This window comes from Sitophilus oryzae, unplaced genomic scaffold (genome assembly GCF_002938485.1).
Source record: "Sitophilus oryzae breed Bouriz unplaced genomic scaffold, Soryzae_2.0 scaffold_1242_pilon_pilon, whole genome shotgun sequence".
Classification (NCBI taxonomy): domain Eukaryota; kingdom Metazoa; phylum Arthropoda; class Insecta; order Coleoptera; family Curculionidae; genus Sitophilus; species Sitophilus oryzae.
The window spans coordinates 60,030-122,582 of record NW_022145885.1 but is presented as its reverse complement, the minus strand read 5'-3'; the positions used below and the strand labels follow the sequence as shown (position 1 = coordinate 122,582).

Here is a 62,553-nt window from a genome sequence, read left to right as displayed (position 1 = left end):
GTACAAGAAAATTAGCCAATAAGACCGGCGTGAATAGTACAAGTGTCCAAAGGATATTAAAAAAAACACAAGTTCCACCCGTACAAAATTCAGTTGGTACAAGAACTCAACGAAGACGATTTTGATCGTCGCTTGCAATTTTGTAAAACTATGAGTTAACGAGTCGCGAATGATAATAATTTCCTATTTAATGTGTGTTTTTCGGATGAGTGTACTTTCTCTTTAAACGGTGTAGTTAATCGGCACAACTGTCGGTACTGAACTGAGGACAACCCCACGGTTTTTCACGTGGTGCACACACAAAACTCTCAGAAATTGAACGTGTGGGCTGGTATTTTTGGAAATTCTATTGAGAGGGTCAGTTTAACGATATTGAGAAAAACTTCAACGCACAAGTCACAGAACAGCTATCTAGCAACTACCGCACCTGATCGTTCAACCTTGTAGCAAGTGAAAAAATGCGTAAACATCTAGAAATAATAAGAAAAAACTTCAAATTAGTCGAAGGAATTTATCCTTATCATTTATTCTGATAAACGTTTAAATAAATTTTACAAATTTCAATCCTTCATATTTTCTCAATGACTCGACCGATTTTCAAAAACGAAGCGGGAGATTATAGAGAATAGAAATCCCTTTTCATTGCGGTACCACTTGACCCCCCTTCCCATTTGAAAAAAATTGGGGGATGACACCCCCGCTTAGAGGGTTGAAGATTTTGCAATCATTTTTGGGGCAAAAGTTGTCCCCCTCACAAACAAAATTGACGTGTTTTTGGATTTTTTGAAAAAATGAATACCCTCGCCGTTATGCCTTGCGGAACGATGGGCCACCCTGTATATGTTATTATTGATGAAAAATAAACACGTTGAGTTAGATAGTTATTTCACTGAAATAAATAAATTTTGGACATTTTTATTTTTTTTTAATTAACGATAAATTTTTCTACAAAAAATTATGATAAAACAGTTTCTATTGAACTTTTGACACAAAAACATTATAAATTTATAATTTCAGTCTAATATAACTATTTAGTCAACATGTCAATGATGACAGGTATTGATAATTTCGATTCCAAATATCTTGAAAACTATAACTCGGAGCGATTTTTACCAAGAGACCTTTTTTACGTAAAAAGCGTCGTAAATGTATATTTTTTTACTCAGTAGTTTTATACAGGTACGGACGATAAGTTATTGCTCTTCAAACCAGTTAAAAAATATGTAGGTGGCGCCTTCTACTAGTAGGAGTCATATTGACATCAAAATCAAATTTTTCATGTCAAAAAACTGCCAGATACCAATTTTCATCCAAATATTGACGTTACTTCAGAAATTATTTGGAAAAAATTGAAATAAAAATGAAACTTCTACACCCTGTATCTCCAAAACCAAGCATTTTAGGACATACATTTATACGAACTTTTTTACTTATTTTTATCTGCAGAATATGCTGGCGAAGTTTCCGGAAAACAGTTCGGATCAACCTGTATATGGGGAGGCAATGTGCACAATTTAAAATTATTTTGAAATATACAGTGTGTTTCAGAACTAAGATCCATACCAAAGTTATATTTTTTCTTATGAAACACCCGGTATTTTATTTCTTTTTTGGATTCTTAGGAATCAAAATAAAGGTATTTATTATAAGGTTGATTATGTTTAAAATCTTTGGTTTTTGAGTACCAATCTTCCAAATCTTTGGACTTGTACTAAACCCTGTACATTACTTTTCAGAATTAATTCTTGTGCTGACTCTTAAGCCAGAGAAATAAACTTTACTAAAAAATTTGATTGCTTCCTTAAATGTATACAGGGGTATCGAAATTTGCTGGTCTATTTTAAATATATATTTTACATAAAAACTTCGTTATTTCAAATGCAACACTCTCTATTTTTTAAAATAAGTCGAAACAGATGCTCTTTCAAACTATATTAGGGTTTCCTATACCTATCTGGCTCAGATTTTGAATAAAAAGCGATTTTTTTAATAAAATGGCAATCAAGATGGCTAGTGTAGCCATGGCAATTTTGTAGCGTCAGTTAGTAGCTATTTTCCAAATCGACATTCGAATGAGTGTTGCATTTGAAATAACGAAGTTTTTATGTAAAATAAATATTTAAAATAGACCAGCAATTTTTGATACCCTTGTATACATTTAAGGAAGCAATCAAATTTTTTAGTCAAGTTTATTTCTTTGGCTTAAAAGTCAGCACAATAATTAAATCTGAAAAGTAATGTACAGGGTGTTAACAAACTTTTTTATTATAGCATGCATATTTAAATATCTTTAAATATCTCAAAAACCAAAGCTTTTAGACATATTAAACCTTTATAATAAATGCCTTATTTTACGTCCTAGAATCCAAAAATGAAATATAAATCCAGGTTTTCCATAAGAAAAAATATAACTTTGGTATGGATCTTTGTTTTAACACACCAAGTACATTTCAAAATAATTTTAAATTTTGCACATTGTCTTTCCACATATACCCATAAAATATTTTGTTTCTATATCTTTCCGTTTTTGTATAATTATCCGAGGCGAATGAGGTGCGCCACCCTGTATAACTAGACTTAAATTAAATAAATTCGATATAAGAAATAACATTTATATAACTATTTTTACTATTGAAACAACTAAGAAATTGTATACAAGAATATAACTAACATATCAATCAAGACATTCAATTTAATTCATCGGGGCATCAGTTTCTTCATGTAGGTAATTGAAAGATAAATTTTATCAGTCATATCGTTTTCGCTTTTTAGCAGCATAGGATGATCTAATTTGTCATTACTAATTGCGGATCACTGATTCACTCATTCCAGAATATATAGAAATAAGTCTGACTAATAATTTTTGCTTAGTATACATTCTTTTCAAATACTTAATCGGTATGAATAGAATAAAATAGATAATCTTCAACGATTTATATTGAAATAAATAGGCCTTATGTTTCTTTCACATGAGCAAAAACAACTTTGAAGCTCTTTTTCATTTCCGTATTTTCCATTCCCTACTCTGCCCATTGAAACACCATGGATCCGCCTCTGCTTATCCATTCATTATCGTTACCTATTATTATAACAAAAAAATACGAAAATTTAGTTATCTGGTTTTGCCGAAAGAACTGAACTCTGAAGATCCCGCAGTTATTTGCGAATGGACAATAATTGTTTCAATAATCCAGTAAGTTAGTGGCTAGGTATCCCCTTAATTACAAAAAAATATATACATTGTTCACGTTCGAATCAGAACTGACAAAACTCGGATGCTCACCACCAATACCGCTCCACACGATATATTTCGGCAGGTCGATCCACCTGTTGGGTAGTTTGCCCACCCAACTCGTATCCGATTTACAATTACCAAATGACAGGCCTACAGACCACCTAATTTTTGTCCAACCCGACTAAATCGACCCAATCATTAGACCGAATTGGATCTTGTATAGCTAGCTTTACTAAATATGTAATAGAAGTGTGTGTATAGTTATCTACCTTATATACGAGTATTAAAAGACAGATTAAAAATAATAATATATAATGTAAAATATAAAAGTAACTAATAAAAATTAAAAAATAAAGAAAAAAATAAATTCAACAGCGACAGACCTTCTTCGTAAAAAGGTCTCTTGATAAAAATCCCTGCTAGTAATGGTTCTCCAGGTATTTGGAATCGAAATTATCAATACCTGACATCATTGACATAAATTAAATATGTTGACTAAATAGTTATTAGACTGAAACCATAAATTTGAAATATTTCTGTGCCAAAAGTTCAACGTAAACCGTTTTATCATCATTTATTCGAAGAAAAATTAATGATTAATTTAAAAAAAATAATTTCCCAAATTTATTATTTCAGTCAAATAACTACGAGTATCTAGGTGTACTTATGTTTATTTTATTGTCAATAATGACATGAATTCACTATTTCCATTTTAAATATCTTGAGAACGGATGGTCGTAGCTATTTTTACCAAGAGACATTTTTTACTTAAAAAATTACGGAAATGAACACTTTTTCACTTTGTGGTTTTATACAGGTACGGCCAAAAAGTTATAACTCTTCAAAACAGTTAAAACACATGTAGGCGGCGCCCCCTACAAATAGGAGTCATATTGACAACAAAATCAAATTTCCAACCAATAAAAAACCAGTGGCGTGTCGTATAGGGGGCCAGGGGGGGGGGGCGAACGCCCCCTCCGCCCCTATGCGCTTAGCGCCTCTGGCGCCCTTTGAAAAAAAAATAGAAAAACTAAATTTAACGCAAAAACAAACAGTGCCCTACCGTGCCCTTAGCTCTTCAAGATAAAAAAATTACGTACTATATATTTCTCACATTTTATTTTTGTTTCTTAATGTTTACTTATATTTAATAATTTAAATCTCTAATGAAGTAGGTGTATACGTACAAAAGTTTTCATATGGGCTTGAAACTACTCTACCGCTAGACCATTGTCTATAAATAAAAATACAATGGCTAGACATAACGTTGCGCCGACGCCATAAGAAGACGAAAGCCGTCGCGATGAAAATAAATTCGGGGAATCACCGACCGAAATATAATCGATTATAATAAAGTGCTGAATAAAATTAATATATTGTCCAATCACTTGCAAAAGGTTAATATCAACTTATGTACAGCTGCTCATATGATTACTGTGGTAACTAAAGATCTCAAATCATTCAGAAGTGAAAAATATTTTGAAAATTTTAAAAAACAGGCTACTATTTTGGCAAATAAATGCAATACGTCAACATCATTTTCCACAAAAAGACAAAGAAGAAAGACATTCATGATGAAATGAATTTTTTTTTGAATGATTACCTACATCAAAATTTGAAGATAATTTCAAGATATCAGTGTTTTATGGTACTTTAGACATTTTAACTGGTAGGTACTCTAGAGAATCGGTTTGAAGACTTCCTTAATATATGCCATAAATTTAATTGTTTATTGGATATGGACGTCAATGATAATAATTTAAAATGTCTTATGGATCTACAGATATTGTACCAAGCGGATGTTAAAGGTACGCGCACACTGACCAGAGCCGCACACGCCGCATCGGCCGAAGAAAAATATTGTTTGTATTACTTTCAATAAAGGTGCGCACACTAGCCAGAGCCGCACGAATCGCATCGACGAAAATGCGGCCAGCATTGTTGGGCCAGAATTATTTTTGGTAAATGCGTCTAGTGCCGCTGACGTCACACGCAATTCCTTCCACTCTACGTAGGTAGCCGAAGAGGAGATTAGAAATTCAATATGCTAAGAAAGTTCGCAAATTTTTCATGGCTCATATTGGAAAATTTTTAGTTCATCCTCAATTAAATATGGAAATAATGTGGATTTTTGCAAATATTGTGAACCTATAACTTTCGATTCTTTCTCGTGATTTCTTCTTCTTCTATTAGCAAGGTTGTTCGTTGTCATTCATTGTCGAGAAATATTAAAAACACGTTTATCACCGGACTCCGGAAGCGACTGATGAGAAATTCGATTGGCAAATACGGATGTAGTAGAGGTAAAAAGAAACAAAATAGCGAATGCGGCGCGTTCGGCACGGGTCAGTGTGCGCGACAAGAAAAAAAGTGCGAATCGCGCTGCGCGTGCGGCGAGTGCGGCGCTGGTTAGTGTGCGCGTACCTTAAACCTTCTTTAGTTGAGGAATATAAACATTTTTGCAGTTTATTAGAAGAAATTAATGCTGATGACAACAAACTTGCACCTGACGAATATTTATCATTTTTAATTTCCAATGACCTAGAGTTTTCATATCCATCTTTATGTGCATTACTGAGGATTTTTTACACTATTGCCACCAACAGTGCTGGTGCAGAATGATCTTTCAGTCGATTAGGAAGAATTAATAATTACCAGAAATGCACCAGCACACAAGATAGAACCAATAATTATTTATCACTTCTCAGTATTGAAGCAGACACAGCCCAGGATCTAAATATAGACGAAATAATTGATTCTTTTAAAACAAGACGCTTGCATCTTTGAAATAACTATTTTGTATACTAACTTTTTTAATAAACAAATTTATAATTAAAAAAAATAAAAGGTTTCATGTAGTCTTTTATTTAAAAAAAAGTTTGTAATTTATTTGATCCATTATTGATTATTGCGCCCCTTAAGGTCTTCGCCCCCTCTGCCCTTTTATCCACGACACGATACTGCAAAAAACTCCTACACACCAATTTTCATACAAATATTGACGTTTCTTCAGAAATTATTTGGAAAAATCGAAATAAAAATAAAACTTAGACCATGTATCCCCGAAACTAAGCATTTTAGGACATACATTTATACGAACATGTTTACTTACTTTTATCTGCAGAATATGCTGCCGAAGTTTCTGGAATACAGTTCGGACCACCCTGTACATTAAAAAGTAAAAAAAAAATCATCATAAATATTCTGTTCATCATACAAATGTTTTCTTTAAAGTTTAATTTGCATTGAATTACTTAAAATACTATTTATTTAAAGATCTTCTATGTAGAAAGTAAAAAGCTATTAAAAGACCTAAGATCTCCGAGCTGCGAGAGTTTTGCAGCAAGACCAAAACCAAGACTGTCCATGCAAGACCCAGACTAAGACCAAGGTAGTCTTGCTCTTGGTCTCTGTCTTGCATTTGCTCATTACTATATTTATCATTTACAAATAAAAATTTTTAAAAAAATAACTTCTGTTTTTAAACATTTAATACAAATTTAACTAACTAATAAGCACTCCTTAAGTAATACTCCTGTATAGTTAACTACATAAAATAAAACGCATATTTTTTAAGTCTTTTTAAAAAATGGATCTATATATATATATATATATATATATATATATATATATATATATATATATATATATATATATATATATATATATATATATATATATATATATATATATATATATATATATATATATATATATATATATATATATATATATATGTAACATTTATTATAACTCACTTTGATATTCTGAGAATAAATTGATGTCGTGAATTAAATGAATTGTGAAACTGGTCTAACTTCGATCACTTTCGAAAACCGCTATTTTTCCCTAACATGCGTGAAAAAACCGCACAGTTTACATTCGATATTGGTGGGAAACACATGTAATTTTCCAATCCCAATGTTTCATACATAAACATTTGAGAAAAAATCAATTTAGTGTCTAGAAACTACTGATGAAAGTGCTTAGGGTTCGTTCGTTTTGTTAAAAAGTGTATTGTGCAACTTTACATTTAGTATTTTAAAAGAATATAATAGTTAAAATTCAAAATGATATGCCTGGTTTAATGGTAAGTTTGATGAATTGTTAATGCATATTATTTAAAATAATGTGTTAATTATAAATGAGTATAATTAAGTTGGCTTAAACGTGCATATTGTATTCAACATTGTTTTTTACCAGTCCTAATTTTCGGTATTTTGCAAAAACAAAAAGAAACTAAAACAAGTAATTAGATAACTGAAAACAAATTACGGTAAATTATTATTATTAATATGATATAATGACTGACGTTAATATGAGTTCTTGACAAATTCAATATTATACCATATAATCGAAAAAAAAACGGCGTCCAGTTGGCTGGGAAATGACGATCGATGACATTTCCCATATAAATCTACATATAAAATGACAGCAATCTTCATTTCATAGCCATCGCTGACGCCGTTTTTTTTTCGATCATATTGTATTCTTGTTCTAAAGAATTTAAGTTATTATACACTAAAATACTATTATTTCTTATTTTCAATGTTTATAATTTTTTGGATTTCTGATCAAGGCAAAAATTGGCATCTTTGTAATTCTTATGTATAAAAATGAATTGAATAAGGAAAAAACAAACCGAATAAATGTCACAGGAACCAATTAGGATTTTCCTGAGAATAAATAATAAATACAATAATATTTAAACATTTAAAAATATTTAATCAAAATCAAAAAATTATATAAAAAATCTAAAAATTTAATTAATATTATATTTTGCTTATTATAAATATTTGTAAAATATACCAAAAAAACTTATGATTACTGGTTAATAACTAAGTTCTGAATTTATTAATAATTATATATTTTATGGTATGAATTCCATTATAACATTACACACAAATTTCCAATAAATTTATCAATAAATATTTTCAATTTAATACAACATTGTATTCTATTTTTAGTTTAAGATATGCGTTTTCCGTAACATTAAAAATTTTATTTAATGTTTAATACGTTTAATACAAAATAAAATTATTTGAAATTTATAAAGAAAGTGATACAATCATTATCAAAAAACGTATTTTTTCGGATAAAAAAGTAGAAGTTTTATTTATTTTAATTGTTCTAATTTTCATTTAGCCTTGGTTAAAGAGGCGACAGTTGCAGCTAACAATTATTATTTATAATTACACTTAATAAGCATTTACAGTTTGCTATATCCGATAAAGGTACATTCAATGGCAGTGAAAGAAAAGATCAATATATTTTTTAATAATAAAGACAAATAAATTGTAAATTTTCTTAATAAATAAAGATGCAATAAATTAGCAAAAAATATTTTCTGAATAATTTGTTTATTGCTTTATTTAGATGTCATTGCTTTATTGAATTTTAATACTTAAGTGCCAAACTTGAAAACAAAAACATATACATATCTTTAGGTTCTTCAAGTACGTGACAAGATTATATATCATTATTGCCAAAAAGATTTTCCAAAAAGCGTTACCCTTATCAGTATCTGTAAATTCGAAGTCAATATTTGCTACAGTAATTTACCTAAAACGATAGTACCTGAAATAAATGTCCTAATTATGGGAGCATCAAGGTTCTATCAAAGATTAATTCAGTTTACTATGATGTCATGAGGAAGAAAATATATATTTGAGATATAATTATAAATTTCTTACTAAAGATAATACATAAACAATAATACCTGTCATGAATTATAAAATTGATGTTTTTTTTAATAAGGATTTTTTTTTAATATAATTTAAATTGTCTTTAATTTTGTAATGTTTTCACAACGTTTCGGTCAAACGTATGACCAGTTAGTCATGAATTATAAAATTGATGTTTTTTTCACTAAGGATTTTTTTTAATATAATTTAAATTGTCTTTAATTTTGGAATGTTTTCACAACGTTTCGGTCAAACGTATGACCAGTGAGTCATGAATTATAAATTAACTAATGTACTTTAAATCAAATTGAAACGTGGTTCAAAAAGTTATACAGGGTTAGACACAATTAATATTGAACATTGGTCGCCTTTAAAAGCATGTTACTCTTTTATTTTAAATGGAATACCCAGAATATTATTCCGACGTTCAATTGAGAATTCATGTCTCTTCAAAATGCTATTAAGGTTGCCTACCCTTCAAACAAAGATTTTCCTAGATATTTACATTTACACGATTTGATCTGAATAGATCTTTATTATATAAAAAAATCTGCAGTGTGCATTCACCAATTAATAGAATACTTAAATACTCCTGATTTATCTAGTCTGTTTTTTTTATGGGGATATGTTAAAGACAGTTTACAAAATTGGACCAACTATTATCGACAACATGAAAGAAATTATTGTAGCTGCCTTTCGAGGTAGAACTCAACATATGCCTTTTAAAATGAAAAGATCCTTTTGAAAAGACAATTATTTTATGCAGTTAACAGGAAAGCAAACATTTTGAGCATTTGATTTCATTTAGCTAATTTTTGTCACATAATTATAGGTTTATATTTAGTTTTAATTTTGTAATATTAAAATATGTTTTAAACGTCTATCTTTTTATTACCGTAGAGAATTTTACTCTACAATCTTTAATTTTTGTTAAATTAACAAAATAAATATCACACAGCCACCTAGATTTTTTTAAATTATAAAGATTAAAGATTACAATAAAGATTAAAATATCTAGAAAAATCTTTGTCTGAGGGGTAGACAGCCTTAGTAATATTTTTAAGATTTATAAATTCCCTATTGAACACCGGAAAAATATACTGTGTGTTCCATTTAAAATAAAGGAGTAACTTGCTTTTAAAAGTGACTAATGTTCCATATTAATTTTGTCCCACCCTGTATTACTTTTCGAGTCAAATTTCAATTTGGTTTAACATACAATGGTTACTGTAATTAAATATCAGGCTGTACAAGGTCAACTAAAATTTAGGTAGCTATTCTCGAAATTTAAAATTTACTCATCATTTTCACAAAAGATGAGAGAGATTTTAGGTATATGCTTCTTTAATAAAACTCATCTTTATTTTTTTCCTGGAATCCGAAAATCAGTTAATATATATGATGTTCCATTAGAAAAAACACAACTTTGATGTGTAACTTTTTTTGGAGACACTCTGTATAATTTTATATATTTTTATAAAATGCTTTCAGTTAACCTATATACGCTGCCAAAATTTCATTTCGATATAAACTACCGTTCTCCTTGGAGCTACCGCGGCGTATGAGAGGCGCCACCCTGTATAGCAACCATATGTCAATGAAGAAATGACAAAAAACAAAAACCTCATGACTCAAATGTGCACGATCCATGTGCGGCAAATGCAGATCCTGTATTAGCATGAGCTGTATTTGAAAAAGTTATGTACAGGGTGGGTCAAATTGGAAGCTTTTAAAGGGAAATGCCTTTTTCTATAGAAGATAGACGAAAACTAATATCGGTGTCTGGAGCTCAATTTTTATCAAAAACATGATGGTGAAAACCGCACATCGATATCTGTTGCAGTTTCGGGGTTACGTTTGTTTTTCAAAAATGTGCATTTTTAACAAATCGCTGTAACTTTTTTGCTATGGAAAATTTTGTATTTTTGTGAAAACATTCTCAACGCACCTTTTTACATAGAATTTAACGGTTTAAGTATATTTTTTTTTAAATTAATAATTTAAGAATTATCCTCAGAAAATTTGATTTTTTATATGGGACACCCTATATATTTTTAATTAAGTGAAAAGAACCTAAAATTACCTTTCCAAAAATATAGCATAGTTGATATTTTGCGCGATTCCTCTTCGAGATATAGAGTTTTTAAAAATTCCCCCACTTTGAATAAGTAGGCTTTGAACGCCGCCGTCTGTAATGCAGAAAAATTCTAGTTGTAAGCAGCTATTAAAACGAAAATAATATTTGCAATGAGAGATGGGGACTTTTATAATAATTTAAACTATATTTAACAGCATCAACACAGTTAAACTATATCTCATAACAATAAAAATTAATCGCAAACCAAGTCATGAGATTTTGCTACAGGTGTTCGACATGTCGACCGTCTTTTGTTAAGCTGCGTCCTCACTGAGTCGACACTGTCTATCGACATGGTCACATACATACACACATACATACACACCAAATTGACAGAAATTTTTGTCGATTAGTCGAAATCAACATGTCTGACGTAGATGACGCAATAGTTGCTTGTGCCGCATATATTATTATCGCCAATTTCAAACTTTCAAAAGCTAACCATTTACTTGCATACACAACACATCCTCCGTACCAGTGCCAGAATTCTTGCTCTCCTTTATTTTTTCACTTCTCTTGCAAATTGACTCTGAAGATTTTTTATTTTTTGTTCTACCGCTTGCTTATCGATGTTAAATTGATTAGCAATTTCCATAAGGGCATCATGCCTCAAGTTTCTGTTCTTATAGTTTTTGATTTTAGAATCCAATATATTCTTTTTCAGTTTGTATGCCTCAATAAAGGCTATGACTTTATCTTGCTGCCATTCCATTTCTTCAACGAAAAAGCACGACTACGATGTCAACTAGCCAAGACGTCATTGTGTATAACAGTTTTTCGAATGTCGAACGTCGAAAACAGGTCCACACACTAATGTCGATCGACTGTTCCTTGATGTCTACCGACGGACGACGGAAAACAAATCGACATGTCGATCGATTAATTCTGTCGATCGACACCGTCGATTGCCACGTACACACCAAGTCGACAGCGTCGATAGACAGGGTCGATCGACAGTGTCGACTCAGTGAGGGCGCAGCTTTATGGACAGACGAGACCGTTTTTGAACATTTCTCATTGAATTCATTAACTCAGTGGGGGTGAAAGATACTAGACGGGCAATTTAAAACTAAGAACCTTTATTCTTCCGGAAAGATAAAAATCCACTAAGCATAACAGGCGCTAAGTTCGGCGGCCTCGGCGGCCAACGACTGGGGTCTTGGTTAGCTATTCAATTATTCTCGAAATTGGCTGCAAAAATTTGCCGATAACTTCAGCGTTCTGAGACGGTGCGTCGTCTTGCTGGAAAAATATGTTTTCGAGTTCCATTAAGGGCAATAAGGGGTCCAAAGCCTACTAGTTAAAAGTAGCGAACTTTAAAAAATTCTGTATTTCGAAGGGGATTATAACAAAATATTAAGTGTGCTATATTTTTGGAAAGGTAATTTTAAGTTCTTTTTACTTAATTAAAAATATACAGGGTGTCCCAAATAAAAAATCAATTTTTCTGTTAATAACTTCTTAAAATCTTAAAATCTTAAATCTTAAATTATTATTTTTAAAAAAATTATACTTGACCGTTAAATTCTACGTAAAAAGATGCTCTAGAAATGTTTTCACGAAAATACAAAATTTTCCATAGCAAAAAAGATACAGCGATTTGTTAAAAATGCACATTTTTGAAAAACACCCCGGAACTCATAAACGGTAACATATATCGATGTGCGGTTTTCACCATCATGTTTTTGATTAAAATTCAGCTCCAGACACCGATATTAGTTTTTGTTTATCTCCTATTGAAAAGGGTGTTTTCCTTTAAAAGCGTCGAATTTGACCCACCCTGTACATTCAAGGTTTGCAGTTGCGTTGAAAATAATTATTTATGTTTATTACTTTAGCTTCACATTTCAGTTGTTTGTACTTTTAATAATACGGGAAAATCATAAAATATATATGTCTTTAATTTCTATGGGTTTCTTAGCCAAGTTATATTTCTGCTGTCAAAAATTCTTAAAAAATGCGTTTTACTCTATTTTTGTGTTTAACACTCGGTAATTGTAAATTCATATATAGTAAGTATCTAAGACAATTTTTTAAACTCAGTGCCTTTTGATGGAGTTGTTTTGTTTTTATACTATCCAATTGAAATGAATCTTTTTGAGCATGCACCTGTTAAGCTTGAACTTCCTGTGACTGTGACTACCTGTGTTGGTAACTATTGGTAACTCAAAGGATCTACATCATTCAATATATCGATATTTGAAAAAAAAGTGAAAGTTTGATATCTGCAGAAGAAAGGCACGAAGGATTTTAACAAATAATATACGTACAGTAGAAAAGTACATACCTTTGGCAATCTTCAACATAATTTGGCTTTCTAATAAAATGCATAAGCACTTGTAAATATTTTGTTTTCGTATGATATCTGCCTTGCTGAGCAGAAAACGACCAAATTTGGTTGATAAAAATGTATCGAAATACAAAGAATATTCATGCATTTTTGTATCAATTGGAATGTCTACTATTTATTCTTATCAGTACACATTTTTTGGCTTATTTCTAACCAAACGCTAAAAGCCCTTTTGTCCCGCTAAATTTATCTTCCAACGCACTGTGCGCTCGTCCGTCAAATGCAAAAGTAACTGTCACTGTCAAAAATCTTTAGCGCCAACTTCAACTCGGTCAGTAGATGACGTAAAAAAAACTGACAGTGCAGGAAGATAGGAATCGAACTATCCTTATCTCTATAGTATCCTTGAGGTGGGCTAACAGCCAGAATAGGAATACTTTACTTTCTTTGCCTAATTTCTTACTAATAGTTGTTACTGAGATGATCGCTTTTAAGGCTGCTTGCCTATCGGATAAGATAGATATTTCTTCTATTCTTTTCTAAGATAAGTTGTACCTACGCATCTTTCGATAGTGTAGATTTCTGCCTGAATGATGGTGAGGTAGGTGCCCATTGGTTCGAAGTATTTAGTTTTCGGCCCAAATATCTCTGTTCCTGTTTTGATTTTGGAAACATCAGTATACCATATTATGGTATGTTCTTTTAACTGATGAACAAACGTTTCTCTCTGTTCCAATTCTTTTTGTTGCGCTATACTACAGAGAAGTGAGTAAGGTCACTCTCAATGGCCATTCTGATCATTATCGCAATGGCATATCAATAACAATGACTTCCATTGCTGCTGTTATGGGTATCATTCCAGATTCTGAAGGTATCGTCAACATATTTTTTAGTACCTATTTGATATAGATTTATTAGAAAAATGAAAAAAATATGTATAAATTTAAAAACCGAAAGTGCTTCAAAACTAAAGTGTTTCTCCAAAAAACCTTTCCGCCGAAACTAGAGCCGAAGAAAACACGTAACAAATTCACGTATTAGTCATTATGTACATAATATACACACATATTTATATATGAGCATATATCGTTGAAAACCCTCGTTAAAATAGATGCGTAATCGTAATAATTGAAATATTCACTCACTCCTACTAGAAAAATATTATCTAATTATTTTATCTGTCAGGTAGATTAGATAAACTGTCGAAATGCCTAATCTTCACGCTTTATTTGAGTTATAGGTAATAACTTATTGTACAAACGCCAACTAAATACTACTTGATATTTTCTTTTTTGAAAAAAAAATGGTGAATTAAAAGTGTTAAATCGGTGAAAAAAGTAATGAAATTTAGTTTTTCTTTATTTATTATATTATTTCTGGAATAATTTAACAAGTAAGTACAAAAAAGTCGTATAATGACATAATCTAGTAGTATTACAGAAATACGCGTTAAAAAAAATAATTAAAGAAAATTTACATTACTGATCAAATGTTTTTAAAGAGCTACAGTTGTACAAATATAGGAAGAGACTTGGGGATAACACCGGTCGTGTGTTATTTTATATTTCTCGCGTCTCTAGCTATACTTGTTAAGTTGTACATATTTTTGCATTTTAAAATTTTGAAAAAAAAAATTAAATGCGATTTTCACTTTTCTACAGAGTGAAAAACCGGGAAGAACCGAGAGTTAATAACTTCGAGTCCCGGTTCTTTGATGTCTCAAAAGAACCGGGAATTCCTGGTACTTTCGGTACTGGCATTTCCCAGCCCTGTGTGCACTACTGTGTCCTACTGACATTTTCCGTGTCCTATGTGTGTTTATTTAAAAACTAAAGTATATAAAAGCAACGAATCTAAATAATATCTTATTCAAAATAGAATGGAAAAAGCTTTATAAAAATTCCTTTAAAGTAATTGGAGTTTGTATACCACAGTGGCTTAAGACCACCCCACTGCACCCCTTAAAATACTTGCACCTATTTAAGTGATACCCTGTATTAAAAAACTGATTTTTCCTACTAATTGAAAATAACCTAATAAGTACTAATATGTTAATTGAAATTTTTAAATGTACTTAAATTTTAATAAACTGCCAAATAAAACACTAAATCACCCCATCAACATCATCAGCAGATGATTAAAACTGAAACTAGTTTTAATCATCTGCCGATGATCTAACATGGTTAGCGAAACGCGCGTCCAGTGTAAAAAGAATATATAAACAAGGGTAAAAGTAAAAGTGTTTTGGTGTATTGTGGTAATTTAGTGTTTAATTTTGCTGTTGTAGCACCAAAGGTTCCAACCCCAATCTGTAATGTTTAATAAGCTATGATAAAAATAAACCAAACTTAATTCGTTTTAAAAACGTACATAAATTAATATAAGAAATACAGTAAATTAATAACTATTGACAATTGTCTGTGATAGCAGTAACACCCACTCTACATTATACCTTTATTTGCAATCCAATTAGATCACTATTTTATCATTTTAGACATAACAAATGAATATCGGATGTGATATTTGAACTTACTAAAAATATATTTAAAATATCCGCTACCAATGCACTCAAATTTTGTAAAATCTTATATCGTATTATGATTTTTATAGGATATTTAAAACTTAAGTTAACTTTCATTTAAGGCGCCTGCATGCATATTTTTAACGAAATGCAAAATGCATCTTATTTACTTGTTACTAGTCGAAATCTATTAAGAACCTAATATTTCTTTAGATTTTATTTTATTTATTCTCAGTAAGTCATACAATAAATTCCTTGAAACCTATAATATTAATTTACCAAAACAAGTTGATAAAAGTTGTTCCAATATATTAATTCTTTTATCGATATTAGATATTGCCTAATATAGTCTTACTGTCAATGTGCAAAATCGATTTCTTATCATTTTTACATCTAGATGTATCAAAAAGTACAAATTCTAATATGTATGACACGGATTTTTTTTAGTTTAATATTGAATCACCGTTAACTGGCTAAATTGGGTATTTAAAAAATTTATTATACAATAAAGAAATTCTTATCTGCATCTACAGGATTATTACGTTGTTTTTCTAGAAATAATCTAATGACAGAGATAAAATTTCTCTGAAAATATACTTATTAGGCATACTCAAATAATATATGACTAAAGTGACGCATATGGCGCCATTCTCGCACTGTAACGTCCCGTCACCGTTACGTCGCGTCGAGCCGCCGCGCCGCGCCGCACAGTGAATTGACCCAATGCAATTTGCTGGACATTCAGCAATTATGCAAAATTTCTAACTTAAGACATTTTTCTGAATAAATGTGTTCTAAAATCTTCATAACTGTAATAAATAATAACTAAAAAAAGTTCCTAAAAAGAAATATAAAAAGATTTACTGCCACTAGGCGCCTCTTTGGAAAATAGACAGTGAGGCGCATTAATGCGAGAAAGTCAATATCGTCGTTGTTGACAAAGATATGAAAAAAAGTTCTATACAGATGTTGTATGGTTTAAAATGGTGCATATCCTATAAAATATTTTGTTGTATACAGGGTGTCCCGAGAAAAATTATGATAAAGCTTTAATTTTTTTTAAATTTTACCACCAATTTTTCTTTACATTATTGGATATAGCATAAAATTTTGCATACAGTACCTCATCCTCATGTGATTCACGTAAAATATACAGGGTATATACAGGTCCATTTAAATTAAACAAGTTATTACAGTTTAAAGCTAATAATTATTTAAAATAAATTTATAGACACTCTGTATGAGGTAGTATTATTTTTATTATTGCAACACAAAATCTAGTAAATACAAAAACTTCAGTACAATATTTGGTTTTAAAAACATAAATATATCTAGAGAAATATAGGCATTAAAATTGTTATTGCTTTTTCACAAAACCGTAAATATTTCAAAAACGGAAAGATTAAAGTGCGGTAACTCTTAATTAAATTACGTTTATTTTAATCGTACAAACTAAAAATATAATAATATACAGAGTGTTCCATTTAAAAAAATAAAACTTTGATATTTTTTATTTATTTGGGACACTCTGTACGTTTTGCAAATAATTTTAAAGTGTAGCTTTAGTGGTCCATCAACAATCCCATCACTCATAATTTCCACAAATGTAATCAGTTGGCTACAATACTCCGTGTCGAATAGCGTGAACAACCCTGTATATTTTTAACTGATAGCTAAAATGTGAGGCAATTTTTCTACTAAAAAATAAATATAGCGAAGGAAATCTTGTTAGTTAGTGGTCAAAGTTAATAGTATAAGAAATATCTCACAAGTAAGTTGACAAAAATCATCCATGCAATTAGAAAATACTTGCCACAAATCTAATTGCGTGGATGATACTAAATGATGTCCTGATTCATCACTGACTCATCAACGCCCAGACCAAATCCTTGACCCTAGAAAGCTAAAATTTTGCACAGGGGCACATTTTTGTTCCTTTTATGTATTACGTGAGATAAGAAAGGATTTTTTAAAATTCATCCCCTAAGGGGGAAAAAGGGGGGTGGAATATTACAATATTAACGCTTAAACACGTATATTTTATATTCTTTTTTTACATATTTTAAGATTTTTTAAAAATGTATACAGGGTGTTTCGAAAAATCTGGTCATTGTCAAAATCACGATCCTGCTTAAAGTACTTGTAATATAAACAAGGTTAAAGAGCTTGACGTAAAAAGCTGATTTTTGGAAAACGGATTGACTTTAGGGTGTAGAGGTTCGATAAGAAGGGATTTTTTGAAACTCGAATTCTAAGGGGGTGAAACCACTCCTCAAATAATAGAATATTTTTTTTTATTTAAAAACCGGTGAATTTTTCGGAAAAACTCTTAAACATGTATATTTTAATTTGTTGTTTTATATATTTTAAGATTTTTTAAGAATTTATACAAGGTGTTTTATAAAATATGGCCATTAAGTAATCACAATTCTGCTTAAACTGCTTGACGTTTAAAGCTGATTTTTGGCAAACGGATTGACTGTGGGATGTAGAGGTTCGATGAGGAGGGGTTTCTCGAATCTCAAATTCCAAGAGGGTGAAAACGTCCTTCAAATATTACAATATTTGTTATTTAAAAAACGGTTAGTCTTTCGGGAAAACGCTTGGACACGCATAATTTATTTTGTTTTTTTAAATTTTTTTAAATTTTCTAAAAAATCATACAGGGTGTTCCAAAAAGTTGAGTAATTGATTAATTGACCAAACCACGATTCTGCTTAAACTGCTTGACGTAAAAAGCTTATTTTTGGCAAACGGATTTTTCGAAAGTCAAATTCCAACGAGATGAAACTACCCCTCAAATATTATCAAGTTATATAATAATATCGCCATATTGTTTTTTCTCATGCTGACATAAATGTGAGAAACTTTTATCCAGTTTGTATGTTAATGGAAATTCTTGCTTTGCTTTATCATCACCATTACAAATTATTAATAATAATACCCAAATACCCAATTAATAATACCCGCGACTTCGTTCGCGTTGAGTACACGCTAGTAAAATAATATATTGTTTAAATCTAACATACTAACTTGCAATAAAATGAACTGAAAATATCAGATTTGTTAAACAACTTAAATCTATTTATGGTTTCCCTTATAAATGTAATATGCGGTGTATATGATAAAATCTAAATTTATACATCCTTGAGTAAGATTTACAAAATTGTTTAAATTCTGCAAAATAATATAACTAGTAATAATTACATCAATATCACGAGCATAATAATACATAATCAATTATTTTAAATTAATGCAAGGTTAAATTAATTAATTAAAAAATAAGATGCCAGCTAAATACCTTTCTGAGAGAATTTGCACTTGGACTTTTCAGATATACACGATGCTCCCGTATTTGCTACCAGGACATAGCTAACATTAACACTTACTAAAAACTTATTTAAGGAAAAATCTCATATCCGCGTATGGCTAAAAAAAGGTTGGTTTAACAGAGGACGTTAAAATTTTCAAAAAAATGTTGTTTTTGACAGTGTCACATCCTGAAAAAAAATATAATTCGCCCGTAATATTGCACCATATAAGGGCTTCTGCATTGATTTTTTATACAAGAGGTTTTAAAAACGTCAATGTTTGGTTACTGTATTCCGAATAAAAACAGACTTATTTAAATTTTTGTTTTTTCTAATATACAGTATGTCCCCGGATTGTCTTTACAAGAGGAAAAACTTTTTTATCGTTGACATTTTGAGAAAAATGCATTCATCATAAATGTTTTACTTGTTCTAAAATAGTTAATCCCGTTTATACTATTCCAAATTTCCATACCGTTTTATAGTGGAGTGCCCAGAGACTTTTACCTCGGAATTCAATTACTGTGAATGTATGAATGTGAAATCTTCTGTATTGTGTTTTATAGATAAAATACTAAAATGTTTACCCACTTTTTTTTGTTGCTTTTAATTTTTTATTTTAGTAAATTCTTAATTATTTTCTTCTTAATTTTTTATTTTTTTAATTCCTTTTCTACGTAAATTTATAATAGAAATAAATAAATCTAATGCATAAGCTATACCTATTCTGCTTATATTCTAATCATTGAAATTTTGAGTGAAATCGAATTATACAGGGTTGCGCGTCATATACGACGCGGTTTTGGCAAGGAGAACAAAACTTTGTATTGAAATGAAATTTTGTTAGCTTATGTAAGTCAATTTAAAGCATTTTCTTCTACAGGGTGTCCCCAAAAAAAGTTACACATCAAAGTTATGTTTTTTGTAATGGAACACCCTATATATATTAGCTGATTTTTGGATTCTAGTAAAAAAATAAAGGTTTGTTTCATTAGAAAAGTATGTAACTAAAATGTATAGTTTTTGAAATACATTCACCGGCACGAAATTGGGCACCTTAATTAAAACTTTGATGTATTTTAAAGGTTAATATATTTTGTTTTAATGGGCCGATTTTGATGATTTTTTAAGCAGTGTGTAGCCAAATTATTTGACTTTTTAGTATATTTTTCTAAATTAAATGAAATTTCTTAATGAAACTCCCCATCTGTTAATTATACGAGGGAAAACAAAATGCTGATATTTTGGTGAAAGTTTAAAACACCCTGTGGAATATGTTAAAACAGCAAGAAATTTAAAAATAATTTTATCATCTAGATACATCCTTTCTCGATGGTTTGTTTTTGGTTATCTCATTAGCTTGATTTTTGTTGGAAATATTCGCTTTTGAAGAAGACACTAACATTTTTTCGTAATTTTTACATTAAGACCATACCTTTGCTTTTGGGCCTAGTCAACACATCTAGTAAGTTCTGGTCCCGAAGTAGGCCTTCTTGACATAAGATTTTCTTCATTTAATCTTCTTCTTATAGTCCGTTAGTTAATATGTACGTTCCTTAAGTGCAATTCATTATCAATTTGAAATGCTGATAAACGGCGGTTTCTTAGCGATAAACTTACAATAAGTCGATTGTCTCGACTAGAAGTTCTCAAACGAAGGTTCTTAGACGTTTAAATTGGCGTCCTTATGGACGTGGTCATAATTGGTATTAAGGTATTTTTGGAACCGGAATTTTATAGGAAATTCACTGAACTAACAAATATAGATATATATTTGACTCACCCTGTATATCTATAAAAATATTTTTGAAATGTGAACTACCATTAACCACATATTTTGTAAAAGGTTTGGAGTGAAAATTTCAAATAGGAATCCTGATACAGAGCTTTTCCGGAATACGGAGCCATCTTGTAATGTATGCATTTGTATATGTGTTTTTATAAACTTTTTAATATATCTTATTAACAATACAATGCAAAAAGTTTTATAAAAATTTGAAAAAGATTTGAAAAAAAATCAACCATATTTTCATGTTTTTTCATTTCCTCTAAAACGGTATGGAAATTTGGAAAAGTATTAACGGTATTAACCATTTTAGAGCAAATAAATTTTTTTATGAAGAATGCATTTCTCCCAAAATGGCAATAATAAAAAAGTGTTTCCTCTTGCAATCCAGGGACATACTGTAGTTCCCTACATGTAACTCCAGCCTCTGACCACTAAGTGTGATGTTGTTTTGACCAAAAATGGCTGGCATTCATCACTTTATTATATTGCAATAACAACTTTTCAAGAAAGTTTAACAACAACAAAATTCATATAGAAATGGAAATAAAAATAAGACCCTCTCTAAAATGTAACGCACTGTATGGTTTACAAAAGTTATACAGAATACTTTTAGATAATTTACGGTGTACCCTATAGATCGATTGGCTGATCGCATGCATCTATAATTTTTTAAAAAGCAATTTATTACCGCAAGTTCGTCAAACATCAGGAAATTCGTACAAAAACTGTGCCTTGTCACATTAATAACAATATTTAAATAAAGCACAAACACTGTCATTGAATTATATTTTTTTACATCTGTCTTTGTTTATATCCAATTATGCTCTTCGTTTTTTTTTTCGGATCGAAATTCAGTCCAACAACATATAACAAGCAGAAAGTAAACAGAATTATATTTTTTTCCGCAGGAAAATGAAAGAAAATGGCTCCTTTGATGTGCGACACGACAAAGAAGAATATAACATATATGGTTTTTTAAACAATCACCCAGGGGGAATTAATTATTTAAAGCCCTACAAGGAAAAAGATGTTTCCAAACGGATGCAAGACACCAAACACTCCAAAGCGGCATATTATTTATTCCAAGAATATAACAAGAATGGTAAAAGAACGAGTAAGGGACAAGATGACGAAGACTTAGAAGTTAGTAGAGTTTCATATCTTTAATTACTTTAATAAATTATCATTCATCACGAGGAACACTATGCTATTACATTCTTTCGTTCTCTTAAATACATGTAATACGTACTACTGATGCCGATGTATATAACTTTGATTTTTGAAATATTTTATAGTGAAAATATCCTGTTTTATACGTGTTTTCATACGTACAAGTGATGCTGATGTATATATATTTCATACCAATTAAACTTTTAGTTACATAATCGAGGGCGCGATTTATAAATTCATTGTTGCCATGTTTACAGACTAACCGGAATTTACGTTTCGCGCTGGGGATACAGGTGGTAACTCTCAAGGCTATAAAAATGTCAAATTTGGTTGATTTATTTATTTATTTCCTGACATTGTCATTCGTTTTGACACTTTAGTTTTGTATTTGATTTAAATAAATAGTGTTGTGATACTTGTTTACTAATGTTTACTAGCAGACCTTGCAGTCGAACATTGTTCTTTTTAGAACATATTTTAGTGTGAAGTGGTACAAGATAGATTAATAGCCGTAAAAAACTCATCGCAACCATAGACAAACTAACAAAAGCAAGACGCGTCAACGCTGTACTGCAAAACGGTAACAAGTTTGATAAGAGTTTATTACCGCGCTTGCGTCAACTGGCCTTTTAGACGAGGACGGTTTACTTATGGATTGTGTATTTTGTAGTAGCCTTTTAGACAAGGATGTTTAATTAAAAAGCGTTTATTAAAATCAAATAAATTTATTTCCATCGGTAAAATAAACAATAATTTCTGGACATAACAGATATAAAAACAAAAGTTAAATAAACGAAAACGTATTTCTCTTATTAAAATAACAAAAAAGATGATAAAAAAAACAGTTATGGTAAACGAAATAAAAGCATTATTCTTCAAAAGGTACAAAAAAATAATTATGTATATTATAATATTAATAATAGGAACAACAAGAAACATCTTAAAAATATAAAACTTTTTCAAATATAAAACAAAAACATAAACTTCACATTTTCACAAGAATTTGCAAAAATATTAACATTTCGAGTCTATTATAAAATATAAAGCACGAAAATTCAAATCATAAAAAGATTAAAAAGATAAAGATTCTTATAACTTACAGTCAATTTGTAGGACCTTCGTTTTGTCTACGTTAGCGATGTAATCACAATAATATGTATAATCACAGTAATTATTATGTTCTTCATAAATGGAAAATGTATTAAATTATTTGTTTTCGTTTTGTACGCTAATAAAATAATAGTAATAACCAAACAAAACGCAAAATCAGGAATTCAACAGTTCGTTCAAGGATGGTTCAAGGCAAAAACGTTTTTCGTTTTATTTAGGTTAGGTTTGACGAGTGCGACTGCGCGATGATTTCTGACTCAACTGGCCAGCGCAAAAACAATAATTCGACTTCCTCAATCCTTTGAAAAGTCTTGCTTTTGTTAGTTTGTCTATGATCGCAACTTACTAGAATATCTTGAACGAGAAAGCGGCAGGGTTGCCACCCATCCAGATTTGGTCGGGACAGTACCGATTTTGATCCAAAAGTCCCGCGTCCCCAAAATATTTTGATAAAAGTTGTTTCCTAAAATATTTTGATAAAAGAAAATATATAAAAGTGGGCAACGCTGTACCGGTCAAGCTTAATCATGTGGCTAAAAGTTTATTTGGTATGAACTGTACAGGGTGGGTCAAATTCGACGCTTTTAAATGAAAACACCCTTTTATATAGGAGATAGACAAAAACTAATATCGGTGTTTGGAGCTCATTTTTTGTCAAAAACATGAAGGTGAAAACCGCATATCTATATCTGTTACCGTTTCGGAGTTACGGGGTGTTTTTCAAAAATATGCATTTTTAACAAATCGCTGTAACTTTTTTGCTATGGAAAATTTTAGATTTTTATGAAAACATTTCCAAAGCACTTTTTTAAGTAGAATTTAATGGTTTAAGTATAATTTTTTTTTAAATTAATAATTTAAGAATTATCAACAGAAAATTTGATTTTTTATATGGGACACCCTGTATATTTTTAATTTATTGAAAATAATTTAAAATTACCTTTCCAAAAATATAACACACTTGATATTTTACTCGATTCCTCTTCGAGATATCGAGTATATAAAAATTCGCCCGCTTTAAATAAGTAGGCTTTGAACGGCACCGGCTGTAATGCAAAAAAATTCTAGCTGTGAGCATCAATTAAAACGAAAATAATATTTGCTATAAGAGATGCAGAATTTTATAGCAATTTAAAATATATTTAACCAACATCAACATATTTAAACTATATCTACAGTACGTCTGTCCGTTCTGTGGCTACGGGGTATCCGTGAGAGAGGAAACGATATTCTCTCGATGTTTTTCGTAAAAAATTAGACGACGCGTCCCATCAATAAAAATTCGACAAATTTGCAAGTAGCCAATAAAATAAGTGGACGGAGCGATTTGCGGTGACGTACTCTTCAAGTCGACGTCTAAAATATATTGCTGTTTATTTAAATGTTTTTTGTCCGCATTCCTTTCATAGACACAGATCCAGCAGACGAACTGTAATAACAATAAAAATAAATAGCAAACCAAGACACGAGATTTTGCTACAAGTGTTCGACATATCGACCGTCTTCTGTTTATGGACAGACGGGGCAGTTTTTGAACATTTCTCGCGGAATTCATTAACTCAGTAGAGGTGAACAATACCCTCTTTTAACTCCTAAGTATTTTTAATTCTTGTCTAGATTATACGGAAGAATAAGGAACCTTTATTCTTCCGCAAATATATTCATAGGATTAGATCCATGGGCACTAAGTAACGGCTGGGATTTTGGTTAGCTATTCAATTATTCTTGAAATTAGCTGCAAAAATTTGCTGATAACTTCAGCGTTCAGAGGCGGTGTGTCGTCTTGCTGGAAAAATAAGTTTTCGAGTTCCATTAAGGGCATATCATCAATAAGGGGTCCAAAGCCTACTAGTTAAAAGTGGCGAACTTTTAAAAATTCTGTATTTCGAAGGGGATTATAACAAAATATCAAGTGTTTGACAAGTGTGCTGTATTTTTGGAAAGGTAATTTTAAATTCTTTTCAGTTAATTAAAAATATAGAGGGTGTCCCAAATAAAAAATCAATTATTCTCTTGATTTTTTTGTTTTCAAACAAGTCCAAATTAACCGAGATATTTTACTTCGAAAATTTAAAAAAAATATAACTTTGGCCTACATTTTGAGTATCGCTGGATCTTTTCTGGGTTTTCTTTCTTGTATATTTAATCTACTACCTATGTTGCCATATTATTAAGATTTTATGTTCTTAACTAAAAATTAAAAAAACATCTCCAAAAATGTTTTCAAAAAATTCAAAATTTTTCAAAAAAAATTTCGCGAGAAAACATCTTAGATCTGTTTCCGGGGTAGAAATATACCACACCAAAGAAATATTTGCACTTAATGAAGACCCACCTGTATTGTTTCTGAGATTGCCGTTCTTTGTTTAATCATATAATATTAAATTGTTTAATAAATTGAAAATCCGTATTATTAACGTACTGTACCCAAAATCCGTAAATCTACGAGTAAAAATTTATGAGTAGTTCTGGCAACAACATGTCCGGCAACCACTCACTCTGTCGACTGAAAATACAACTACAGTACAGTATTCTTTATCGGCTGCGCTGTAAACAACTATCAGCGCGCAGCGGGGCAGAGCTAAACTAAATCTTAAATCTCGGACAGACTGACGGTAATGCCAACTACATCTCGGACAGGTTTTGTGCCACGAAATCGCTCATAAGGTTGCGCATCTTCTTATTTCTTAAATCAACGATAGTACCGTATGATCGAAAAAAAAACGGCGTCAGCGATGGCTATGAAATAAAGATCGCTACATTTTATATGTAAAGTTGAATTTGGGACATTTCCCGTAAATTGATGATTCACGCAGAATGATGATCGATGATATTTCATCGATCATCATTTCCCAGCCAACTGGATGCAATTTTTTTCGATCATACGTTATTAGACTATTGTTTTTAGCTAATTTTTATTCATAAAATTATCTATATTACAATAATTAGACAACTCTAATTTAGTTTTTTTGTATATTAAGAGATATATTTTTAGAAACTCGTAAATTGGAATGAACCCATGCTGAGTCAAGTAGGAAATCTAGGGATTAATTATAAAGAATGGGTTATATCGCCTGTCGACAGAGAACTACGGCTGTTCGGCAATCCAATGTTAGAGAACTTAACAATCACACCTTGGTATGTTGTGCCCTTAATATGGATACCAGTGATAAGTTATTTAATTATATATGGATCCGAGAGATATATAAAATCTACGCATAGTGAGTATTTAGTCTTCTAGAAAAATAATAGATTATTAATAAAAACAAATTATTCATTATATTTATCAGAATATTTCCTTCTTTGAATAAATATATCATTAAAAAAATTGGTTATTTAAAATAATATATACAGGGTGTCCCTGAAATAAGTGCAAGTATTTTAACTGGTAGTGTAGTCCAATCCGAGAAACACGCCTATGATGTTTTTTTCGCAAAAAAAAAATTGAAAATTCGAAATTTTTTGAAAAAATTTAAGGATTTTTTTTTAGTTTTTAGTTAAAAAACATAATTTCTTGATAATATGGCAGCATAGGTATTATATTAAATTTACAAGAAAGAAAATCCAGAAAAGATTCAGTGGTTGTCAAAATTTTAGCAAAAAATCATTTTTTTTGGAAATTTTCAAAGTAAAATAACTTCGTTATTTTGGACTTATTTAAAAGACGATAAAGAGAAAATATGTTTCTCTTATCGAGATCTACCACCCCTTAAAATACATGCACTTATTTCTGGGACATCTTGTATAGTATACTTTTGACTTTATACTTGATTAAAAACATAAATTATTATTAACAAATTGCTAGACAATCGAAAAAAAAATCATAGTTTTTTTTTCAAACATACAGTAGATAGAATGAGATACATAGTAAATGTAAATTTCTAAATAATATTATATTATTTCAGATCCATCACCCACTGCCAACATAGTCTTACATATAGGTTTAGGAATTATATTATGGAGTTTTCTAGAATACTCCCTCCACAGATGGGTTTTCCATATGGAGCCTTCGGGAAAATCCAAAGTTATGATCTATTTACACTTTGCAATTCATGGATTGCATCACAAAGTAATGAAACATATTTTTTAGATACTATTAATAATTAAAAATTGATTTCGAAAATTATTTTACCCATTTCTATTTACTATTTGTAGCATATTGTTTATTATTAAGTTAGTGTAATTAGTACCGTATGATCGAAAAAAAAACGGCGTCCAGTTGGCTTGGAAATGACGATCGATGACATTTCCCATATAATTTTACATATAAAATGACAGCGATCTTCATTTCATAGCCATTGCTGACGCCGTTTTTATTCAATCATACGGTATATTTTAACGTAATAATTCGGTACTATCGAATATCGAAAAGATATATAAGAATCATTGTAAATAAAACCAAAAAATTAATTCCAAAAGCTATTATAACGCCGCATTTGTATCTACTGTAGGAAATATTTCTATTAAAATGACATTCATACGCGATGTGTAAAAAGTCAAAACGCGAGTGAAACTCTCGTGATCCTTACTACATAATATCAAATAAATAATTTAATTTTTTAGGTGCCTTTTGACACGAGAAGATTGGTATTTCCCCCAGTTCCTGCTGCCATTATTGCCGTAGTTTTATATAAAATTGCTGCAGTTTTAATTCCAGAGTCTGTATCAATTTTGACTTTATCTGGAGCACTTTTAGGTATAATATATTTTAGAAACAAATTAATTATAGTTCATACCAAATAAACTTTTAGTCACGTGATTAAGCTTGACCGGTACAGCGTTGCCCACTTTTACATATTTTAATCAAAATAATATTAATAAAAATATTTTAGGAAACAAAAATAAATAAATTATAAATGTATAAACAGTTATATTTACATCAACAAAATTCTCCTCCTTAACAGTACTTAAGGGACATAAAGGCCGATTACTACTGTTTTCCCATTCAAAATATTCTAATAAGGTTGCGATGAGTTTTTTGCAACGGCTAATAAGCTATCTTGTTCACTTCGCACTAAAAGGGGTTCTAAAAAGAACAATGTTCGACTGCAAGGTCTGCTAGTAAAAATTTTTAAGCTTAAAGTATCACAACACAATTCATTTAAACCAAAAACACGTAATACAAAACTAAAGTGTCGAAACGAATGGCAATGTCAAGAAATAAATAAATAAATCTGGCAACTTGACATTTTTTAGAGCAGAGCTGCCACCGACATCGGAAATCCCCAGTGGGAAATTAAATTCAAGTTAATCAGCCCGACGCCAAATGTGTCCATGATTGCCAACAATGAATTTAAAATCGCGCCCTCGATTAAGTAAATAAAAGTTTAATTGGTATCGCTTATAGCTTATTACACAATAAAATTACCAATAACTAAAGAATACAAGGTCATATATATATCACCCGAGACCAAATTGTTACCATGGCTCCAAACAGTGCCGTGGCCATATATTTTTCTTAACTTAGCTGCTTGAAGGGATATTTATATTTTTGATAAATGTTTTGACTACGCCTATGATGTAGGCGGTGGTATCATACTAATTAATTAAGAAAAAACGTATTAAAATGTTAACAAAAGATATAAAACTAGTATCGACGTATAGCACATATCAAGTACATATAGTATCAGAAAAATAATTACCAAATTCAATAAGAAAACGCTAAAAAGGTGTAGTGGACTGTTTATTTACTTATGAAACGCAACTCCTGGCTTTTTTTATCGTTGCGGCTTTTACACTTGAAAGGCTGAACACTTCACCACTGTAATAAAGTTTATACAATGTTCACTACACACAACAAATTATTTAAAATCGCTAAAATTGTAGCTGTTGACGAGGTGGTTACTCATCCGTAGGCTCCAAAATGATGGCGTCTAACGAACAAATTCTGCTGCAGCCAAAAGCCCGTATATGGGTGTTACATGCCCATGTACAGTTGTACAAATATAGGAAGAGACTTGGGGATAGCACCGGTCGCGTGTTATTTTATATTTCTCACGTCTCTAGCTATACTTGTTAAGTTGTATTCTTGAGTCATTGAAAATTGCCGCATATTAGGCCGAAAAATAATCAATGAAAATGTTCTAAATGACAATCGATAATATTCCTTATACAATTTTGCACATAAAATTACAGCAATCTTCATTGCTGTTGTTTTTCGATCATATTGTATTATTATTTATTATTAGTTTACAGTAACAAAGATGTGAGGTGTGAGGTAGACGATTTATTGGCTCTAAACAAGAAACCATGCCTTTCAAACAATTTTTAGCTAAATATAAAGCCGAGCACAGACCTGACGAATGTTACCATTTCTTCGCATTCGGTCGCATTCGCGAGGAAATATTTATGTGGTGTAGACGTGCATTCGCAGCGAATTAAGTCACGACAAATGGTTTCAGCGCGAACGAATGTTTTCCATCTTCTGACGGTAAAAGTGAATAGATAAAAGAAAATGCGAGCTACAAATGATTGAAAACATTGCAGTGTGGACGTATCGGTAAAAATTCAGGACGGGGAAAGAGTTTGGAGTTTGGATAGTAAAAATGTTTAGCCAAAGAAACAGATTCGTTCAAATGTATCATGCTACTCGCTGCGAGCGGGTAGCAATGGTGCGAGGTGCGAATGGCTATAATACGAATGAATGGTTATATTCGTCAGGTCTGTACTCGGTTTAAGATTAAAACAGAACCTCGTCATATGGATTACTGCAAATAGCTCGTGAGATACCAAACTTATTTTATTTAATTAAAATTAATTATCAAATTTAAGGTGCTTATATTAGTTTCATAAAAAAAGCAGCAAAGTAATGTGAAAACTGCATCATTCTCTCTCAACTCGTTAATAACGAGAAATACCATAAAACGAGAAAATACCATAAAACGAGAAATACCATAAAACACTCAAAGATGGGTCATCCTTTATTACAGATATGATGCGTAGTAGTAAACGCAACGTGTACCGGTAGTCAGTTGGACCGCGCGCTGTTCAAGAGAGCATAGCAAAAGATATATTAAAGAACCAGCAGTACAATTCTGTAAGCTCCATAGCAAGACATTTCTTGCCTGGCTTATGATATTTTTACGCGATTGATGAGTCACTAGAAAGAGAATATGTTTACAGAATCGAAATGCAGCTTTCTTAAAGTTCTCTCTCGAAAACGTTGCTAGCTCTTAAGATGCGTCAGCATTGCTCTTGATCCTGCTCGCGCTATTGCTTCTAATTGAGGTTGCGTTATTTGCATTTCTGTTTGTCGTGATTCAACAAAAAACAATTATTTGTAACTAAACAAAAAAATAAGAATAATCATGGTAGTATAATCATACAGCCTTCCTTAAGGAGATGCGAGATTGTTCGTGGGGAAGCTCCTAGTCAAGTGCTAGGGGGAATTTCCTCTGGTACTTTATTTGGATCAAATAGGTCAAGGAATTGCACCAAGACGTATAACGATGCTGGATGAGATTATCCTATCTGTCAAACAATGCGCACTCTACTGTCATGTCTCACGGATAGAGCGTGTGATGGGAGAGGGTCATAAAAAAAAAATCCTACGATGGCGGGACCAGGTCAAAGAGATGCATGGCTAGATAGAACACTAGCTTCTTCTGGTCTCAACCTTGGGCACCAAAAGGCACACCCCATTGTATTCACCCCTTACTTCTACATTCTAGGCTCTGTAGAAGTGGGTCGACTAACCCTAACTACTCGTGGGATCAATATGAAATCAAGCATAATAAAAACCACCGGTGATGCTGTGGGGAAACCCCCTAGAAACACTAGGAATATTATTAATGCAAATTCCCCTTCGAGGTTCCTCAACAGGAGAGACTGCTGACACTTCTGAAACCAGCCTCCACAAGTGGCACACAAGCTACCACCTCCTCTAGTAAGGGTCTGGAAACTACTAGACAACACAAGCTACCATTTAGTCTACCCGGCCTGTGTCAACCAGGTGGATTATTAGACGCTCTGCTGAGAGTAGGTCTTAGCGGAGCAGAAGTACGGAAATACCTCCGACTGCTCCACGAAGAACTTGTTCCAGAGGAAGAAAAAGCGAAAACACTCCCTAAAAAAGGGGAGAGTAGAGGAACCAACAAACAACCTAGACCATCCCCACCAAAGGATAAGAGAGGGAGGAAAAACCTTTCACCTCTTCTCCGACAAGGCGAGAAAAAAGCCAGAATGGGGCCGTCCAACACTACGAGAGGCAAGCAGGGACGTATCACCAGCTATGCCACTATTGCTGGATAAGTGAAAATGGCGGTGCTGCCAAAGGATTACCCAGAGAGGTTGCACTGACCACCGACAAAGTGGCGAGCAGATTTCAACGCAACAGTCCACAACATGTGGGTCAGCTACGTTTTGCGGCGATACACTTTCGGGTGTGCATGCTCCTCATAGATTGTGTATCTCAAGAATCGGTGGATTGGTTGGTCGAAATGCTAAGCTTAAGAATTGGCAAGGACCGGGACTGGTTGCAGTGAAGGGAGAAAACATCCCAAAAAAGGCGGCCATCACAGTCTATCTGCCGAGGGGCAAGTGGAAAGGCACACCACCTACCTGCTGAGCCTTATAGGCCAGGCTCAGAACTCCAATGCATCAGGGACATCGAGTAGGCGAGTCATCAACTCGAGGGGGGAAGGTCATGGTCAGATCCTCACAATAAGATAATATTTCAATAATATAATATATTGATAATTGATCTCAACTCCAAGGAGGCAATAGAGAAAGAGGGATATATATTATCTGTTATAGATTCGGGACAACACTAGTATCAGGTCTAAAGCTAACCAAGTCCTAACCAAGCTAAAGAGGTGGAGAAAATGGAGACAGATCGTCCAGCTTCCATCTTACGTGTACCACAGAACAGATACAAATTTGTATCTGTTCTGTGCGTGTACCACAGAACAGATACAAATTTGTATCTGTTCTGTGCGTGTACCTCAGCCGGAAACAAGTTCCTCGACTGTGAAGGGTACGGAGGGCCAAACCCCAACCGTGGAATCAGGGTGTATACCCTCGGAGGAAGAACATCTGTTGTCAGAGAAGGATGAGAAATACCTAGTCCTCCCTTCAACGGGAAAATCCTCATGTATGATGGGTTATAAAGGGGGACATAATAGATCTTTAAAGTCGCAATGATTAGCCCCCGCCCTCCCACTCACTCTACATCATCATACATCATACTGCATTAAATAACGGATCCTATGAATGAAACGAAACTAAAAACTAGACAAACAACGCAAACAACTCGAGCGCTTCAAACCGCCTTAAAATAGGTATGCTCGCACGGCTACGAAGCGTCCCTTTTATCTTTTATCCCCATTGACTTCTTACCATGTCTTTCGTGTTCGTGTTTTACGTGGTCGTTCAGCCTGCTCGCGAGTATAGTGGACGCACCTTTAGTGTCTTTAGACTAATACATTTTGATAACAAGATGTATCCAATCCAATCAAGAACTTTATTTTTTTCTAATATAGTCGTCCCTGACTTGATCCACTAATAATTCAAATCACTAACTATTATGACGTAGATTCTATATATAACGCGCACTTATTCATTACTTAAATTATATCTCCTGCCTCCGGTCTAATATCTGTGCTAATATGTTCATTAATTTGTTACAATTTACAAAAATAATTCATAGATTTCTTTTAATAGGTACTATATTATGTTTTTCAGGATATTTAATATACGACATGATTCACTTTTACTTACATTATGGTGCTCCAAAAGAGAACAGCTATTTTTATCATCTGAAGAGGTACCACAATCAACATCACTTTGCACATCACGATAGCGGTAGGTATTTATATGCGGAAGGTTAATTAAATATCGATTTGAAATGTTAAAACTAAAGATTTAATTCGTTTACGAATATATAGTTTCTCGAATAATTCTCCAAATAGAACTTTTCATAACACCGACCGTTAAAAATTAATATCATAAAAAGGTAAATGACAAGAAGAATAAAAAGCTGAACTAAAAAAATGTTTGGATTACAATATAGCCACCATAGCCACCTATATATTTCAGATTTCAGATACTTTTTAGATAACAAAATATCTACTTATAAAATACACCATGCTACTTTGTTGGATATGTTTGAGTGTGTTGAATACCCCTTAATATATAGAAAAAATAATAATACGTATTCATATTATAACTCCCTGGTCTAACGTTTCATTATGTCAAATTATGTTAAGATTTTAACAAAATATTAACAGAAATTAAGGCTTTTATACAACCAGATATACACCGGACGTATAAATCGATGGTTCCTTGGATATTTTTAAATTTATAGCGCACTGGTTTCTTTTCAACTATCAATAAAAATCTTTTTATTCAAAGCTGCTTACTATATTTAATGAAAGCTTAAAAATCTTATGAGCATTTTATTACTCTTTTTCGCATATTTTAGATCCATTTATTGCTGAAGTTTGGGACTATTGGAGGTATTAATAGTACATTATTTAAATTGCAGGTTTTGGAATCAGTAGTGTGGCTTGGGACAACATTTTTGGAACCGCTATTAAGTTAAGAAAACTTAATATGAGCATAAAGTGGTAGAATACATTATTATAACTGTTAACAATTCTTTGCCAGTATTCATTTTACTTTGTCATACTTCATAATGTGAAAATATGGTGTTTCTATTGTCTGAAGAAGCTTATAACCACCTCACTGACCAGTGTTTTTAACTATTTTATTTTATAAAATTTAGAATATTTAATAAAAAAAAGCAACCTAAATATTTATATAGTTTTATTTGTCTGAAAAAAATCAGAAATACAACATTTATAACAAACCTTGGTTTAAACTCTTTGTCTAGCAAGGCATCAAATGCACCATTACAGAAATGTGAAGATTTCAAAAAGATAAACATCTTAAATCAGAACAAGAAATACTTTGAATATACATTAAAAATGGAATGAACAATTTATAATACATTAAGTATCTACATATACACTTTAGTGCCTAAATGCAAAATTTAAGTAAATGCAGGTTATATCTTTTTATTGGCGATAGTTCTTGTGGATTTCTGGTTTGATGTCATATACCAAAGCCAAAATGTCTTCAATTACCTAAACAAAAAATTTCAGTACTCATTTATAATCAACATTATTACATAAAATATAGTCATATGACATTATATTATTTATAATATTAAACAAAAGTAATTACCTTTTCCTTCTGTCCCTGTACTAATCTGTTCATTTCAGCAATTCTAATTTTGGTGTCGGCATCGATTTTTGCTGCAACGTCCTCTTTCGACCCCATATGCTTGGCCTCAAATTCACGGAATTGACGCTCACGTTCTTTGCGGTATTTTTCGATTTCATCTTGAGCCTCTTCTTTTGCTTGCTTCAGCCTCCTTGCTTTACCTAATCAAAAAGAAGGTAGTTTTATTATACATCTTAAAACTCGATTTAAAACCTACATAAAATTAAAATACGTAAATTGAAGCTAAAAATACTAAATTCGTAAACAAAAATCTAATAAAAGATTAATTTCTTTTTGTAAACTACGAGAAACATTAAACAGCACCCTAGATTATTTATTCAAAGGAAACCTTGTGATTCGTTTTTTCATAAAAATGTACTTACGTTTACGGGCATCGGATACTTTTTCTGCAGCTCTTTTTTCAGCAGCCAACAATTGCTGAATTCCCTGTGTCTGACTTGCCATATTTCCTCAGAAAGGAATAATATCAAGATATAGTTTAGAAAAATTAAATGAACGAGTGAACTTCGCAAAACCAGACCAACCCACTGACAATCATATGATCAACTTTTCGATTTTTGTCGAATGCTTCCGAAAACATGTCCAATCAAAATCTTGTAAAGATAGTTTTATTGAGGGTTTTATATTGGCATTACTTACGGCCAGCGATTTCAAAACCCCAAATAAATTTGAAAATCCCTGACTGTGGTTGATATATGATAATTGATTATCATACGTATCTATTCATTTATATATGATACTGACGTATATAAAGGGGAGAAATCAAAGACATCTAAATATAGGTAGACAGAACACTCCATTCATTAAACTCAATTTTTTAGAATCATACATGGTTTGACACTTTTATGAGAGTTAAAAAGAGATGGGTACATAAATATGACAACACGGTTGAGTTTCGTCTGTCTTTCTGTCATTTCGCTCCATCAGTGGCGTGACGGTGGTGTGGTGTTTTTTACAACGGTCGCGACCCAAAACTTTTGAAAATTTCGAGCGGTTCGGCTTTTTCCGGAATTATATCGCCAAATATTGTTTATTCAAATTTATTATTATTTTCGTTTAATTTTATAAATAAATACACTGTGTTGCATACAAGAAACTTTATTTTATATAAGGACGCATGCATGAAATACCTATGAAACATTGGAAACCGACGTTATGCCACGATCCACGATGGTTTTGCAGTTCACAGCATAGCTTTTAAGTTTTCAATGCCACTTTTTCATAATTATCACCGGTTGAGGAAATAAAACTTGAATTAAACTCACAAAATAGCAATAATTACTTTGAAAATGGACGCTGTAAACACTTTACGGAATTGATTTAAAACCCCAAATAAATTTTGAAAAGATTACTGTGGTCGATATATGATTCTGACTATCATAAGAGATCATACGTATCTATTCATTTATATATGTTCTTAGCGACCGCTATATAAGCGCCAGATCGCGTATGGGGATATTCCCATATATTTCGCGACCTAAATTTAGTTTAACGTATCTATCGTACCCAAAAAACATTAATAAGAATAATAACATTTTTAACAACAATACTACAATCTATAGGCGCAAGGGAAATCTGTCATCATCGATTTTTGTGCAACACGGTTCGTGATCGCGGTAAAATGTAAGTTGTTTTGTCTCCCTTTATTTAGATGTCTTTGGGAGAAATGATGGGGATATTCCTAGGGCGATATTATTTACATTTGGGACTTTAAAATCTGGGAGAACATTATAGTTGATAAAGTAGTTGATAATAACATAGATATATAGAAATATATAAAAACTTGTTTCTTCATATGTAATGTGAAAACTATAAACTAGGACAAATAATTAGGTATAATAGGTACCATACCCAAAAAGGGGACACTCAATAACTAAATTTATTATTCATTATCAAATATATTGTTTATGTATATTTATATAAAATATCACATATTTCTTAGGTTGTAGCAAATAAATATAGGAGAGCTGTAGCAAATTGTACTATTTCTGAGCCCCCTAATTTTGATTCTCCATACACACGATCAACAAATGTAATTGGTACTTCACCTATTGTATAGTTTTTTTGCCTCGCCCTTACAATCATTTCCATTTGAAAAACGTAGCCTTTAGAAACACAACTTTTAATTAAATCTTCCAAAATGTCCTTCTTATAAAGACGAAAAGATCCAGTTAAATCTGAAACACCTAAAAAATATATAAAATTATTATTTTTTTAAAAATTGTATAAATAAGTACCTGGACGTAAAAGTATCTGTGTCAATAGATTAGCACCACGAGAAATTAATTTTCTTTTAAAATCCCATCCATGTACCCCTCCAGTTCCTTTATATCTTGTGCCAGTTACTATATCATAGTTATGTGACTTTTGTGTCTCTATAAACTCCTTAATAAATTTTGGCTACAACAAAACAATTTCAGAATTAAAACTTTCAGTCACGAATAAACTCACATGGTGACTTAAATCTGCATCCATGATGATAATAAAATTTCCTGTTGCGTGTTTTATGCCATGTATATAAGCCGAACCCAGCCCTAGTTTCTTTTCTCTTGGTTTTAAAACAATCTTATCTTCACCATATATTTTCTGTAACTGTTGAGCTGCTTCTAAGGTACCATCGGGACTTCCATCGTCTATAATAATTATTTCATATGAAAAACCACTAGAAAAAAAGAACATAAATAAAATATTCAATACCTAGTTAACTAAAGAATACCTAGCATTCATATTTTTGATTATTAGCCATATTATTATAGGAAGATTGTCTATTTCGTTGTATGTAGGTAATAAAATTGAATATTTATCTACTGAAGCCATTTTATACTGTCTGGAATGGAATGCACTTCTGGATTAACGTTCGAAATTAACAAACTACGGTATGTACAAGGAAATGTTAGTAGAATACAGTTAAATATTTTACTAATTACTTTAAAAACAATCTAGTTTTAATTTCATTTTTCAATTCAACAACCAAGAACTTCTTTTATCTATGATTTGATGACAAAGATGACAGAAAAGAACAAAAAAATAGACACGTATAAACAATACTGGATCTGTGGTATGTATTCAAGTAATCAGAGCTACCAAGTCACAAAACATATAAAAACTAAATTTTCGTATTTGTCTAATGGCTGCCCTGTAAATACGCATTATATTGGCAATATTTGACACCTGCTAATGTCATTTAATTTTCTTTCTTTGGTTTTTGTAGGTTATTTTCCAAACTCAATTTGCCAGCCATCATGTTTAATCCAAAATAAACATTTAATATATTTTCAGAAAATATTAAAAAATAACATAATTGTAAAATTATATGTTAATTACTAAAGTTCAAGTCTTACTAGACAATGGGTGTTCCAGCTTTTTTTAGATGGCTTAGCCGAAAATATCCTTCTGTAATTGTACCTTGTGTGGAACAGAAGGTAATATATTATTTAATTTAGAAAACATGTTATATTAATCTTTGTTATAGAGCGTAGATGTAAATGGTACACGCATTCCTACTAATTCGGCAGAACCTAATCCAAATGGAGTTGAATTTGATAATTTATATTTGGACATGAATGGTATAATACATCCTTGTACTCATCCAGAAGATAGACCGGCACCCAAAAACGAAGATGAAATGATGGTTGCTATATTTGAGTGTATAGACAGATTGTTTAATATTGTGAGGCCACGAAAGGTTCTTTACATGGCTATTGATGGTGTTGCACCAAGAGCTAAGATGAATCAACAAAGATCTAGGCGTTTTCGAGCGTCTAAAGAGACTGCGGAAAAAATTAACGAAATAAAAAGAATTAGAGCAGAATTGTTATTGAAAGGTTGTGTTTTACCACCTGAGAAGCCTAAAGAAGAGCATTTCGATTCAAATTGTATAACACCTGGTACTCCTTTTATGGCAAGGTTATCCGAGTGCCTGCATTATTATATCCATGACAGGTTGAACAATGACCCAGGATGGAAGGGTATTAAAGTAATTTTATCAGATGCAAATGTTCCTGGTGAGGGTGAGCATAAAATTATGGACTATATTAGAAAACAGAGAGCACAACCTGATCATGATCCCAACACTCAACATGTTCTCTGTGGGGCAGATGCTGATTTAATTATGTTAGGCCTTGCTACACATGAACCTAATTTTACGATAATTAGGGAAGAATTTAGACCTAATAAACCTAGGCCTTGTGAGATTTGTGGCCAAGTTGGTAATTATATGTTTTTTTTTATAAATATTTCATATCTTTACTGTGTATTGTTTTTAGGTCATGAAATGAAAGACTGTATAGGTGGAGTTTTAAGTGAGCATGGACAAGAACCTGAAATGCCTGTTAGTGCTGAAACAGATTTTATATTTGTAAGATTAAGTGTTTTAAAGGAATATTTAGAAAGAGAACTTGTTATGATAAATTTACCATTTAAATATGAATTTGATAGAGTACTCGATGATTGGGTATTTATGTGTTTCTTTGTGGGAAATGATTTCTTACCTCATTTGCCTAGTTTAGAAATAAGAGAAAATGCCATTGACAGATTAATTAAATTATACAAAGATTGTGTATACAAAACAGGTGTAAGTAGCTCTAAAAACAATGAAATTTGAGAATGTATTACTGTGCTTTATAGGGTTATTTAACAAACAGTGGTGACGTTAATTTGGAAAGAGTACAAATGATAATGTTAGCATTAGGCAAGGTTGAAGATGAAATTTTCAAGAATCGGCAGCAAAGGGAACTGCAATTTAAAGCAAGGGAGAAGGCTAAGAGGAGAAGATCTGATGGATTTAATGAATATAAACCTAATTTTGCATTACTCAATAACACGCAGTTTGCTCCTAAAGTAAATCATTTTATTTTCAAGTCTTATAATTTAGTTTAATTATTAATAATTCAAGGCAATTGGGCAACAATCAGCTGTTTCTAATGCTAGACAAGAAGCATTTCAAATAAGAAAAGCTGGAATGCATACTGATTCGAAATTACAAACAGTTAATTCTAAAACAGCATTAGAATCCATGTTTAGGAAGGAAGGATCAGTACCTCAAGGTAAATAATTATTTTTTTTTACATTTCTATTTGTGAGTTACAAAAAAAAAATATTTTATTGTGAAACTATTTATTAGGTCAAAAAAGAACACATGATGAAGTAGAAGAAGAAAGTGATGAAGAAACACATGATGAAGTCAGATTGTGGGAAGATGGATTCAAAGATCGCTATTATGAATCAAAATTTGACGTAAGCCCCAAAAACCTGGAATTTAGGTAAATATTATATCAGTTTAATGTTTGTTGTTGTTAAATAATACAAATTATATTTTACAGATATTCTGTGGCTCTGCATTATGTTAGAGGTCTTTGTTGGGTTTTAAGATATTATTATCAAGGCTGTGCTTCATGGAAATGGTATTATCCTTATCATTATGCCCCATTTGCTTCAGACTTTTGTAACATTGCTGGGCTTAGTACAGAATTTGAAGCTGATACAAAACCAGTAAGTAATTATTATACAGGTTGTTAACTCGACAGTTACTTAAAGGGGAACAGAATGGCAACACTGCCTATTGAGAAGGCATGCATTATTGATTTTTCTACCGACCCGTCCCGTTGCGTCGTCTATCGACGAGCGGGCCGAGGTTGCCATATTTCAACCATAAAGCTCTTGCCGCGAGTAATGAACAAATTAACAACCTGTATATTGTTGATATTTTATCGTTAGGTAGTTAAGTACAAGGGAATGGGACCTGTGTAGAGTCTGTTCAGTAAAAGAATATATGACTGACATTTGTCTGATTTACGTTGTGTTATATTATGTTTTTTAATTTTTTAGTTTAATCCTCTAGAGCAACTTATGGGTGTTTTTCCAGCAGCTAGTAGCAAACATGTTCCAGAACCTTGGGCAAAACTGATGTCTGACACTGTATGTTTTATTATTTTCTTATGTTTTAACTACATGTCATAATAAATTGTTTTCAGGAATCTGACATAATTGATTTTTATCCAGAAGACTTTAAAATTGACTTAAATGGTAAAAAGTTTGCTTGGCAGGGAGTTGCTCTTTTGCCTTTTGTTGATGAAACAAGACTGTTTAAAGCTTTAGAGCCGTACTATGGTCAATTAACTGATGCTGAAAGGAAGAGAAATATCAGAGGCGATGACAGGTTATATGTGTCATTTCAGAATGAATCTTACGACTTATTATCTGGCATGTATAATACTAAAGTTGACATGAATATGGAATCTGCTGTTTTAATTGCTGGTATGAAAGGAACAGTTTTGTTGTCTGAAGAATGTCTTCAAAAAGGGTAAGTTATGATATACACAGAAAATTAAATTTTGTAGTAGTATTTTTCATATCAATCGTTTTCAAACATTGGAAACCAACGTTATACCACGATCCACGATGGTTTTTGCAGTTCACAGTTCACAGCACAGCTTTTTAAGTTTTTAATGCCACTTTTTCACAATTATCACCGGTTGGAGTAAATTAAACTCACAAGATAGCAATTATTACTTTGAAAATGAACGCTGAACACTTTTCGGAATTTCTTTAATGAGAGCGGTTTAGATTTTGAAAGATTATTATGATTTTTGAAGATTCTGACTTTGACAAGAGAAAATTATTTCTGTTTTTTGTTTGCCGTTGTTCTTAGCGACCGCTATAGCAGCGCCAGATCGCGTATAACGGTCGCGACTAGTGATGGGAATAATCGAATTATTTTCACCATCGAATAATTAGTAATAATTCATATTTCACAATCGAATTAATAATTCGAATTATTTAGTAGTATTATAAATTTAACCTAAAAATAAATTCGTCCCAGCTAGTGCTCGTCTAGGGGCTATTTTAAACAAATCTGAACCATTGCCTATCACTGAATAAAAAATAAAAAAAAATTCTTTATTCAATGTATTCTATTAACTGTGCCGAAGCCGTTTAATAAATTAAACCATAATTTAAAGTTTTAAATTTAAAAGTGCCGAGTTTATGATTGTTTCAATTCCTATTGAAAAAAGCTCATATCTAAAATAAAAGCTTCTTCTAAAACGATATAAGTATGTCCTTGTTTACGTGCGGTTCGTATTTCTTTTTATTTTATCAGTTGCAATTAATAATTATTTAGATAAAAGAAGAAAATTAATTTTAGTGTTTGGCAGGTGTTCGGTTAAATTTAATAGTATACAAATAATAGTAGTATTCTTTCGTTCTGAACGAAATGAAAATTTTCACTTAAACTGATTTATTCCTACATGGTATAGGAAATAACAATGATTTCTGGATTTTTCTATATCGGATCGTTCCTTTCTTTGCCGATTCCCTTTATAAATCAGTTTAAGTGAAAATTTTCAGTTCGTTCAGAACGAAAGAATACTACTAATAGTACTATACTAATTACTAATATTCGTATTTGTCCATAAGAGGTTATGTTTTATGTTCATTTGTAATTCGGTTACCACAGATATAATATAAAGTAGGATTTATAAACTCACAGTTGGATTTGGCTTTGGCGTTGGCGCCGCCGCCCAATTCTTAAAACTGTATATTACCATAAGAGCATTTATAAACACGGTTGGCGTTGGCTTTGGCGCCCGGTTGCCGTCGGACTTGAATTATGTTTAACTTTTTTACCATTCGCGGCGGTTCGCCGTCCGTAGCTTCCACGTAGCAAATGACGTTACAGCCAATATAATAGTAAAGAGCGATCACGTGTTGCTTTGTTTACATCTAGTTTTGAAGTATGCTAATTCCAAATTTATGGTCACTCTCAATAACCCTAATAGGGTAATTTCATCAAGACCATTACTTTCCAAATCCATAATTAAAAATCTCGAACAAAAACCAAAACTTTAAACACTTTCGTCTCTAAAAACGCACTATAGACTCTGCTACTCTTAAGTAAAAAGTAAACAAAAATGTAAGGTTAGATCTGCCCAAAACGGCCAAAGCCAACTGTCAACCGTCGAGTTTATAAATGCGATTTTGCGGCGCTACGAACAGTCGACGGCAAATCCAACGCCAACGCCAAATCCAAAGCCAACTCTAGAGTTTATAAATCGACCTTAAAATACTAATAATTTTTATCTCGATATATCGAAAAAGATAATTCGAATTAGTTAGTTTTAATTTACTATCGAATTAGTCGTATTATTTAATTCGAATTTTCCCAACACTAGTCGCGACCCAAAATAATTTCGCGACCCAAAATTTTTACGGGCTTTCCAATCTAAACTTGTTGCATTTATCTATGATAGATACTAAGTGTCAGCCAGAGGTGTCAGCTCTTTTGAACTATGTGTCAATGTGGTCTTGAAGTCACATATTTTGACAGTTTTATTTGTACAATTGGTAGAATTTTTTAATGCATAGAAAAAATATTTTTTTTATTTAGCTGTTTTATTAATATGACATTTTATTTTTTATTAAATCTAGTAAATACTAATTTAGTAAATAAAAACAATTTAAGATAAATTTATAAAAGAGATTACAGCGAAACAAAAGTGAAAGATAACCAGGATTGGGCGTTTAAACGTTTCTTCCATTTTTTTGCTCTTCCCAAACAATATTATTAATTATTAATTGCAGCATTCATCTTGATTTCTAGACAAAATAAAAAATATATATATTATCAATAATATATAGACCAGATATAAGGGAATACATTTTGTGCTTGGCACCATCTTTAGATGCTGCCACTCTAGGTAATTTTTATGGTATTCTCCTATTTAATACCACTAATATTTTTTCTAGGACGTCCTTAACATCCCCAGTGAAAGGTCTGCCTACACTATACGAAAATCAAGTAGTCTGTGTTAGGTTCAGAGATCCAAAATACAGCAAAGGATTCATTTTCCAGGCAAGAAAGTTAAAAGGTGCCAAGGATCCTCCTAGAGTGCTCAAACCTGAAGATTTAGATCCGCAAGCCAATAGGAATTGGAGGTCTCAAATTGGAATGGCACCAGCTACGCAGAGGTCAGTTAATTGTCATTATTGTTTTAGATGACTATTTTAAATAAAATATATTTTTAGGGCTTATTTGAATCCAGTGGGTCATAGAATGTTGAGTCACTATGCACCTAGAGAAAATAAGGGTCAGTATGCAAATATACCACCACCATCAAATTTAGATAACAGGAATAGGAATTATGGCGGAGGTAAGAAAAACGAAGTATATTTTTATTTGTAGAAATATTTATATAGTACATTGAGCAATGATTTCTCTACTGGGTGTTTCTCATAAGTGGCTCGCCCCTATAACTTTTATTTATATTAATATAATCCTTATTTTTTTACGTAGTACGCTAGTATATGACATAAATCGGGATTGATTAACATTTTCAATTGTTTTCAGTCACTTCCAGTTTCACCGGAAATAACTACAACTTTTGGTTTTTAAATGACACACTCGGTATTTTTTTTACTTTATTTGATAGAAAATGACATACCATATTATATCAACTTTTGACATTTTCGCATATGGTTTATTTGAAATTGTAGCATGAATTTCATAACGACAATTTGATTCGAAATACCAATAATTGTGAAAAATGTTTTTTCCAAATATGCTAATGAACCACACTCGTTACATTTGAAAAAAATTGAGATATGATTAAATATGATTTGGGCATCTTTTAACCGGCCATGACTTGGTAGGAAAAACATTAGACGATCAAATCTATTTTTCTAAGGTTCCTTGATTGAAAATTAATATTTTTAACACAGCCATGACGCTCTATGATTGAAAATTATGATGAAAGCGAAAATGTCAAAAGTTGACATGTGACATAGACAATATGACATGACGAGAATAGGTTGTTCGCCCTATTCTTTTTTTTATTTTTTGGACAAAATTTTTTATTTTAAGTTTTTTATGATGTGGCATTAAAAAATCGATGTACTTAAACAACCGTTAAACGGTAGCCTACTAAAATGCCGTTAATAGATATTGTGACGTCGTTCATGTCGGCGGAAAGTAATGCCTAGCCTTAAACTTTCTGCAAGAGCACCTGTGGGTCAGTGGCTGAGGCTATCGCTTCATAAGCGAATGGTCCGGGTTCAAATCTCACGCCGACCAAGACTTTTTTATATTTTTTTTGCTTATAGCGTGATCTTATTGCATTGGTTTCACTCTTTTTATTTGGATTGGTTTATTTATTTGGCGGGTTGGTTAGCGTGGTTATTTGGAGGGGTTGGTTGATTTTTACTAATTTATATTTGTTTTTTATATTTTTTTATCAGTGTCGAGGTTAGTTGCGTTGGTTAAGTTGGTTATTTGGTGGGGTGGATAGCGTTGGTTAGTCCTTATAAAATTTCTATATTTCATAAAGCCGTCAAGTGCGTCACATCAACGACGTCATACCTATTAACGGCATTTTAGTAAGCTACCGTTTAACGGCAGTTTAAGTACAGCCTTAAGCAGCCCTCACACGATCAATAATATTGTCAATATTTTTGATTATTGACAATATTATTGAGCGTTTGAGCGTACATATTGATGTACTTTCAATATATTGATGGATTTTCGGGATCCTGAAAATACTCGACAATATTAAAGGCGGAGCTAGTTGTATTGACAATATATTGATCGTTAGGTCGCATGATTGACAAAATTTGACTAGTTTATTCGTAACCATGGCGGAAGACGGAACATCGCCGTCGTTGTTTTCTCCAGTTTTAGATCGCAATCATCAGACTCCCGTTTCTTAACGTACTCTAGAAGATTTAGTTTTTCTTTTTGGATATCCATTTTTTATATAACGTCTTTTTTTAAATTTTTTCCTCTATTTTTTCTCACTGACTGACACTCACTGCCAAAATGACACGCTTTTTTATCTTTAATTTTTTGGCATAGGGTATAATTCACACTTAATATCTGCACAAAACTTAATATTGATATATGTATTAACCGTGTCAGGCCAACATTCAAATATTGATAAAATATTGACAATAAAAAACATTGACAATATTATTGATCGTGTGAGGGCCGCTTTAAAAATTACATTCAACCCTAAATTTTCACCCTTCTACCATTAACCTCTATTTTTTAGTAGCGGTAGTAGTAATTCAATAATTTTCAACCCCGTGAATAAAAATGACTGTTGTCCCATAAAAAAATATTTTTATGTCAAAACAACGTTTACCGAGTCAGCTAGTATGTATATAAAAATAAAAATTAAACATTACAAAATAATGGTTAATGTGCTGAAATAAAAAAATTGGCGTCGGAAGGCACATATAGCCGCCCATACTAAAATATGTTAATAAAAAGTTGGTAGGCAGTTCTTTTAGTTTCACAGTAAAGGAATTTTTCCAATTTTTTTTATCTCAAAACTGCGACTTAGACTGATTTTGATGTTATTACAAATTTTGTTGCAAATATTCCTAATCTTAAATTGAAAACCGCGTTTCGCTAGCTACTGTAATTTTGGAGTTACGATTTTTTAAAATCTTAACCTCCTCCCATACCCCCTTACCAACCTCCCACCCCACCAAAAACTAATGGCCAGATTCTCGGGTGCCACAGTATTTTTGTGCCAAATTTGGTTAAAATCGGTTTAGCGGATTTTGAGTTATCGTGTTACAGACAGACAAACAGACAGACAGAACCACGAAATTATTTTGTATTTAGGTCATTTATGACCCAAATAACTCATTTTGAGTGAAATTAAAAAACTTTTTTTTTGCCGATCTTAATAGCCTACCATACCTGTTGGTATGGTTGGCTTAAAAGGAACGAGCACAGACTTAAATAGTCAGTGGTATGATTTAATGGTGAAGGAGAGTAATGAGAATATTTTTTCGAGATTGGGAATCAATTTGAAATGTTGTATTTTCATAAAATCAGGTTTTTCACGTTTTTATAATAATTAATATTTTAGTATGAAAAGTGGTTAAAACGTGGAGCGATTTTAACTTTATTAATACTTAGCTATATTTTCCTAAATACCAAGGATATCAAAATAAATCCGCGAACTCACATTATCTTGTGCAAGGTATTTTTTATGGCTTTGCCAACAGCAATATTTAAAATGCTCTATCTCAATTTTTTTTTAAATGCGATACTCTGTACATTATTGAAAAATAACATTTGTTTGTATTTAAAAGCGTTTCTAAATTATTAACAGTTTTGCAGTATTCCCGATATTATATTAATGTGTTTATGCATTGTAAAAGTTTATTAAACATTTTTCAAATGATCATATTTTGCCAACAAATCCTGAAAATCGGCGATTGTGTCGATTTTGAGAAAACTACTGTTATTGACCAATTAAATAGATAAAGAAAATATAAAATGTGTTTTCCTTACGAGAACGGCACTAGATGTAGGTACGGAAATACGGATGTAGGTACGGTAATTCGTTAACTTACTCGTATACCCCAAATTTCAGCTTTAAAAATGTTTAATTCATTATTTTACCAATGCTTATTCACGATCATGTTTTTGTCAATTTTACACATGTTTTGTTTTATCTTAAAACTATTAGATATAGGTATAAGTTAGTATAATCAAAAAATTATCAGATATAAAAGTAGTTTTTAAAAATGTAATAATATACTGGGTGTTCGATTAAAAATAAGAAAGATGGAGCAGGTGCCTTTATGTAAAAATCCAAATTTTCATAAAAAAATGTATCACCGGTTCTTCATAAACGTCTAACGTGCCATCACAGTGAATCACCCTATATTTATTCTTATATTTATTGTATAATGATGTTAAAATATTCATAATTTTTATTACTGTTATCAAGAAATCCCGTAAAAGTATATTATTTAAAGTTAAATTGCGCCAAAATAAATCATTTGAATCTGGCCATTCTCAGCTTATTCAACCATTTAAAATTATAGTGTAGCCTCCCTCACATGTTTAGATACTTTCTTTGTAGTTGGGCCCATTGTTGGCTATACAAGCCCAAGTTATCCCTGATAATTTCCTAATATCATGGTCCCATCTCAGGTTTGGTCTTCCTCTAGGTCTCTTAATTCCTTGTGGGTTGCGAAAAGTAAAAGTGTTTGGTGTACCATGCTGTAATTTTTGTGGTCCATCTGTTGTCCGTCCTTCTTGCCAGGTGTCCTGCTCATTGCGACTTGAGAGATTTGATTCTGTGGATGACATCTATTACCTGGGCCTTTTGTCGTATCCACTCTATTGTTTTACGGTCATTCTTGGTTATTCCCAGCATATTTCGTTCCATTGAGCGTTGTGTTCGTATAATGTCCGTTTCCTTCTTGGTCGAATGATTTCTTCTTTAGATAAAGTGGCATTCTAGATTTGAATATGATTGAATTTCTTCCATAAGTACTCCATGTTTAACTCCATACTTAATTCTTCGGTTATGGAGTTCTTCGGATACCTGGGTATTTACGTTGACATTAATAAGTACGGGTGTTTAAGGGTTAAGGAACATCTGTTTCTTTCAATAGGAAAAAAACTAAAGCCAACGAAGCTTAACCAACTGTAAAATAAATAACATCTATGGTTGTAGAATGTAGAATGTTTAGGAGGGAGTTAATCACCGCGACCTTATAGATCTATTGTGTGTTCCCCTTTCTTGAGTTATAACGAGTTATAACCCATCATACAGTCTCAGGGCTTTAAGAAAAGCCAGTATCTGAGACGGTTCCACAGAGGCCAGCTCTCCATCCTCGACATCAGACGTACCAAGGTTCATGGCACGAATGGTCGTCGTCTCGGCGCACTCAGTGATAAGGTGTTCTGGTGTTTCCCCATTTTCCCCACAAAATCTGCATTCGCCGTTGTTTCTCAGTTTCAGCCTACTGAGGTGTTCGTTGAGGAGACGTTGAGGTGTTCGTTGAGGAACAAGTCTCCTGTTAGAAACCCCGTGACAATCCGAAGATTGTTTTTACTTAAATCAAGGAAGACCTTTGATTTTCTCGGTCATAAGTTCTAAGGAACTTTTCGAGTGTCTTAGACCGTTGGAGGATACCCATTCCAAGTTACGGATGGAGTCTTCCAGATTCTTCAGTTCCGCTTTCAGTTGGTTCCCGTTTGGAAAACAGAACGGTTCTGGTCCAGTTAGTGAAGTATTTGCTCCTTTTCTAGCTAGATCGTTCGCTTTTTCAATGCCTTTTATCCCTTGGTGAGCAGGCACCCAGAGTAGGAGGACTTTATTTTCTTTTGCCTAATTTGTTGAGCTTCTCCAGGCATTCTTTGACCAACTTCGAATTGATGGTTACTGAGTTGATCGCGTTAAGTGCTGCTTGACTATCGGATAGGATGGCAATTTCCTGTTTTCGATAGTTCCTATCTAAGATAAATTGTACGCATCTTTCGATAGCGCAAATTTCTGCCTGAAGGATACTGGGGTAGGTGCCCATTGGTTCGGAGTATTCCGTTTTCGGCCCAAATACTCCTATCCCTGTCTCTGCTTTGGTTTGGAAGCATCCGTATACCACATGATGGTATGGTCTTTTATATGCTGAGTAAGCGTCTCTTTCTTCTAATCCTTTTTTATTACTCAATACTACAGTGAGGTGTTTCTCAAAGTTGTAAATTCTTGGTATGTCATCCACTGGGAGTTGTAGAAGTGGAATTTTCTTTTTGAGGGTGTTCCAAGCCCCTGACCTGAAAATTCTCCCAGTACTGTTTCCGTCAGTAACCATTCTAATCATTGTCGCATTGGCATAACGACATCTATGGTTATTGCTCAAACATTGAAAACAGAAATGCAATATTTTCAGCGAGAACGAATTAGCAAAATAAAACAGTAATTCCCCACAATATTGCAATCCACCAAAACATTTTGCACTGGACGCGCGTTTTGCTAACCATGTTAGCATCATCAGCAAAGTCCAGTGCAAAAGTAAAAGTTTTTTGGTATATTGTGATGAATGAATGTTTTATTTTGTTGCTGTAACACCAAAGGTTCCAACCCGCAACTGTAATCTAAGAAGGAATTAGAAAAATATTTGAAAATAATGCTTTAATTTGTGACGGTCTTTCTCTGGAGACCTTCACTGACGCCAATATTTCTTACGGTTTGTAGTTATGTTAAATGTAGATCTCAGGCGCCATCTCTAAATTTTTTAAAGTGGTTTAGAGGCACCACTCTTGCCAGTACAGGTAACTTTTAGGCAGTGGAGAATCCAGGAATTTGGGGTGAAAGCCAGTAAGACAACAAGCGGTTTTAAATGTATTTATTTAATAAAGAAATCAACAGGTATTTAATTAATTATATTAAAAGATATTCTATCAGTCTTAAAGCAATAAATAAGTGATTCGGAGGGGTGTGTTCAATAATGTTAATCAATCTTAACTTTTTAATTTATTAATGAAAACAAATCAGAGAGAAGTGTGGCCGGTTTATTTGAATTTAAATTACCTTGAAATACATCGCAGGCACAAACGGTGTACAGCCGAGATGATAGGTGGGACAGTAGACAGGGCGGTTGGGAGGACGGTATATAGGACGGTAGGTAGGTGCGGTTATCAGGTGAAGTGGTTAATCGGTGTACGGTAGTATCCAATAATTGTGACATTTGTCTCGCCTTAAATAGTACTGAAAAAGGGCTTTCGGGACTTCCGAAAGAGAGTTCAGTTAAACTCCGGCAAGCACCAGCCAGGCTTCTCTGCTAAAAATGAGGCAATAGATCTTTTAAATTTACACATTTGTTTATAAAAAATCTATTCGCTAAATAAATAATTATTGCCAATTCCTTTACAGCAAAAATGAAGAAATATCTAATATTATTTCTAACAAATAAATTAATTATTCGTTCATGGGATATCTGACTAATTAATAATATAATTAAGAAATCATCTTAGTCTAATTAATAATTTCATAGCAATGTGACAATAACTAGAAAAAATATTATTATCTTACTTACATACAGTATAGCCTATAAACAATGAATTTACATTAATATTAGAGTTAAAATAAAAACTAAACAGTTCCATTTTTATATTAGTAATCAATTATAAATTTACATTAACAGTATTTTAAATAATAAAAATAAAAAAAAGTATTTTTGCCACGGCCGGGATTTGAACTCTCGCTTCCAAGCTTAAATCTTGAACCATTGCTCCACGGAGACCTGACTGTTAAAAGATTAATAACGGTATATAAACGAATCAATAAAAAAATAGAACTTCTTTACAAATTTAAAGGTTGTTTTTATATTTTATTTTTTTAAATATCTATATAATAATTTAGATACTCAAAAACCGGTAAATATCGGTAAACCAATAATTGCACGTTTTAAATTGCCATTTATACTGATAGATTGAACAAAGTAGGCCTCGTCCAGATTAGCCCTAGCAGCAAAAAGGAGACGTTAACTTCAAAAAGTTTAATTTTTTTTAAAGACGGTAAATTTTTCAAACCCTATATTTTATCAATGATCTCCTAACTCATAACCTCCCCGCGTATTGCCCCGAACCCCGAACAAATCCGGTGCCGTCAGTGACACCCACCCCTCCGCCATTGTGCATTAATAATTTCTGTTTTGACAAAGTAATCGGTTCCGGCGGGGCCCGCCATTGTCCGCATTGTTTGCGGGCGTCGACGGCGTCGCGAGCCAGCGGCGTCGGCCCGCGTAATTGCCCGCCTTTGTGCGCTTGTCAGACGCACTCGCTCGCGCCCACGCACGCCTAATTTGACACCGATTCGCCCACGCCGATTGTTGGCGATTTGGCTGGTGGTGGTGGTGGTGTGTTTTGGGATTAGGAAAAATGTATTTTTATTAATTTAATTATTATTTGGGGCGATTTAAAAAAGCTGACCAAAAGTTGCCTGTTTAGGTCATCATTTACACTTTTTTGTTATGCCTAAGAAATAGTAGGCATATTTAGTTATTATAGTCTTCTAATTTCAACCTAAATTCAACAATTTCCGAATTATGAAGTTTTGATTTTGAAATATTAAACGAAAATTTTTTAGTTTCCAGATTTGATATAATCTCATTTTATACATCTATAAATGCTAACTTGAAAACTAATGTTAAATATTATTAAATATTGCAGTTTCCGCAGAATGGCATCGTTAAATGAAACCGAACACATCGAAATTAATTAAATCGAATTGTTTAAGTGATATTTTCAAAAGTCAATAAGTCGGAAATGGTTGGTTTGAGGTACATTGTGTGTATCTCGATTTTTGCTTAGAATTGAAGGAAAAACCAAAATATGGCAATAATATACAGGGGTTCCATTTAAAAAAAATGAAACTTTGATGTGCCAGGACTTTATGACCGACTCTGTATACTTAAATTTATTACCCGCTAATAGTTATTTAAAAACCCTGTAACTTTTATTTTAACTTTTTGCAGTACCTCTTATATTTTATCTAATAATATCGACCGTTCCCATACATATCAGCCTACTTCTAGTACTGTACAGGATGTCCCATTTTCGTTGAAATCATGTGGTATCTCAGTTATTAGTAAAGATATGAGGATCCCAACCCAACCCGCTTTTTTGTCAAACAAGATGCTGTAAAAAAAAATTCATATCCCTCTTTGTTTCTGAGCTACAGTCTTTTCAAAAATTTTGTTATTTGGGACAGCCCTTTGTGAATGATATCCAGAAGGTGAAAACTGATTTTTGTAGAAATTTTTACGTATAATACAGTGGCGTAGTCTGTTTTTCTACGAAAGAAAAATATTTTTGAAAATATGAACTAAAGTTATGTTTTTCAAATGGAACACCCTGTATATTTATAAATCATATGATCCGTCTTGCTGTGAGCTTCTCAAAAATATATATCACTCAATATTTATTTTACTTTTTACTGCAATATTTAAAATATATAATTTTAACCATATGGTACTAATTTTATCCTCGGTTTAAGACAGTTATGACTATTTCCAAAAAAAATCCTTTTGATCTAAGCGGGCGATTGTTTTGCGGAAATAGAGGGGCATCGGCAAAGTTTACAGAATAAAATATATCCGTGACCGACGCGGAAAAACGACACGCGCTGTAGAAATGTTAATATTATCGATATCAGGCAAAGTTACGAAGATTTAGCCATTTAGGATAGGACTTTAAATAGAAAATTGAATAGAATCAAAAAATCCGATTAAAATAAAAAAAAATCTGATTAAAATAAAAAAATGTTGATACATGAAACTACTGTTTGCCAACCATCGATCGACAGGTAGACAAGTTTACATCAGCTTGGCAGAATAAAATTAAATTTTACATGTTTTTTTTCCAAATTGATATAACGATGTACTTAAACAACAGCCGTTAAACGGCAGCCTACTAAAATGCCGTTAATAGATATTATGACGTCGTTCATGTCGGCGGAAAGTAATGCCTACCTATAAGCATTTTGCAAGAGCACCAATGGCTCCGTGGCTGAGGCTATCGCTTCGTGAGCGAATGGTCCGTGGTTCACATCTCACGCCGACCAAGACTTTTTTATATTTTTTTTTGCTTATAGCGTGATCTTATTGCATTGGTTTCACTCTCTTTGGTTGGATTGGTTTAGTTATTTGGCGGGTTGGTTAGCGTAATTATTTGGATGGTGTTAATTCATTGGTTAGTTGTTTATTTGGTGGGGTTGGTTGGTTTTTACTAATTTATATTTGTTTTTTATATTTTTTTATCAGTGTCGAGGTTAGTTGCGTTGGTTAAGTTGGTTATTTGGTGGGGTGGCGTTGGTTAGTCCTTATAAAATTCCTATATTTCATAAAGCCGTCAAGTGCGTCACATCAACGACGTCATACTTATTAACGGCATTTTAGTAAGCTACCGTTTAACGGCAGTTTAAGTACAGCCTTGATATAAACCCAACTCGACCTTTTTTTTGGTTCTTGACAATAATATTTTAGTAAACCAGTACCAGTGGTTTTATTAATAGTAATTTTATTAAAATCTGAATTAAATAAAAAATATATTTTTTATGTTAAATGGTTTATATAATAATTAAGAAATTCGCGGTCATGTGTCTCAAATTTAAATATCAACTAGAGTTAGTATTTAGTAAAGTAGTCATGCGATCCCACAAAACTATTCCCCAATTCGAAAAAAGCTCTGCGGTCGACAAGACGAGATGACCCCTTCACGCTTTGCGGCCAGTCAATCTCAGACAGCCACTCCAAAGGCGAAATCCGTATTCTCCTTCTGCGTAAATTGAATCCCGAAATATTCCTGGAGGAATGCTTCGGGGGACCATTGTCCGGTCCGGATTGCTGTCCTTTATGACGGACCAGGATAGCGTGAAGCGTGTAGACCGTTGGAATTGATTATTTTGCGTAAAATGTACCGTAGGAACGAGATAATTGATTTATCTAACTCTTGACGATCGGTTTGTGTGTCAGTTCTAGTTTATTGCTGGGCGTTTTTTAGTGCAAGAATAAATATTTAGAGAAAAGTTGAAAATTGCATGTTCTGGCAATTTTTATGTTTTCCAGATTTTTAAAAAACTGTATCATTAAATAATTTTTGATGAAGTGCCCCTTGTTTTGTACATTTTTTTGTGGGGGCTAAATCTTTGCCTACATCTAGAACCGCTCTCGTAAGGCGAAGACGACACACATTTTCTTAATTTATCTCATTTTATCAAATATATATCAAAATAGGGTGACTTGATCAAAATCGCCAATTTCCGTGTGGAAAAAAGTAAAAACAATTGTCTGTTTTAAGGAATTATTTTATACATTTTCAGGGTTTCTAAAAATATAGAAGTTATAAAATTTTTAAAACATCGACCATATGTTACCACTAAGATGTCCGGAATCTCCGGAAGCTGTTTTTCGGAACCGGGAATTTCGGTACCGCACCTCTTAGGAATCGGATTTTCCCCCTTTTTTTCAGTACTAACTAATTTTTGTTCAGTGAATGGCGCAGTTCATCAATCAGAAAGCAAGGGATGGTTTCCAAACTACAATCGATAAAAAAATGAGATTTTTAATGAAAATAATATTAAATTGTTAAGAGCTATTATGCTGTACTGTTCGGGTCGTTCTCTAGGGTCGGGTAAAGCGGGTGTGGGGCCGAAAGAAATATGTATATATCACATTTCAGAAATCTGCCTAAGGCTTAGCCCGATTCTGTCGTGTTAAGCCATACCCAAAATTCCAAACACAGATACTTTGATTAAGGTTTGATTAAGGTTTGCAAAATAACTTTAAAATATTGAATTAAAAATGCCAATTTCTATTAAAACAACATATTTATATATTGCTAATAAATATTATAGGAACTTCAAAAGATAAAAGAAGCAAGAACAATAAGAAATAGCATTACTCTTAGAAGAGTTTGATTTCGACCATTAGAAAGCATCAAAGGACTTGATCATCTCACATAACAAAAATATATTTTTTTAATATTATAACCGAGTCCCGAAAGAACCAGGAATTAATTTCGAGACCCGGTTGGTTCTATGATGGGTAAAAAGATCCTGGAATGTCCAGTACTTTCAAAATCTGGATTTCCCCGTTCTGAACCCTAATTGGGAGGATTAATTAGGGTTTCTGGAGCCTACTTTTTTGGGAACTGTTTTTCGGAACCGAGAATTTCGGTATCATGCCTCCAAGGAAGCGGGATTTCCTGGTTTTCTCGGTACTTTCAGTACTAGCAATTTTTTGTTTAATGATTGTGCAGTTTGTTTAATGATATCAGCAAGCATTGGATGATTTTCAAAATTAAAACCGATAAAAAATTGAATTTGAAATGAAGATAATATCAAATTATTAAGTAATGAGTCATGAGAAAATTGACATGAACAATGATCATAAACTCAAATTAACACAAGCGAAGAAAAAAAATAGGAAACGTAAAATTTACATTTTGAATTAAAAAAGCAAATAACGTATATAAAAGTATAATATAAAAAAAACATATATCTAATACATTTAGCAATATTTTATACTAAATAATAAATTAATATATTTAAACTTATATGATGCTAATAAACATTGTAGGAACTTCTAAGAACTTCAGAAATAAAAATAGTAAGAAATAGCATCATTACTTATTTAGAAGAGTTTGATTTCGACTGCTAGAAAGTATCAATGGACTTTCGCATGTAACAAAAAATATATTTTTTTAATTTTTGTTACCTAGTCCCGAAAGTACCGAAAGAACCGGAAATCAATAATCTCGAGTTTCTTTGATGTCTTAAAACAACCGGCATTGAACCCTAGTTACCACTGTATATTGTAAGTCATAAGTTAAGTACCTAAATTTACTACAACCATTTTTTCACAATTTTATCGATTAATTGTTGTTGAACATATATTTATCCTCCGAGTATTTAAAACGGACTACCGTACGCCGGAATATTAATGTTTTTCTCCTTAATTATTAGCTACCAGTATCAAAACAAACACTCACAATGGCGGCTGGCCTCTCTTTGACTTCCACCCTCGCTCAAGACTCTATAAATATCGAATTTAAAACGGATTTAATTGCGAAGGGCACGTGCCAGAAATTGGTCACGCGACCTTTCTGCTTTATTAAAACAAACATCATTTCGGTTCACGACAACTTTCTCTTATATTTCGACTATATGCCGATTAAAGAAATCATTGTCACATATTAAATATGAATAATTTGATGAATTGATACGCAAGATATTTTACGCTATACAGTATGTCCCCGGATTGTCTTGTTTTACAATCCCGTATATACTTTTTCAAATTTCATTATTAAAAAAGGAAATTAAAAAAAAACATGAAAATATGCATGATTTTTGAAGTCCTAAAAATCAAAAAGCGTTTCTATGGTAATATAATCTCGTTTTCATCTTTTGATAGATTGTTATTGATAAAATTTTAATTAGCGTCATATTTTTTGCTGTTTTAAAACGTCAAAGAATCAGAAAATTTATTTAGTTCAATGCTACGGAAAGGGTGATAATAGTTATAGGAAAATGTGTTATTTTAACAACAGCAAAAAATATGACGTTAATCAAAATTAATAATAACCATCTATCAAAAAATGATATCAAAATTATATCACCATAGAAACGCCTTTTGAATGTTATGACTATTTTAAGACTTTAGGACCTGTATAACTGTGTTTAAGACTTTAGGACGAGCATAATATAGGCGTCCAACTGAGTGATTCAATCTATAGTGAATTGTTCCATTCATCGAGGATCGAATCGAATGACACCATTCCTATACAATTTTTTTCTCTAATTACTCAACTTAACTTTGTTAATAAGTTTAAACCGTTTTTTTATAATACATTCTTTTTAATTTAACCAGAAACTGTATAAGGGCTATGCCTAAACAAACAATAATTATTATACATATAGTAAAATAAGTAGGTTATAAAATTTTGATTCAGTACTGACTCAGTACTCAGTACTGTGGAAATAAGTATGGAAAATATATTAAAAATTTTACATAAATTTAGATGGATTTAAATTAGATGACTGGAAATTAGTGTACTTATGTAAAATTATACAAATAAACAACGTTTTCAAACAAGGTTTTTTGAAAATCTCTAATAAACCCATTTAGCATTTATTACTTTAAATGTCAAATTTGAGATCTACCCGAGAACACAATAGGTTAAATTTCATTATGTCGTTAAGCTTCATTCAGAACGTCAAAATTAATGGAATAAATTAGTGGTTTCAATTAGCGCAGAAGTTTGTTCCTTTAATTTCATTGTAAGCACTGAGAACGTCAAAATTAGTGGTAGTCATTTTCAATTAGTAGAGTCATTAGATTCTTCAGTCAGAATCTCGCAATTAGTGGAAGAAATTAGTGGTTTCAGTTACACTTTATACTTTTTAGTTTACGATCATTCACAATGTTTAAAAAACACAATTAAAATTAATAGAATATCCTAGCAACAGCTTGTGGTAGCCAGTTGTATCCATAGAGAGCCTAATATTTAGCTTATAAAACAATCGACTTTTGATCGACATTTCTAACCACAATTTCTCTTGGCCGCCATAATCAAAGGCCAAAATAACATTTCTTGCAAATTTTGAAGTATAATTAGTGGAAAAGTTAAAAAGTTCGATAACTTTTTCTACTAATTGAAAATGTCTATCACTAATTCTGACGTTCTGAATGCTTACATGGAAATTAGAAGAACAAACTTCTACGCTACTTGAAACCACTAATTTATTTCACTAATTGCGAGGTTCTGAATGAAGCTTAAAGCTTCTTTCAGAACCTCTCAGAATCGCTTACAGCAATCAGAACGTCAAAATTAGTGGTAGTCATTTTCAATTAGCAGAAAAAGTTAACAAACTTTTAACTTTTCCACTAATTTAGTTCAAAATTTGCGAGGAATGTCATTTTGGCCTTTGATTATCATCCGTTAAGACAAATTGTTGTTAGAAATCAAAAGCTGTGGCTAGGATATTCTATTTATTTTAATTATGTTGTTTAGACATTGTGAATGATCTTAAAAACTATTCGCTATGGATGCAACTGACTACTGCAAGCTGTTGCTAGGATAAGCATTAATTTTTATTGTGTTTTTTAAACATTATGAATGATCGTAAACTAAAAAGTATAAAGTGTAATGGAAACCAGTAATTTATTCCACTAATAGCGAGCTTCTGAATGAAGCTTTATTCATCATTTTATTCTATTTCAAAGCAATAAGTAACATCAAAACCTAATTGTATAATAAAAAATCCCGTTTGTAGCTCACTTGCGACACTGTGTAGTATTTACATGATAATTAATAGATATCTTAAGTTACCTTAGGACCATAGCCTTAGAACTTATTTGTAGCTGTCAACATCCAGTGTTGATTTCATAATTTGTAATTGTACGATAACTGTTTTATAAATTGTTCAATATGTGTATAGTTTATCAGATTTCGAAAAAACTGTGAAAAAGAGCCTGTGTGAAAGATTTCTGAAACTGAAAAAAATTGTCATCAATACACTTTTCTTACATATAAAAAAAATTATGTCATAGATACTAAAATTATGCGTTAAAATATTTTTACTGACGTTTGTAAAAATTTATTCTACCCACTCTTCAGCTAAAAATAAACTTCTATAAAAAAACATCGAAACTTTAAACGCGTTCAAATAATGCTGTTATCCCTGTTTGCCGAGATGCTTCCTTTATTTACCGGATTGCGTGCGTAGTGCATTAGATGTGCTAAACCGATCAAATTATTCACATGGGCGAATCAGTTTGAACCGTTGTCCGTCCCTTTTAGCCTGGAGGAAGCCAATTTTTCGCACGAGTGTCCGCAGGAGTCTAATTTACCCTAGCGGCCCTGCCATTTACAGCAATTCAGTTAGTTTGGGAGTTCGGTTTGATCAGTTCAGTCAAGAAAAGTCCATAATTAGTTATTTTGTCCCAAAAAAATCCAAAACTCTACCACTTTTACGACGTTTTAATCGTTGTACGGCAAAAAATCTGTTCTATGAATTTAGAGGTAAATTTTAGATCATTGAGATATAATGATATAAGATACTTTTCATAGTATCCTGTGATTATCGGTATCTAGTAATGATGATATAGGGTATCTAGTAACTTATGATTAGTATCCTTTTATATTTTCTGTAAATATTAAATTTTGTGATATCATTGTCATATAACTTTTATTTATGGAATTCTTAATATTTTTGACTCAAAAATCAAATTTTGAATCAAATTTAAAAAAAAATCAGAATTTTTTTGTATTTTTATGAAAACATTTTCACAAAGTTCAGTTCACAGCACTTTTTTACGTAGAATTTAATGGTTTAAGTATAATTTTTTAAAATTAATAATTTAAAAATTATCAACACAAAATTTGATTTTTTATATAGGACACCCTGTATATTTTTAATTCATTAAAAATAATTTAAAATTACCTTTCCAAAAATATAGCACACTTGATTGCTTTGCTCGATTCCTCTTCGAGATAGAGAGTTTATAAAAATTCGACCACTTTGAATAAGTAGGTTTTGAACGGCGCCGGTTGTAATACAAAAAAATTCTAGCTGTGAGCAGCAATTAAAACGAAAATAATATTGGCAATGAGAGATGCAGAATTTTATAACAATTTAAGCTATATTTAACAACATCAACACATTTAAATTATATCCAATAACAATAAAAATAAATAGCAAACCAAGGCATGATATTTTGTTACAGATGTTTGACATATCGACTTCATATAGTCTTCTGTTATGGACAGACGGGACCGTTTTTGAACATTTCTCGCGGAATTTATTAACTCAGTGGGGGTGAAAGATACCCTCGCATAACCGCTAAGTACTTCTAATTCTGGTCTAGATTACACGGGCAATTTAAAAATAAGAACTTTTATTCTTCCTCAAAGATAAAAATCCATAAGCACTAAGTCCGGTGGCCACGACGCGACGGCTGAAATCTTGGTTAGCTATTCAGTTATTCTTGAAATTGGCTGCAAAAACTTCAGTGTTCTTGCTGGAAAAATGTGTTTTCGAGTTCCATTAGGGGCAGATCATCAATAAGGGGTCCAAAGCCTACTAGTTAAAAATGGCGAACTTTTAAAAATTCTGTATTTCGAAGGGGACTATAACAAAATATCAAATGTGTTATATTTTTGGAAAGGTAATTTTAAGTTCTTTTAGTTCATTAAAAATATACAGGTTGTCCCAAATAAAAAATTATTTTTTCTGTTGATAACTTTTAAATTATTAATTTAAATAAAATATACTGAAGTTATTACATTCTACGTAAAAAAACGTTTGGAAAACATTACTTAAAAAAACTAGCTTACATTTTCATAAAAATACATAATTTTCACTATCACCTGCATGGTCTTCACCATATGTTTTTGATAAAAATTGAGCTCCAGAGACCAATATTAGTTTTCGTCTATATCCTATAGAAAAGTGTATTTCCCTTTAAAAGCGACCGATTTGACCCACCCTGTACATGATTTTTCGTATATTTTATGGTTTATCATTTTACGATTATTCTAGACTATCTGAAAATAATTTTGTTTTATAAAGTTAGTTGATTTTCTATTGTTGTTTGATAAGATCTTAGGAATAAAAAACACTCTTTAATTTTTAATTGGATCATCCATGAAGCATAAATTTTAGTTTTTTAATATATTATGTTTCTGTTTTAATTTCAGGTAACCGCAGCTACAATCAGGGTAGTTCAAGTTACGGTCAGTCTAGTTATCAAAGCCAACACTACAATCATAGGCCAGGCTACCAGGACAGAGGCTACAATCAACAGTCGGGTGGTTACAGTCAAGGGCACCAGGGCCACAACAACCGACAGGGTTACAGCAGACCTAACGAGTCGGATGATAACAGGAGACCAGGTCCTTATCGCGACAGATTTGTTCCGTCCAACAATCCAAACACCAACAGATACAGTTATAGAAGATAAGTAATGTACTTTGAATATAGAGTGCAGTATGATACATGAAAAATACAATGATTGAGAGAAATGCGTATGTAAATAGTTTTAATTTGGTTTGAAAGATGTTTTTATTATAAAGTGTGACTTAAAATTCATAAACATATTTTATTTATTTCATTGAATATTTACTTACAGCGTGGATATCGTCATTGATGTTTCTGTAAGTTTTTTAGTATTTTATTTTTTGAGAGAAGGTATTAAAGTAATCAAATGTTATTCACATAACAGCATATATCCTTATATACAAAAATAAAGAAAATTTTAAAAATGCAGTGTTGTTAATTTTTTACTGTTAATTTTACTATTTACAGTCTACAGTATGTCCCCGGATTGTCTTCACAAGAGGAAAAATGTTTTTATTATTGACATTTTTTAGAAAAGTGCATCCTTTATAAAAAAATTAGCGCCGGGAGGCACGTATAGCCGCCCATACTAAAATATGTTAATTAAAAGTTGGTAGGCAGTTCTTTTAGTTTCAAAGTAAAGGAATTTTTCCAATTTTTTTTTATCTCAAAAACTGCGACTTTGATTTTGATGTTATTAGAAATTTTGTTGCAAATATTATTCCTAATGTTAAATTGAAAACCGCGTTTCGCTAGCTACTGTAATTTTGGAGTGACGATTTTTTAAAATGTTTAACCCCCTCTCATACCCCCTTACCCCCCACCACTACCAAAAACCAATGGCCAGATTCTCGGATGCCACAGTATTTTTGTGCCGAATTTGGTTAAAATCGGTTTAGCGGTTTTTGAGTTATCATGTTACAGACAGACACCATGAAAATATTTTGTATTTAGGACCCAAATAACTCATTTTGAGTGAAATTAAAAAAACTGTTTTTTTGCTGATCTTAATAGCCTACCATACCTGTTGGTATGGTCGATTATACGAAATTATTAATATTTATACGATATTATAGAATAATATTATTAGAAATAGAATAATATTAATACGATTATTATGTTGGTATGGTTGATTATACGAAAACGGAAAGATGTAGAAACAAAATATTTTATGGGTATATGTGGGAAGACAATGTGCACAATTAGTGGAATAAACTAGTAGTTTCAATTACACTTTATACTTTTTAGTTTACGATCATTCACAATGTTTAAAAAATACAATTAAAATTATTAGAATATCCTAGCAACAGCTTGTGTTAGTTAGTTATATAAGGTTATATCCACAGAGAAAGCCTAACATTTAGCTTATAAAACAATCAACTTTTGATTTCTAACCACAATTTTTCTTGGCGGAAGGTAATCAAAGTCCAAAATGACATTTCTCGCAAATTTTGAAGTATAATTAGTGGAAAAGTTAAAAGTTTGATAAGTTTTTCTACTAATTGAAAATGTCTACCACTAATTTTGACGTTCTGAATGCTTACTTTGAAATTAAAGGAACAAACTTGTACGCTAATTGAAACCATTAATTTATTTATCTTTAAACAACTGGCTAGAAAAAAAATGCATTTTTTATACACTCCTTCAATGCTCTTATTTACGCTCAAATATTAAGATGTCGAATTCAACGGTTAAAAAAATGTTAAGATGAAGTCGATTAAGGGCAAAACAACCCGACGACAATACCAAATGTCAACTACCCGTTTTTTTCTCCCGTTCCTTGTTCGTCAAAAAATTTTATTTCTCAAGAACTTCCAGAAGAACGCGCTTCCATTAGACAAAGACCCGCGGGGAGACAAAGCGAAAACCATGACGTGACCCCTGCCTACTGCTACCAGTACGCGGTGCGATAGGCATG

At 32.0% G+C, this 62,553-nt stretch overlaps 4 protein-coding genes across 5 annotated transcripts; 2 read left to right on the top strand and 2 right to left on the bottom strand.

The window, feature by feature from the left end:
- The first annotated feature begins 7,140 nt into the window (after positions 1-7,140).
- On the top strand, positions 7,141-34,000 carry LOC115874201 (fatty acid 2-hydroxylase). 2 transcript variants are annotated; one of them, XM_030889298.1, is made up of 7 exons: positions 7,141-7,325; positions 21,876-22,110; positions 26,243-26,468; positions 27,153-27,316; positions 27,811-27,943; positions 32,929-33,048; positions 33,731-34,000. In XM_030889298.1, exons 2-7 carry the CDS (start codon positions 21,880-21,882, stop codon positions 33,814-33,816), a joined length of 960 nt encoding a protein of 319 aa, XP_030745158.1. In that variant the 5' UTR covers positions 7,141-7,325; positions 21,876-21,879; the 3' UTR covers positions 33,817-34,000. The 2 variants fall into 2 exon arrangements, with proteins under 2 accessions (XP_030745158.1, XP_030745157.1); XM_030889297.1 differs by lacking the exon at positions 7,141-7,325 and adding an exon at positions 14,562-14,739.
- Positions 33,997-35,054, bottom strand: LOC115874203 (V-type proton ATPase subunit G). Its single transcript, XM_030889299.1, has 3 exons — positions 34,854-35,054; positions 34,432-34,631; positions 33,997-34,331 (listed from the first exon to the last, which is right to left on the bottom strand). The coding sequence occupies exons 1-3, from the start codon at positions 34,933-34,935 to the stop codon at positions 34,263-34,265; spliced, it is 351 nt and encodes a 116-aa protein (XP_030745159.1). The 5' UTR covers positions 34,936-35,054; the 3' UTR covers positions 33,997-34,262.
- A 1,313-nt stretch (positions 35,055-36,367) lies between these two features.
- LOC115874200 (probable dolichol-phosphate mannosyltransferase) lies at positions 36,368-37,490 on the bottom strand. The gene is made up of 5 exons (XM_030889296.1): positions 37,419-37,490; positions 37,208-37,362; positions 36,943-37,153; positions 36,729-36,891; positions 36,368-36,677 (listed from the first exon to the last, which is right to left on the bottom strand). Exons 2-5 carry the CDS (start codon positions 37,306-37,308, stop codon positions 36,430-36,432), a joined length of 723 nt encoding a protein of 240 aa, XP_030745156.1. The 5' UTR covers positions 37,309-37,362; positions 37,419-37,490; the 3' UTR covers positions 36,368-36,429.
- Positions 37,491-37,691: 201 nt separating this feature from the next.
- Positions 37,692-61,034, top strand: LOC115874199 (5'-3' exoribonuclease 2 homolog). Its single transcript, XM_030889295.1, has 12 exons — positions 37,692-37,913; positions 37,964-38,699; positions 38,757-39,064; positions 39,118-39,330; positions 39,386-39,536; positions 39,614-39,752; positions 39,813-39,981; positions 40,318-40,407; positions 40,464-40,792; positions 43,237-43,458; positions 43,516-43,640; positions 60,497-61,034. Exons 1-12 carry the CDS (start codon positions 37,839-37,841, stop codon positions 60,757-60,759), a joined length of 2,820 nt encoding a protein of 939 aa, XP_030745155.1. The 5' UTR covers positions 37,692-37,838; the 3' UTR covers positions 60,760-61,034.
- The last annotated feature ends 1,519 nt before the right edge of the window (positions 61,035-62,553 follow it).

What these genes read in the sequence shown, in the direction of transcription:
- LOC115874200 (XM_030889296.1), bottom strand. Translation starts at nt 37,308, where the DNA reads ATGGCTTCAGTAGATAAATATTCAATTTTATTACCTACATACAACGAA. An exon ending in ATCAAAAATATGAATGCTAG is followed by an intron (nt 37,154 to 37,207) that starts GTATTCTTTAGT and finishes CTTTTTTTCTAG; the next exon opens with TGGTTTTTCATATGAAATAA. An exon ending in ACAGATACTTTTACGTCCAG is followed by an intron (nt 36,678 to 36,728) that starts GTACTTATTTAT and finishes TATATTTTTTAG; the next exon opens with GTGTTTCAGATTTAACTGGA.
- LOC115874199 (XM_030889295.1), top strand. Translation starts at nt 37,839, where the DNA reads ATGGGTGTTCCAGCTTTTTTTAGATGGCTTAGCCGAAAATATCCTTCT. An exon ending in TACCTTGTGTGGAACAGAAG is followed by an intron (nt 37,914 to 37,963) that starts GTAATATATTAT and finishes TCTTTGTTATAG; the next exon opens with AGCGTAGATGTAAATGGTAC. An exon ending in GAATAGGAATTATGGCGGAG is followed by an intron (nt 43,641 to 60,496) that starts GTAAGAAAAACG and finishes TTTTAATTTCAG; the next exon opens with GTAACCGCAGCTACAATCAG.
- LOC115874203 (XM_030889299.1), bottom strand. Translation starts at nt 34,935, where the DNA reads ATGGCAAGTCAGACACAGGGAATTCAGCAATTGTTGGCTGCTGAAAAA. An exon ending in AGTATCCGATGCCCGTAAAC is followed by an intron (nt 34,632 to 34,853) that starts GTAAGTACATTT and finishes CTTTTTGATTAG; the next exon opens with GTAAAGCAAGGAGGCTGAAG. An exon ending in TACAGGGACAGAAGGAAAAG is followed by an intron (nt 34,332 to 34,431) that starts GTAATTACTTTT and finishes TTTTTTGTTTAG; the next exon opens with GTAATTGAAGACATTTTGGC.
- LOC115874201 (XM_030889298.1), top strand. Translation starts at nt 21,880, where the DNA reads ATGAAAGAAAATGGCTCCTTTGATGTGCGACACGACAAAGAAGAATAT. An exon ending in TTCATGGATTGCATCACAAA is followed by an intron (nt 27,317 to 27,810) that starts GTAATGAAACAT and finishes TTAATTTTTTAG; the next exon opens with GTGCCTTTTGACACGAGAAG. An exon ending in CTTTGCACATCACGATAGCG is followed by an intron (nt 33,049 to 33,730) that starts GTAGGTATTTAT and finishes TTTAAATTGCAG; the next exon opens with GTTTTGGAATCAGTAGTGTG.